The sequence below is a fragment of the Centroberyx affinis genome, unplaced genomic scaffold, assembly GCF_046629955.1.
Source record: "Centroberyx affinis isolate AG114_WGS23_722 - 3 ecotype Tasmania unplaced genomic scaffold, CSIRO-AGI_Caff_v1 ptg000476l_1, whole genome shotgun sequence".
NCBI classification, from domain to species: domain Eukaryota; kingdom Metazoa; phylum Chordata; class Actinopteri; order Beryciformes; family Berycidae; genus Centroberyx; species Centroberyx affinis.
The window spans coordinates 83,835-155,636 of NW_027279134.1; the positions used below are offsets into that span (position 1 = coordinate 83,835).

General features: G+C 40.7%; 3 protein-coding genes across 5 annotated transcripts in view; all 3 read right to left on the bottom strand.

Annotated features, from left to right (window-relative positions):
- Positions 1-23,708: 23,708 nt before the first annotated feature.
- Positions 23,709-59,319, bottom strand: LOC139642402 (golgin subfamily B member 1). Of its 3 annotated transcripts, XM_071517219.1 has the most exons (31): positions 59,191-59,319; positions 57,298-57,357; positions 55,813-55,968; positions 53,948-54,085; positions 53,039-53,149; positions 52,243-52,398; positions 51,857-52,036; positions 51,587-51,709; positions 50,799-50,912; positions 50,268-50,571; positions 49,823-49,938; positions 49,388-49,505; positions 49,047-49,138; positions 48,765-48,916; positions 45,091-45,241; positions 44,442-44,565; positions 43,264-43,397; positions 42,908-42,955; positions 42,423-42,532; positions 41,903-42,071; positions 41,700-41,804; positions 37,332-41,442; positions 29,464-35,321; positions 29,082-29,194; positions 28,676-28,763; positions 28,219-28,365; positions 26,956-27,078; positions 26,453-26,550; positions 26,137-26,229; positions 25,924-26,044; positions 23,709-25,640 (listed from the first exon to the last, which is right to left on the bottom strand). In XM_071517219.1, the coding sequence occupies exons 2-31, from the start codon at positions 57,340-57,342 to the stop codon at positions 25,482-25,484; spliced, it is 13,557 nt and encodes a 4,518-aa protein (XP_071373320.1). In that variant the 5' UTR covers positions 57,343-57,357; positions 59,191-59,319; the 3' UTR covers positions 23,709-25,481. The 3 variants fall into 3 exon arrangements, with proteins under 3 accessions (XP_071373320.1, XP_071373319.1, XP_071373318.1); XM_071517218.1 differs by lacking the exon at positions 42,908-42,955 and having other exon boundaries at positions 29,464-41,442; positions 44,475-44,565; positions 45,091-45,197; positions 48,766-48,916; positions 51,857-52,009; XM_071517217.1 differs by lacking the exon at positions 42,908-42,955 and having other exon boundaries at positions 29,464-41,442; positions 44,475-44,565; positions 45,091-45,197; positions 48,766-48,916.
- A 3,556-nt stretch (positions 59,320-62,875) lies between these two features.
- Positions 62,876-66,532, bottom strand: LOC139642403 (guanylyl cyclase-activating protein 2-like). The gene is made up of 4 exons (XM_071517220.1): positions 66,326-66,532; positions 65,669-65,818; positions 63,716-63,815; positions 62,876-62,997 (listed from the first exon to the last, which is right to left on the bottom strand). The coding sequence occupies exons 1-4, from the start codon at positions 66,530-66,532 to the stop codon at positions 62,876-62,878; spliced, it is 579 nt and encodes a 192-aa protein (XP_071373321.1).
- A 4,083-nt stretch (positions 66,533-70,615) lies between these two features.
- Positions 70,616-71,802, bottom strand: part of LOC139642408 (guanylyl cyclase-activating protein 2-like) — a 3,370-nt gene continuing 2,183 nt past the window's right edge. The window contains exon 4 of the mRNA XM_071517226.1: positions 70,616-70,737. Within this exon, the coding sequence (XP_071373327.1) occupies positions 70,616-70,737 (122 nt within the window). The remainder of the gene's footprint in view (positions 70,738-71,802) is intronic.

Sequence of the window (71,802 nt, forward strand, 5' to 3'; positions counted from 1 at the left end):
TTTTCATTCTAGCCATCTAATCAGGGTCTGATTTATACCTGGGATGCAAGGAGAATGCAGTTAACTGCAATTATCCAGCTGGTAGGACAGACATTTTTCTGCGTCCTGAGGACCAGGATTAAAAACCACTGCCTCAGTTCATCCTCTAATGTTCTCTCTCCAAATCTCTTGACTCTGCTCTGCCCGGAACCTGCGCCCTCGTTCCTAATTTTCTTTGCCTAATTTGCTCACTCGCCTGGTAACTTGTTCGCTCACTCACAAACTTTGAATCACTCACCCCTCTCCCAACCACACACACACACACTCAGTCTTCCAGTGTTTTTTTTGCCCCACTTTTTATCTCTAAGCGGTCATATTGTCGTCTGCCTAACAGCCATTGCATGCTCATGTCCCTCGTATTAGCAGCCATCTGGGTCCAGAGTAAGTAAGTCCAATTAAAAAGAAAAACAACTCATCATATTCACAATGAAACTGCTACAACAGGCAAACTCCCTTATCACACATCCCATGGCAACAGTCTGAGATAACAGCAAAAAAAATAGCATACCATAGAACAAAATGCAGAAGAAAATAAAGGATGAAATTGGCAGCAGCTCAGAGAAATATGTTAAAGCGCTGCCTTTCTGCTGCTGCTGGGAACAGTGCGGAGAAGAGACAAGTGGAGAAAAGTGGCCAATCACTGGCAGCCAGAGCCGTGGGGGGACGATCAGTGGAGCTGAATGAGATAAATGACATGGATTTAAAAACTGGGAGATGAACAGAATGAATAAATATTACACTGCGCGCACTCGCACGCACACAAACACACACACACATGCACTCACGCACAAGGTTGGTGAGTGGTTGGATAATATGGGATAAAGACCATGAAAACGGTCTGCTGCAACCAGAGCGCTCAGTAAACTCTCTCCTTTCATTCATTAAAGCTGCATTAAGTAAGATTTTTACTGTCCCACGGCACACAATGACCATAATACATCTGCAGGGGTTTGATAGGGTTGTTAATCAATATCAAGGATTCAGTGATTACTTCTCCAGGTGCTGAGATTTCTGGCTCTCAAAAACAATTCCAATATATAAGTCGACATTCTCATCTAAGAAGTAAAGAGCTGGCTTTCACTGACCCAGACAGGAGAGAATAAACTTGCTTTAACTTGGCAACAACCTGGAAGGGCTTAACTTCAGCGTTCATATGGCTGCGTTGAGGGCAACAGAGGTTTCATGTGGAGGGAGGCTGGTATTATTGTATCCTTGTATATACTGTACACCTTTTCTGCCTCTTGGCCTGTTAAGGGGGAAGTCACCCATAAACTCTTTAGCTTTAGTCAAGTTTAGAATTTCACAACAAATGGTTAAATGTAGGAAATGGTAGCTTGGAGGCTGATCTCCAGACAGCAGTAATGGGCAACTTCCAGGGGTGGAAAGCTACTAGCTTATAAATACATGTGAAGTTCGCGGACGTAGTAGCTAAACCTGTCCATGAAAAAAAATATTTTTTTCAGCAGATATCTTAGTTACAACAATATTGAGCTAGCAAGGCAGTTTTGTGTTTATATGTGTGGTATTTATTCAGTTTGGGAAATCCCATGATCTCTAGAAAGCATTAGCTCAAGTTGGCTGGCTGACTCAGCAGGGACTAGAAATCGTCTCTGTTGCTAGGTCGTTACTAAGGGTCGGCCTACTTGCTGGAGTAGTAAACTAGATTCCATTACATAGGAGTCTACTGACGTGACTGATTGTTTTCCAGTTATTAGTCAGACCCCATGTATTTCCAGGGAAACGGAGATAACACTAGCAAAAAGTTTTTTATTTTGAGAGCGAATTGCCCCACAATATGAACACATTTTGATTATATCTTTTATTTTGTTGGTAACTGTTGTATAATCGCAATATTACACTCGAGGGTGTGCTTTACCGTCATTATTGGCACTTCAGTGATGCTTACGACCTCGGCGCAAGCGCCTCGGTCCTGACCGCATCACTGTCGTGCCAATAAAATTTATGACGGTAAAGCACACTCTCGACTGTAATATTGCTTAAATGTTTCCATGCAATTCTAAAAGGACAAGAGTTCACACTAGATTCTTTTAGTTGGAAAAATTTGAAATTACACAATAAAGTTCACAAACAGACAGACTGAGCGTTCACTGCAAATGGCTCCACAATTGGCCAGTTTACATTGTTGCAATTTCTGATGCCTATGGATGTGATAAGTAAAAGTAAAATTACTGACTTTAAAAAAAAAAAGTAGAAAAAAACTGCTCAATTGCAGTAACTGGAGTAAGTGTAATTAGTTACTCCACACTTGGTAACTTCATCTGAGACAAAATTGGGACCTAAAGATTAATCACTCTGGGTTACAACAAAGCCTATACAAGTGAGATGTTATTCCCCCTCATAAAATGCTCCAGCATGGCTCTCTATTTGCCACATCACTATACAGTCAAGTGGCCAGAGCTAGAGAGGCAATATACCGTGTTCATACCTGGTCTCCTAACCTCAGCCAGCTCGACTTGGGGTGAAACATCAAAGTGGGCCATGCATGCTCTTGCGCTCATTTCTCTTCCTGCCTGTTATTCGTTCCCCTTAGTTTCTACTGTATTTTTAGCCTTTGACTGAGCCTACGTACCATTTCAGCCATAACATCCAGAGGAGAAAAGCTGAAGGAGGAGGTTCCACCGCTGCACCCAGGCTCCCTGAGCGGGGAGGGGAGGAGAAGAGAGAGGGGGAGAGAGAGAGAGGAAACAGAAATGTCTACAGTAAATTTAATCACTAGAGCCTTCCTCACTTTTCTCTATACATTATATATTTAAAGTACAGAGGAGAGGTACAAAGAAGAGTCCAGGGGGTTAGAGGGTACTCAAAGATTTTCACATATCTTCCTAACCCACATGTGTTATTGTGTTAAAAAATAGATATGATGCCACATATGGAGTACAGCTTGTTTGATCTGAGCCTTCTGAGACTTCTGAACTGATTGGTCAGCTTAATCATGCATAATTTAAAAAAAAAAGCATTTTTATTCAAATTATTTATTATTCAAAAAAAGGATTCCAGATTCCCTCATATACGTTCGGTTTACCTCTCAATTTTATTTTTCCATTGACATACAATGTGCCCAGTACCAATTCTAGGCCTACCAGTTCTTTTTTTTTTCCAAACAAGGGCAGTCAATCACTTTGCTTGTAGTCCACACATATGAATAAACGTACTATTTCCAAATGAAGATCAGGCCAGTATAGGCCCAGGAAAAGAGCCTTTGGTTCCAGTGGAAACCTGTCTGACAAATCTTCTTAAATTATACAGATCACCTCCTTCCACAATATGTTGATCTCATCAATAATTCTGCATAATAATCAGTAAATACAACTAAGCAAAATGGATTTGACTGGCAGAATTTGCTGATATGCTTCTGTTTCAAGGTTGTAAACATTACATTTTTCCAAAAGAATCTTCTAGGGAATAATGTCACCTAAAACGGCGATAACTCACAGTGTGTCCTATAATATATGGAAGCTTTGACCTAGAATTACAACTATTACATAATATATGAGCTTCCTGTACAATACTGCATTCAAGATTCATGCTGAATTGAACCTGTGTACACAGTAGTCGTGATGCAACTGCCTGCGCACATAACCAAATCTCTAAGGATGAGGGGGTAAAACAAACAAGTAAACAGCTCAAGATCAAAGACGGAATAAAAAACAGCATTCTCCGATATTTCCACATTACACTATCATCCTCATAATCTTCAGGCATCGTACCACTTAAACACAGGACCCACACCTGCCTAGCATCCATTCCTTTGTGTGTGTGTGTGTGTGTGTGTGTGTGTGTGTGTGTGTGTGTGTGTGTGTGTGTGTGTGTAGTATTTGTGGTTGGAAAGCGAAGCAGAAAGTAGGGGGGGAAGGGGTTGAAAGGTGGCTAAAGAACTAACCAGCACTGCAGAGATTTACAAAATGAAAGAGCTCTCTCTCTCTCTCCCTCCCTCCCTCTCTCTCTCTCTCTCTCTCTCTCTCTCTCTCTCTCTCTCTCTCTCTCTCTCTCCCTCTTTCACTCACACACACTTACACATATGGACAAACACAGATGGGTAGTATTTCCAGTGTATGTATTTGAAATGCGTATTTCATTACTTTTGTGCAGGTTTTAATTTGCATTTTGCAGGTTTCAAAAATCATCCTGTAATTTGTAACAGGATACATGAAGACACTTTTAAGACCTTTTTGATTCACTCATTGCATTTTGAAAACGATGAATTGGTGTGATTTTTAATTTTGCCGATCGCATCCTACCATCTACACACACACACAAACAGCCTCAAATGTTCAAAATTCAACTAAGCAATGGTTTTATGGGGATTTTTTTTTTTAATTTTAGTTATCTAACCTTTACTTGCAGCCATGCAGTCCCACTGAGATAAAAAACAGAAAACCCTTTTCAAGAGAAACCTGGCCCAGAAAGTAGCATCATGATAAGCAAGCCACAGACAAACAACATGCAACAATGTAATTGCATGGTGATTCACTAATTAGTGTCACATTTACATAACCTTAGGGGGATATGCAAATAAATAAATAAATAAATAAATAGAAATAATCTAACCTAATGTGCCTATAGAAGTCCCAATTTACCACGTTACCTACATTTACAAGTAAGTACAACATTTCCTACATTTATTTGCTCTCTACTCTTTAGATAAAAAGTGATGCTATGAAACCAAGGCTCTGCAGAGTGAATAAAGGACTGGCATGAACCTCAATCTGAGTAGATTACCCATACAGAATAGCAGTCTTTTCTGTAGCCCAAATGGCCTTGAACATGTCACTGTAATTCATTTTTATTTACTGACACAATTTGACCCTGAATGCTGTCAGTGTAAAACCTGGGAGGGAATCTTGACAACATATGCGATGCCTCACTCCTTGGGGATATGAAATACAGATATGTATGAAGAAAAGTCACTCAATATGTTCAATTTAGTAAGTCTCACACATGGACTGTTTCATTTGAAAGTCCAGCATTAGCCCTTCTGTGCTTGCAGAATGCATTGTGTGTGCATGTATGAAGATTTAGTCCAAGGTTTTTCATTGACAACATTCAGACTCAAAGTTGTGATAGTACATGCAAATGAATAACAGCGACATGTCAAGGCCATTTGGGCTACTGTTAGTGCTGCTCTGCACTCAGACTGAGGTTCATTCCAGCCCTTTATTCACTCTGCAGAGCCTTGGTTTCATAGCATCGCTTTTTTTATCCAAAGGTCGGTAATTTAAAGTAATAATCCACAACATTTGCATATAAATAAATGTTTGTTGTTGCTACTCTCTATCACAGATTGACATTACACAATAGTGATTCATCCTATTAGCCAAAGCTTCTGCTGTTCTAAACACCTGGTGTCAAGTAGGTCTTTCCCGGGAAAAATCCTCTGTCGCACAGGAAGTGATGCGTTTTACATTGTTTGGAATAAATAGAAGAAGAATTGGGTAGATGGCATGAGCAGCGATAGCCACCATGGCTGAACAGACAAAGAAAAGAGCGCCACCTGCAGAAACTCAAACTCCCTCAGCAGAAAATCCAAGCTCCGCACACTCTGCTTGATTGACAGGTGATCTCTGGGAAATGCAGTGCAGAAACACCACAGCAATGAGCGCTTATCACCAAGGTTAGCGGCAAAATCAATAAATCTCACAGATTACCGCTGTAAAACAAATACAGCAGCATCTTGAAGCCGCCCAGTCGACTCTGGCTATTGAATCATCGGCTCCTCAGGGGGCATAAAATGGGCTTCCAAGTAATGGAGCTCATAATATAGGTATCCATGGTGACTGCATACCCATTTGAGAGCTTTCCTACAGTTTTGTGTGGAGATTAATTTATAATCAAAGTAGGATTTCATGTTTTTGCGACCTTGGCGATGCGTGGCAGTCTGATTGTGTTGTGATTGGTGAATCTCAGGGGGGAAACAAAGCACAGGAATGCATTTAGTAGTAGCGGCAGGACCTTTTCCTGAACGAGGCTAGAACTCAGAGTAGACACACCCACACACACACACACACACACACACACACACACACACACAAAAAGCCAACCCAGTGGACGCATAAACAAAAACCAGCTGGTAGTGAGCACTGAAAGTAACAGGAAACTACAATGACCCATGAGACTTCAGTGACACAAGGAACCAAAGCAATTCCACTGCTTTCCATTAATAAGTTATAGTAAACACAGTTACCTTTGTGATAGAAAGAAAAGGTTAACAAAGCACTATAGACCAAACACGCTGCACAATAACAACTCTGCATGCCCCAGTCGTTGCATAACCCTGCTTGTCTATCAAAAATTAAAAAGGTGCATTCATATTTTAGATGGTGTACATGTAGAGATGTAAAATGTTGCGGTGCGGCGTCAAATTAACCTGTGAAGCTTTTCACAGGGGCTTGTATTCAAACGTCTTAGTGCTGTGGTCATGTGTTGTGGCAATAGGTAATTGGTAGAATGAACCAAGCTTACATTCAAATCCAACCATTTGTATCTCTGTCACCAGCAGGCTAACTCATCACAGACATTTCTACAGTCCAGTGAGGAGATCAGTGGTGGAAAAAATACTCAAATCATTTAATGACATTTAATGGAAAAATACTTCATTAAAAGTAAGAGTCCTACATTCAAAAGTTTACTTAAGTAAAAGTATAGAAGTATTATCAGTAAATTGTAGCCTACTCAAGTATGAAAAGTAAAAGTACTCATTCTGAAGGACACTCCTTTCAGATTGTTAAATTATTGAAGCATTAACCTGTAAGAAGTATTTTAATGTTGTCGGTCTAACTGCTCCATATACTGTTGGGGAGTTTAAACTCTAACAATGCAACATATTTTATGAGCTTATCCTATGTTTTGCAGGTAAAACCTTATTCTGCAAACTAACTAGTAACTACAGCCATCAGATAAATGTAGTGGAGGAAAAAGTACAAGATTTCCCTCTGAAATGTAGCAGAGTAAAAGTATAAAATGTTACAAAATGGAAATAGTATCAAAATTGCTACTTAAGTACAGTATTTGAGTAAATGTACTTTCCACCAATGGAGGAGATAAGGCGAGATGGGCAGAGATCGCCCACTTTTCTGGGTAAAAAATACAGGCGATAAGCTCAAAGACTGGGGAGAAAACAATCGAGTTTCATAAATCCAATACATGTCCAAAAGCCGGTGTCCAGTCTGTATCGCACTGCCCAGCTGCTACGTCACAAATCCCAGTCGCAGAGGAGAGGAGGCATGCCGGGGATTCCCTGCCAAGACTAAAGATCACCTTTTTCCCAGCAGATGTGAGTCACAGCAGAGGGAAGGAGGAGGAGAGAGGAAGAGAGGAAGAGAGGGGGAAGAAAAAAAGAGAGAGAGGAAGGGAGTGGGAGAGAAATGAGAACGTTTGGAAGCACAACAGATCCTCATCCACCCTCTCCCTCCCATTCTTGATCTGTCCATGTATCTCCCTTTCATCGCTTTCCACCCTCTCTTCCTCACTGCTTCAGTCTCTGTCATCTCTCTCTCTTTCTCTCTCTCTCTCTCTCCCTCTCTCTCTCTCTCTCTCTAAGCCCTTCAGGGCTGATAGAGTGATTGGACTCCGATGTGCCAAAGTTTACTTTGATCATTGCTGATGACAAAATTCAAAGCAAGCTCTCTCTCTCTCTCTCTCTCTCTCTCTCTCTCACACACACACACAAACACACATACACACCCTCCCTTCTGTGCCCTCCTCCCCTCTCACTGGTCCTGTGTCAGAGTTGAGATAAATGAGGAGCAGGAAAAGGGCTGTGCTCTCTGGAGACTTGAGGGTGGAGGTGGACCAGCCAAGGCAGAACTCAGCATTTCCATTTTCTTTTCTGTCTTATATTCTTATTTTTATCTTTATTGTCATTAGATTTAGGAGAACATGCTCTTAGATCTTAACACATAGACAGTCTGAGACAAATCCCTGTCTGTTACACTGTTAGATATTATCAGTTTGTGATGTTTTATGCATTCCAGGAGTCATTTTGTGATTATGTGTTGAAATTTACTTTTTTGTTGTACCCACTTTCCCTCAACCTGCCTCATTTACTTCTATTTCAATTAGTGATTTCCGACATTTCCCAGAATGCCTTTCGACAAGACATGTCTTGTGGCTGCATTGCATTCTGGTCTATTGAAGTTACTGTTGGTGGAGAAATTGGTCTCTCTCCTCTTCTATGATGGATTTCTCCCTGTATGATTGTTGAACGTCTCTTGGTGCAAAATGGCGGCTCTAGAAAGAAGCCCTCACTCTTTGATTCTGAGGGACTGACACCAAAACCTGACATTTACCATTGATGTTTTAGATCGCTGAAACATTTACTGCTATAAAACTCCATTAGCTGCACTGGAAGTATCTTGATCTGATGTCACATTGTCTATGTTTGGCAAGATATCTGCAGGAATAAGAAAAATGCACCAACAAAATGGGCCCAGAAATGCAAGGTACCTCACTGTGTTAAAGTGTTTTGGTGATTTTTCATTTAACATATGCCTGTTCAGAGCCTTATGAGCAGCATTAGGACTACAACATCCAAGTGCATTATGGGACATCATCGCCATGGCCATTGAGGCGAAGTAGAGGCATGTTGGAGCTGAAGTCAGCAGAGGATCAGATCATATTTTGTGACTGGAAATGAAATCATAGGAAGTCGTTTTGTTTTGTTTTTTTACATGGCAGAACCTCATACACTTGCTTTAATTTCAAATTTTCTTGGAACGTCACTTTGCATCACTTTACTTTGCACTGTAGTAATTTCCAGGCTATTGGATGCAGTCGCAGCTCAATTTACTTTACTTCACATTCCCCACTCTTTGACTGAATCAACCAACTTAGACACAAAAAGAAAGAAACTACTTTGTGCACCAGAGGCGGCATCCTGATCACATTCCTGATCACAATATAGTGAACAGAAAAAAAAAATTCAGCTACACTTGGTGAACCAATAAAGAAATCTTTTATCACATTTAACATTTGTAATATAACAGTAGGAGTATCCAGGTCATGGCCAATTAGAAATCCACTCTCATCCGGGAGTGTGACATATTGCAAGTGAAGAACAGAAAACAGCTGAGGAAAAAGTCCCCTGACCCCTGACCCCATTCACATTGCCATTCATTACAGCGGTATGGAAACCCATTTCCACCTCAGCGGCTTGAGCAGCTCAGCTGAGCATGAACCGGTTTCTGCAGCGTTCAGTAAACAAATAGGGGGGGAGGGGGAGGAGATGGGTGGCTATCCGACTTGATATTCCTGGCAAATGAAGAAAAAAAAAAAAAAAATGGAGAGGAAGCTGTGGCACGATGTAAGTGACGCATGATGCTGAAGGCAGGTAGCAGGTGCAGGCTGTAAAACTGTCAAGCATTAATTAAGCTTTTCTAAGTAAATGAGATGGTCCACCCACCTATATGCTTACACCTGATGTTTAGGTAAATTAGCTGTGTAACTGGCATTCCTGTGCGGCTCGCAATGATGAGGGCCTGTCACAGATCACAAAAGCAGCGGGCGGGGGGGGTGGGGGGTGGGGGGGGGGGTGATATGATGTGGTTTCATGAGCATGAAATCTGCGTACTGTCTCAGTCTCGACCAAATTGAACACCTATTGGAATTTCTGAAGAGGCGCCTGTCGCCTGAGATAGAGTTTTCTACCACCGTCAGCAAAGCATCGCATAATGGAATTTCTAATGGAAAATTTGCGTTGTATTCGTCTCCACTTGAGATCCAAGCATTTGTGAATTCATTGCCAAGGAGCGACGAAACTGCTGGGTGACTCATAGTGGTCCAATGCCCTATTAAGAAACTTTTGGTGCCAGTTATCAATATGCTCTCTTCCTCTCCCTCTCTTCCTCCCTTCCTCTCAATTTTCAATTCAGTTCAAAGAGCTTTATTGGCATGGTGAGATTTTCCTCTGAGACTCTCTCTCTCTGTCTCACACAGAGTCACAACTGAGAAAATTAGGCTCTGAGAGATGCTTCTGAACTGACCATGAAGGGAGTTCATCGTCACCGTCATCATCATCAATAATCAAGTGGAAGTGAAAGCCTATTGGCCTAGCGACTGGAAACAGCATAACAGATTATTAATTCCACCTAAAGGGCCCTGCTGAAGAAACCCACCTCAGAAGAGGCTCAGCAGTATGTCCACTTACTATCCACAGAAAAAGAACAAAAGCTTATTTGCGCATTTGTGAATATAGGACAGATCAAAATTGCCAGACTGTCTTTGTAAAAAACAGTTTTTTGTTGACCTGCCAATATGAAGTCAAAATGTTGGCACAGCAGCATCGGCTCTCACCAAGTGACTCAACAAGTAGTCAAAGGGGCAGGCTGGCTCTCTTCTTCTTGTGGCCGAGATAAATTCGTCTTTCAGACACGCAGTCCCACAAATAAGGAGTAATGTCACCATCTAAACAGAAAATGGTGGGAATCTCCAGTGCACAAAGAGGAATGGAGGAATGGATCACCCCCCCCCCCCCCCCCCTTAACACACACACACACACACACAAACACACACACACCACTCCAACGTCATCCTTTTCAGTTAAATTAGTGCTTGCCTGGCCACATACCAAACAAAACTAGTGATAAATGAAACTTTGTTCAGATTAATGCACGTGAAGCCCTGGTGGTCTGGGGCCCGGGGGTTTGCCCGGTCGGTAATCCATGGCGTGAATGGATGAGTAAAACGGAAACATTGGCTATATCTGGCAACGTGGGGTGTGTGTGTGTGTATGTGAGAGAGAGAGCGAGAGAGAGAGAGAGAGAGAGAGAGAGAGAGAGAGCTGTGCGTGACGCGCGTAAAAGTGATGAAAGGATGGGGTGACCAAATACTTTGTGTGTGTGTGTGTGTGTGTGTGTGTGTGTGTGTGTGTGTGTGTGTGTGTGTGTGTGTGTGGTGCTCCACTTGTTCGTTTAGTTTACCACCTAGGCTGTCACAACACTGACCTAAAAACGAGCCTGCAGTCCAAACTCTGCCCCAAAACATCTCCTTCCTCTCCTTACGAAAAGGAGCGAGGCTATAGTAGTCTAATTCTATGATATTTTTTTAGGAAGACATATCACAGAAAAACTATAAGTCAATGTAGCATTAGGCTATTATAGGGATATTACAGTGGCACCATGGAAGATAGAAAAACCATAAAGTAAGATAAGGTCACTATAAACTCTATAAACACACTATAAGACCCTATAAGAGTACTGTAGGAATATTATAGTATTTTTTTGTTAGGGTCCAGTTGGTGTAAAAGTAACAAAAAGCCCAATGCTCACCTTGGAAGTCGTCCTTGGTTTCTGTTAAGTCAGACTGCTTTATTCCCTTCGCCTGGCTGTCCTCCTTTCTTTCCTAATGTCGCTTCATGCCGCCAGTCCCGACGATCCTCAAGGCGCAGCGCGGACCGCGGACCTGCACTGCCGGGGGGGGGGGGGGTGGAAACTTCCCGTGAAAGTCGTCTGTATGGATCTGGGGACGGACGGAAAGGTGACGATGGAGAGGAGGAGAGGAAGAGGACGAGGAAGAGGGGAGGGAGAGAAGGACGGAGGACGAGCGAGAGGTAGCCGGCGCGTTTTGAACCTGATCTCCGGGAGAGAAACCCGACTGCTGCCGCGCTGTAATTCAATATGAGGCGACAGACAGACAGCGCTGGCTCCTACCAACACATCTTGACACAGACAGAGGAGTGGGGTGGAAGTGGGGGGACGTTTATTAAAAGGACACAAGGAGCGCCTTCCAACACATGTATGACTGGGCATATCTTGTCATTTTTGTCACCCGCATGGCGAGATCAGAATTCCTATATTTTAAACTTGAATCTGAATTCCAACTTACTGCTCCCACATTTCATTATCATTAAGCCTTCAGTAATTTACCCAAATGCCTGAAACCTGAAAGTGGTAAAAGGTGGGTACTATATGCCTTCCTGTCTGTGATAATCAAAAGGCAAACAACCAACAATAAAAACAAAAATCACTTGTATTTAGGCTATGCACTTTTTCCCTTGAAAGATCCTTTCAATATATCTGCTTGATAGCCTACTAGTTAGGCTACTATGATAGGTATATTCTCTGAATTTGCATCAACAATTTTGGTGTCAGCCTAAAAAGGGTGAACTGAGTTTAGGTGGGTTTACCTTCACTACATTCCTGCTTCTAACTGCCACAAGTCATTATATCATCAGTAGCCTATGTTTCATAGCACAAATAGCCACTGTGAGGCAAAGGCTGAATGCCCAGCATCCTTAAACCATGTAACCCAACCAAACATCCCATGTCACAAATCAGCTAAAGACTTGTAGGTTGATGTAGGATAGTCAGCAGGTAGCCTATTGGTTGAGGTTAGCTTTTTATGGAAAATAAAGTTATTTACTAAAAAGAAAAAAAAATATGATTCCAGCTTGAAATCCACCAAGCAGCTTGTTCAATGGATTTTCCCATTAGCTAGCTTGCAGCCAATAGTACACAAAAATGATACATAGTCTGCATGAAATAAGTATCTATGACATGGTTTTGTGTCACAAAAATTTTAACTTTGACTTTCATGCAACGCTCCTAAAGAAACACCTGGCCTCAGGGAATTGTTTGCTTAAGGGACAAACTTAAGTTTGACACCTAAGGTGCTGTGAACAGTATTATGGGAAAATAACATTTCTCCACCACAAACTGCATTATATTCCCCACAACAAATTTAAATACGTTCCTCCACCAACTGGGCACTCAGATAGCCTACGCATGGTTGATGCGCCTTTTAAACGTCAAAAGCTCTGTGTCCTTGGTAGCTCAAACCTACATTGAGTGTCTTTGGGCTTAGTATCATGTAGCTACACGCCACCATAAAAGTTTCAATAAAGTCCGCTGATTACGTCGACTGTACGCACAGGTCCCATCAGCGTCATCAGCGTGGTGATGCAACATCTCACTGAGCCCTGACTGACTGACTGACTGACTGACTGACTGACTGACTGACTGACTGCCTGGTATTGCTGAATTTGTGAATTTGTTCCCTAAAACAAGATTTTTAATGAAAAATATGGTCGAATGACTTGATAGTCATGGTATGGCATGGTATGGTAAGAGACCTATGGCCAAAAAAGTAGGAGCCTATGCACACTAAACAACTGACATCTGCGGCCCTGTTCATTTAAGCTCTTACAGGGAATAATGTAGACTGGTCTGACCTTAGGATGAGATATGCAAGGCTGATTCATCCACCTGCCCTTTGAGCAAATCGCCTGTTTGGCAACTTCAATCTGTCTCTTCCTCTGTCTGTGCCGGAAATATTGGAGACAAGATTGCCCCCTGTAAATAAATGGTCATTACCATGACAACCTCCCTACACACTGAAATGGGATGTTGATCATGGCAACAGTGGCAGCAAGCCAGACCAACAGCCCATCTCTACCCCAGGGGCGAGCCAATGTGCGAACTCCAGGGTTTTATACGAGTTTATATACGAGTGTGTGCACAGACTGAGTTTGTTTATTTTATAGCCAATGACAGCAGCTGAACCTAAGAGAGCATCCAATCCCTCCCTAACATTACAGACTGTACATCATGTCAGTAAGTGGTCAGACCTCTGGATAGAGAGGTATGGCTGTAGAGTCTTACTCACAGACACTTTGGCACGGATCAAACCTGTGGTCTTCTGGATAGGGGGCAACTTAACCACCTGCCCACTGTTCCACCGTCCAGCTCTGCTCAGCCAATCAGCTTCCCGCCAAGCCTGTTTGACAGCAGACTTAAAGGGGAAGAACACTCACTTTAAGAATTCATATCTGTCATTTCAGTGGTCTAGGAGTAGTCATGTTGTTTGAAAATGAACAAGTCTCTCCCACAGGTAGACATCAGAAGAAACTAAAACTGAAACCTATGAGGTCATCAAGTTGGAAAAGCTGAAGCTGCTTCATAGACAATGAATGGGAGACAGATTGTGTGTACCAATGTAATGTTTCTTTGAGTCTGCACCAATGCAACAAACAATAGCAATGCCAGACATGAATTAAAAACTGGATAACAGAAGAATAAATCAGCAAAATACAACCAGAGTTAAAGGTCCTACATGTAGTATTTTGACATGAATAAATCATTATCACATTGATTTTGAGACATTAATTAGACAGTAAACAAACAAGCCCATCATTGAGAAGACTGGCAGCCTCTACACTGTGTTTTACATTGTGTGCCACCGGGTTGGATTTTGCTGGATTGCAGGAAGAGGAACAGGAACAGGAAGAGGGCGCTGTTCTTCCAGAGCAAACAGAACTAAAGCTATGACAGTTTCTCATAAAGAGAAGGGGGTGCAAGGCGGGCCTCTGGAAAAGTCACTACCAATTCACTTTCGTCAGTAAAGTGACAGAGGAAACTTTTGACCCCAGAGGCAAAGATCCTCTTTGTGAAGCAATGGGAAATGTGGTCTTTAGCACTCTATCACTAACAATACCACTGGCATGAGATAGAGGCTGCCAATCATCTTGACCATGGTCTCATTTGAGCACGGCAATTATACCAAGGTGTCCCAGTTAATTTGACAATGAAATATTGATGTTTAAAAATGTTAAAAATTTTTAAAAATGAAATAGAATATCTCAGGGTAATCAAGTTGTATTCTGCACACATACTTTTTACTCATTCATGATTCTTCCACTGCCATTCCAGTAAAAAAAAAACTGAAAACCTCAACTGAAAAGTTTGGAGTACATTTCTGCCTAGTTAAATGAGCAGAGCAACCCTCTTTAGTATTTTATATTTCGGATTCCTTTAGCATCAGCCCCAGTCTTACTCTTACAACTTTCTATCTCTTCTATCTCATACATTGTCAAAGGCCACATCAATTAGGGCATCAACCCAAACTGTACAGCCAGAGCTTCAACCTGCCTAGTAATTTTGAACTCAATTCTTCACCCGTTATTGTGTCTGAGCTGCCTTAACTTCTGAGTCTGCTCCTCAATGTACAGTGATGACATTGTTGTACAGCACATCATGAAACAAAGCTTGTGTTATAATCATATGAATCAAATGGTTTTCATGAGTTTCTCCCAAAGCAAAACTAAGCAAGCCAACTTGTGTTGTCATCAGCCAAACAACTTCTTTTGATCTGTAAATGACAGGAAAGTCCGGTCTGAATGTCGTCACTGTTTATGTACCATCTTGGGATCTAAATGTAACGCATGAAATCTGTAGCAAGTCATGTCTTGAGGATAGTTTGCTGCAATGGGAGATTTCTCAAAAATGGGTTCTGATGCAGTGGCTTCATCCCAGGAATTATGCAAAATGCATTCATATAATACATAGAATTGTGTGCCACTAATGCAGAAGGGCAACCATGCTCCCACAAAAGGGCTGATGCCTTTGAAAAAGAGGAAAAGATATAAACTGCATCTGTCCCTTAACTGAGAGAAATGAAGCATGTGTAAAGCATTTCCCACTCCACACAGTGTGCAGAGAAGGTTGTAAGCTCCAACACAATTAAACAACAGTTCCAGATTCAGAGGGTGTCAAAAGCAAGGACTAGAATGAAAGCACTAACTGCAGCAGTGATACCAATTGCTGTAATGCTTTCCCTTTTAAAGAGAGCACTAAACCTTCATTATGAATTGAGAATTTTCCAAACGAATGGCTTTTGTGTTGTCTTGCTTTAAAATGTATTCAACACTCATTATTCTTAAAGGCTACGGTGGAAATGAAAGTTTTTTTTTAACATAGCAATATCATCTTTTTTTATTGAGGAATGCCCCCTGGGCAGTAAATAAGCGAGACTGAGCCGACTAATCTGAGGGAGAAATATGGCAATTAGCAGTAGGATCTCCATCCAGTAGGGCTCTGCCCTGCATTCTCTCTTTGAACCACTGATAAATAAAGTTTTTCTGGGTGCCTTCATAGCTATGTAAATAAACAATTAAGATCTGGAATGCAAGATGAGGGAAACTTGCTTGCACAGTTGTGTTACTCATACTGTCACAGCCTTGCCCCCTTCTTTCTTTTATCTCTCTCTCTCTGTTTCGGTCTTTCTTTCTGAATCTCTATTGTTCTCTTTTTCTCTCTCTACACACACACACGCACGCGCACACGCACACACACAGAATACACATTGTTATGTTCATTGTGAGATCTTGCTGATAGGGGGAGGGCATGTGTAGTGTATGCATGTGCATTTATGTTTATGTGTGTTTGTGTGTTTGAGTGTGTGTGTGTGTATTTATGACTGATATCTGGATGCATTACAATATGTGACATGAGCTAATCATGAAATGGGTCACATGCTATGTGAGCTGCCAGGAATCATTTAGTGTTTTTGCATAAACCAAACATCATACTCACAGAATGACAGGATCAGCAGGCCTCAATCGCTATTGACTTTTGAGCTACTTTACAGTACGCCATCCATTTATTCCTATGGGAGACATTTTTGACAGAGCGACAACATAACGCCCCCTGGTGGATAACGTTTCTGTTGGCAGTGGAATCTCCTGTCTGTCTTGACTCCATTAACTTAACCGGAAGTTGTATTCTTGACTAGAGTCATGAGCTATTTTTATTATTTCTTCTTCTAATACAATAAAATATCTTAGAAAGTGGTCACCTGTGTATGATTGCTATTGCTTTAACAAATAATATAACCTCCCTCCAAAATGTATTTTTAATGTTGAGTAGCTGAAAAAGTGCTATATGGTGTAAACATATTTGTCTGGCTCTCCCAAGCAGACAGGAACACACCATACTGTACTCACAATGCTGTGGGTCACAGCTCATGTCTTTTGCTGAATTTTACATGCCCTCTTTACCTCTTTCTCCAGTGTTCTGTCTGTGGTAACTGACGTTCAATGCCTCACAAGAAGTCCAGGTCCAGTTTAATTGATCAATAATCAAAAGCATCCTTGTATCCTTGCAGTATTAGAAGGGATAGAGCACAGCAAATTGGGAAACAATGGGGTAAAAGGAGAAGCAGGAGAGACAGCCAGTGAGATAGAGAGATATAGAGTTTAACTTTAAAGTTGAACTGAGGTCACTTCTCCATTACTGTCTTTTTTTGTTCTGTTCCAAGTCTGTGAGTTTCATGTCTTCCTCACAGCTGAGACATTTACTACAAATTTCTCTGAGGCGGGTCCACCTGAAAATCTCAGGAGCAGAGGAGTCTTTCTGTCTGCAATTCATTCAGGAGCTGAAGTGGTGGTTGTTAGTGGCAAGTAAGAAGACTGTACAGTGCTAAAAAAAACAAAACAAGGAAATAATGTGTAATACGAAGATAAGATTAGATTGCACTTTATTGATCCCCTGGGGGAAATTCAGGTGCAACAGCAATTGGCGGAACATATATGACAAAAGCATTTTTGAGACCTAATTGAAAAGCAGTGTTGAAAAACAAGCATTGTTTTTTCTGCTGCTGTTCCCATATGAGACCACTGAGATACATTAAGCAGTCCAGTGTAGATTTAAATAAGAGGGGAAGTGTCTTGGGACAGTATGAGAGTAGAAATCCCCTCAGAGATCATCTTCTGTGTTAATATTGATGTAAGATGATGAGGAGAGGAAAAGGTAGTAAATAGCTTTGTCAATAGAATTCCAGACGTGTCACTAATGGTTCCATATTACAGTATAGGAATCAAGTTTTCCTCCTCAATCCATACATGATCAAACATGTTTAATGAAGACATTGTTAAAATTAGATTTTGTTTGAGTGGTTAAATTTAAAGTTATTGCATTTTCAAAACTCCATCCTTTTTTACAGGCAGTTTCAGATTTATCTATGTGTTGAAAAAACACCTAGGTTGCGTTGTTGTGTCCATTAGCAGATGATGTTTACCTGCACTGTGACAAAAGTTCAACTAGTTTAACATTTTTTGATGGACAGGACAGGGTTGAGATATTTTCACGCACTGCACTGCATGTCATCCATCAACACATAGGCCTCATTGAAATACATGGGATATTGTCAGTTTTTTGACATAGCGCAAATGCTAACTCCAGCAAACGCATCACAACTGGACTTGGTCCTCACTAAAAAAAATACTGAAATCCTTCCAATCAGGCCAGATTGAATTAGAGGAGCTGCTGCTGTCGGCCAATCAAGGTCCAGTATTGTGACTGTTCTGCCAGTGAGGGCTTATCTTCAAATTCATTCAATTAATAACTAATTCAACACAACTTTTAGACTACATTTATTTGCAAAACATCACAAAGAACATCTCATCCTGAGCCCTAGTAAACATAGTAAAGAAAATCACGAAAAATGAATAATATAAAACCTTTAATTTCCCTGCATGTGCACACTCCTTGACACCCAAACACATATTCAGACACACGCACAGATTCAAAACATTCAGTACCTTTCCATAAAAATGACGTATCACCACTGTCAGCACCTCTTCAGCTCAGTATTCTTCAAAGTATAAATATCCTCCACCCTCCACTCCACTGAGGGGACAGAGAGAGAAGTCATCTGGTCATGTTGTATTATGTATGGTTGAAGGACTGAGTTGGGGTCTTGTGCTGGTAGCCAGGGAAGACCCTAGTTGCTATGGTAACTAATGAACCGTTCCCATTGTATTGGGGTGGGAGGGGGGGGTGGTCATGTATGTAATGTTGGATCTCTGCTAATGATGCAGAATTGCTCCCTTTCGTTGAGTGTATGTTGTAAGATAGGTAATAAGGGCCTACACTTTCCAACAGGGAGTATCATCTTTTATAGCTTGACAGACACAAGCGGGAGAAGTGATGAAAGACAAGAGAGCAAAGTGGTTGAGTTGAAGAGCACAGCAGAGGTAAGAGGAGGAGTACGGCATGGATGAAATGTAATTTAGATGAAGAAGAAGAAGGAGAAGGAAAAGGAAGAGAAGAAGGAGAAGAAAAGTACAATAATCAGGAGGAGGACGAGTACAGCATGGATGAGACGTAATTTAGATGAAGAAGAAGATGCAGAAGACGAAAAAGAAGAAGAAAAGTACTGGCAATAATCAGAAGGAGAAAAGGAGGAGTACAACATGGATGAGACATAATTTAGATGAAGAGGAAGAAGCAGAAGAAGAAGAAAAAGAAGAAGAAAAGTACTGGCAATAATCAGAAGGAGAAAAGGAGGGTGACCAGCTCCTGAGAGAAGGTCTCTGTCAGGGCAAGTTTGCAAGCGAACTCAATTCTGTAGGTGTGGAAAGACAGTCTGAAAGGAGAGAATAGTGTAAGATTGGATCACATACAGCCTTGAAGTGCCTCACAAACATTTATACACACACAAACACACACACACACAAACACGTACACACACCCGGGCGTCTGCAGTAGGGGAGGAATCTCCATCTTGCTGTCCCTCCCTGTACTTCAGCACACCAGCAGCAGACCTAATTGCAAAGTGGGACATTATATAGGGCACGCTGAAAAAACACGTAGGTCTAAAAAGAGGATCAGAGGCAAGTGAGAACAGTGTTGCAGCAAAGAAGAGTCGAAGTCCTGCAAAGCCCATACAGCACACACACGCACACACATACGCACACACACACACACACACACACACACACACGTTATTATTGTTTTATGCACTTTTCTGTGTTGAAAAGTGCGATATAAATACAGTTTCTTCTTCTTCTTCTTCTTCTTCTTCTTCTTCTTGATGATGATGATGATGATGATGATGATGATGATAGGGACAAACTACTGTATATTGTAATATGAAAGGTAGCAATAGATCAGACTGTAATAAAGAATAAGGAGCAGGAGCATTAAAAATGACAGATTTTCCATCATCATCATCATCATCATCATCATTGTTTATTATACCTAAAAAATGTGCTTTTGCTTTTTTTTGCTGATATAATAAATCTATTCTCTGCAACTTGAACAATGGAAACTGTTCTAGAGAATATGTGAGGTGTGTCATTGTTCTCAGCTGGCTTTGCAGTAACTCAGTTTGCCAAAAAAGTAATAAAGAAAATTATTTTTGGTACCACTTGTTCAGGCTAAACCATACAAGACAGGTCATTACACCAGAGTTATGCTCCCAAAGTTTGATACACTGAATATATTCTCAGTTTTAAAATGGAACTTCATAAGCTATGTCATGGAAACTATATTCATGCAATTTATGCAGTAAAATGTCACGATTTATTATAGTATCACTGGCTTTTGACAAATCCAGGAATCAAGCACACAGGTATTCATTATTATCTAGAGCTGTGTATGAGATCTTATTTGTTCTGGTAAACATAAAGATGTTTAAACAGAATGATTTAAAGAATTAAGAAGTTAAAGATTTCACCTGTTTGTTAAAAGATATGAAAATGTTATCATGACCAGCAGTAGATACTACTACTACTACTACTACTATTATTATTACTACTACTACTACTACTACTACTGCTACTACTACTACTACTACTAATAATAATAATAAACTAGCACTTTTCCAAACAACCTTTTCCAAGCATAACAGTGAAAATGAATATCATTTTTGCAGATTATGTCCCCAAATGGAAGCATACAAATGGAGAATAATGGAGGACCTAAAATTGACCCTTGTGGAACACCATATTTCACATGAGCTGTAGAAGAAATGGGGCTGCCTAGCACAACAGAGAAAGTCCTATTTAGAAAATAAAACCAATTGATTAAATTCTGTCTGTGAGTGTCCCCGCCCAGTTTTCTTGCCAATTAAGCAATATATCATGGTCAACTGTGTCAAAGGCTGCGTTAAGATCTAGGTGAACCAAGATCAATCAGTCACCTTTGTCAGCAGCAAGGAGGCGGTCATCAGTAATGTCATTGATCTTCTGTGGGTGTTAGGGGGATCAAAGTGGGACAAAGAACGATAGCATCCCTGAACAAACACCGAGGGTGGCGTCTTGTTGGCTACAGAGTTAAAATCATTGACTCTACCAGCAGCGTCAAGAAGAATCTTGAATGATTTTTCCTCATTGGAAAAGACTGATGCCCACTTAGTGGAATTTGTCCCACTTTGCAACAGCAGACTGATAACTTTCCCAGTATTTTTGATGTTGTTTGAACTTCATTATTGTCACAGTATAATTGAACAACAGTGAATTTCCCTTCAAGATTATGAAACTACCTGTCTGTCTATGTATCTATCTACTACTGAGATAATTATTGTGTGTTCACCCTGTGTATGATTGTTTTTTAAATGAGCTGCTATGATGCATAACACATTTCTGAGAAATCTGACAAAAAGTTCTATCGTATCATATCATATGGTATCGTATGGTATCGTATCACAATATTTCTTTTGAGCCTCGAGTGAATGCTAAATGATCTATTAGGATGAGGATGAGGTCATTTATGTGTCGAACACACCTTTACTATGGCCTACTTGCACTCTTTCCACCACCACACATCACTGGTGCCCTTGCTCACTAGTCTCTCTCTTTCTCTCTCTCGCTTCATCTCTGAAAGCACATTAATCATAGCAGTCTCCCACATGTTTTCACCTCAATCTCTTCCCCGCCCTTCTCTCTCTCTCTCTCTCTCTCTCTCTCTCTCTCTCTCTCTCTCTCACACACACACACACACACACACACACTCCTCCAGCACCCTTCCTTTGGTGCTGGAAGCAAGTGGGTCATTGGCGACTGGAGGACTGTACTCACTCTGGTGGAGAGCTGAAGGCAGGAGAAAACCATGACACAGGTTTTCAGCGAGACCCATCCTTTTATTAGACCAAAGGATGAGCGAGTTCCTCCAGAGGCCAGGAGATCCAAATCAAATTTACTTCATGCCAGTGTCAACTGTAACATTGTGCAGTTCCTCATTTAGGTTTAGAAATGTAGAAAAGGGCAATGGTGGCAGCTGAATACTTTACCGACTGATATGATAACTGTGTAGTTTATTAAGGTAAGCACCAAAGAAAATCCTTTGCTTGGACAATGTCATACTGTCACAGACGCAAAAAGTTAAAATTGATATTTACAACAGATTGACTCCCTATAAATGTGAGAGTATGCAAGGGGAAAGTGTGGCTGTTCAATAATGAAACCTGTGATGACAAGAATTCCCCTCTGATCAATGGCCAGGGGGCTTTTATTGTGAAAAGAACAGAATAGAAGCTAGATATTTAAGGAACAACAATTAAACCTGGCTCCCATTGGAAGGTCTACCCCTCTACAGTATTTTCCCCTCAGCCTTTTACCGTGCATGATGTTGAGAGAGACAGGATCTTGCCAAAAAGGAAAAAAAGGGGAACTCCTTCATCAATATTGACGAGGCGGGAGGCCATTGAGAACCACTGTAGCTGCAGCTGAAATAACTCATGAAAAATGAGGCGAACTCATGAAAGATAGATTAGTACAAGGATACTCACAGAGCCAATGGGAGAGCACAGGCTGCTCTGGACTATCTCTCTACCTCTCTCTCTATTTTTCTGCTTCCCCACCTCTCTGTCTCTCTATCTCTCACTCTCTACCCTTGTTTCCATTCACATCTATTTTAGAAAATACCTCAAAGGACTGTAACACAAGTGCCTTTTTTACAACCTGGGTATGGCTCTGGTATTACATGAGTAGACGTTGCCATCTAGTGGCCACATTTATGTTGCACATCTAATAAAACAGAAAAAAAAAAGAGTTGGTCCAAAATGTAATTTATCTAGCTAACAAAATAATTCACCTACCCTAAGGACTGGCACTGAACTACTTTTGAAAGAAATCTCCATAGCAGCATAGTAGTTTGTATTATTTATTATATTATAAAAGTGATGTTAGATGTTGTATGTTGTGTGCCAAAGAAAAAATATCCATTTTGATATAAAAGAAGACAACAAACATTTTATTGTTGAACTTGACAGTGATGGTTTTCACTGTTTTATGTACAGCTGCAAGATACTAAAGAAAATGTTTTTATGTCTCTATTGTAGTTGTTCATTTTAGAAGAATTTCATGCACATGGCAGGCACATGTTGAAAAATAGCAATGGGTATTGCAGATTGCAAAATGGTGAGTCTTGAAAGAAGGCCTTGCTCTTTGATTCTGAATGGCTGACACCAAAACATGATGTTGATCAATGATGTCTTAGATGGTTGAAAATGTTTCTATCAAACTTCATTGTAGCTGTGGTGGAAACATCAACGTGGCATCACTGTGAGACGTCACATCATCTAGGATTGGCCATTTATCAGCAAGAATAAGAAAAATACACCACCAAACAAAATGGGCCCAGAAATGCAAGTTACAACACCAATAGCTGTTTTTGTTTTGTTTTTTTAGTGTTTCAGTGTGGATTTTTCCTTTAATTACTGCATTTTATTAGGTCATTGGCTTTACCATTTCTAACATTCAATTAAACATCTCAGTGTCAGTTTTACACTATATATCAAACCATCACATGCACTTTTGTAAGCAGTGTGGTGTATCTAATCGACTGGCCTCTGAAAGTCAGCAGCCACACTTTTCACAACATTCTAAGCCAGTGAAGGTGTACTAGCTGGGGTTTGGTTTCCTTAATCATTTCAAGAGCCACATCAGTCATTATCTGAATGAGCTATGCCTTCATTGAACTGCTCAAAGTGCCTTTGAGTTTGCATAAAAGAATGGTAAGTTTGTGTTTGAGGTTCACCATCATTTTAATATTTTGTCTGCTGCAACAATCTGATTTTCATATAGTTAATCCAAAGCAATATTCTGATGTTTATTTGAGTTGAGTCGGACAGATAGTGCCATTCAACAAGCCAGCTACCCAAATTCAACTATAGCTTTATTAAAATTCTTTCAAGATGGCAACAGGTCATCTGAAAAAAGTTCCCCTCCACACAGTATTGCACACGGTCAAGCCTGATGTCATCAAAAGGCAAACAACATCGCTATTACTTAACTCTTAAAAATAGAGGCAGTATAGAAAATATGACATCTTAACATCTTTCAGTAGTTACCTTTTTCATAAATAGATTCAGTTCTTTTTTTTTGTCCGTCAATCACACCCTTATATACAAAACATTAGGACAACGGTACCACAAACTCATCAGCAGCAGTGCTTTTCCACAAAATTGGATCAATGAACAAGCCAAACAATCATATTTTGCCCAATTTGAAACATTAATTTTTCCCTTGATACAAAAAATAATCTTCATGTGAATGACTCCATTCAACTTAATGAATGATGTCCTTCACACAATCAACTCAACGACCGTCATTTCATGACAAGAAAAAGCACTGAGAGCAGAGTCTCATTTCGAGGTGCTGTCTGTGTTTTCCCCTGCGGTGAAATGAACTGGAAATCTTATTACTATTCATATCAAAATTGTTTGGCAGGTTTGTTGACCCTGTTTTGTGAAAAACCCATCTCTATCATAAATCATATTGTCAGACTCAAAACAATCAAGTGGAAATGTACAGTCATTGAACATCAGAGCAGAGGGGATAGAAATGCATATATACATACATAACATACTGTACAGTATACTTTGAGGATGCACACTTACATACCGAATAATTTTAACATATATACTGTACTTTTACATCCTCCACCTTTTTTGCAGTGCATTTTCAATGGCACACCAAAATATCAGAATAAATTTTTATGGTATTTTGCAACCATCGCGTCCCACTTCTGTAAGGGGCATGAGTGCATTTATTAAGGTAAGGGAACAAACACCTTTATGCCCTTTGGCTATACATTTTAAAGGGAATAAGGGGGACAGGGAGAGGTGTAGTGCTTCTGAGCTGATATGAGATGATTATATACACAAAGTTGGGAGTTTCAGTGCATAGTTTTAACTCAGCATCAAGATTATGTGCAAGGTATGAAGCCATGAAAGGCAATCATGGCAAAGCCGTTACCCAAGAGAGCACCCGCTGGTGCCAACATTTGTGATTTGGATGATAAGCATACAGTGGTATTTGAGGTTGGAGGAGGCGAGGGTTTAACATGTTGGCTTTAAGCTCACAGAAGGGCAACAAGGTTAAGAGGCAGTAAGAGTAAAAAAAAAAAAGATTTAAACAGTAGTGTTAAGAATGGATATGGCTTTCTGTGCCTTCTGAGGCTTTCATATAAGGTATAAATCAGAGTCCAACTCCTCTTTCCTTCTCAAACTCAATTCAACTCAACTTTCTTTCCTTGTCTCCTTTCTTATGTGGATCTGAAAACAATATAGGCAAAGAGTCCAGCCAGTCAGGAATCTGACAGCTTCTTTTCAGAAAGAACAAAGAGGAGAGAAGGGCAGAACTATACTTTAAGGCTTGGTTTACCATACAACATTTCTTGAAAAAATCATCAAAGTTGTTATTTAAGCTAAACTAACCAAATCTGGTCAGACACTTGTCTGCGTCCATCCTGAACAAAATCTGATTTTAGAAATTATGTAGAATAACATGAGCATTACTTCAAATTCTTATTCTGCTAAATCTGAATTTGTGGAAATTCAGGGCGAATAAATCAACATTAGATTTCACAGAGGATGCCATCTTGAGTTTGAAATTTAAACCAATGAACGTATTTCCCAGAGTGCCCTCGCTAAAGGGCACCGGTGAGGCACATGAGGACGACCACATGCAGCGTGAGCAAGTAGGCCAGGAAGAAATATCTGGAGCGGGCGCGGGTCGTCAGCAGCTTGGAGCAGTAGAGGCTTCTCCCTCTGAGCCACCGGCGGCATGCCAGCGCCCCACCTTTCACCTGGAAATCACAGAATACGGTACCACATAATTAGAAGGAAAAAATCTTCCATCACTGAAATAATTGCCTGCCTGACTGCACAGGCCTCAAAAGAAAAGGGGTGAAAATAAAATCTGCCATTCAGCATTAGGCAAAGTTACAAACACATGATGATAGTATGCAATTCTGATATCCAGAAACTATAAATTAGAAACTATGATTTATTGACATAGGAGATGGGAAAATGAATTTGGGTAAATGAATAAATAAATGAACACAAATGAATCTTTGGTCTAGTGCGTACCTTGCGTGTGAGTAGGGGCTGGTTGGGGTCGAGAATGAGGGCCTCCCACTCCTCCTCTGCTTCCAGCTGGATACTGAAGTCCCTCTGGCTGCTTCTGGACGGAGACGGGCTGGAACCAACACTGCAAGGCAACAACATTCAGACAAACTCTGCATTGCTGTACATATACAGTATAAATGTGTGTGTGTTTGAGTGAGTGATCTTGGGTCTAACCTCTTTGCCCTGTCCTCAGCGAGACACAGAGCCTCCTCGGCTGCCTCCCTCCTGCCTCTCTCCTCTGCCAGACTCTGCTCCACCTCCAGCAGCCTACACACATACATACACACACACACACACGCACGCACGCACACAAATACACCCATGAGCTAAACAAATTTGGACTCCACACAACCACAACTACACATAAACGTGTAAAATGTACAGTGATGGTTGGTCATGTGTATGAAATGACTGGTGCAAATTACATACTCAAACACACACACACATACACTTTTGATCAATCTCTCTCTCTCTCACACACTCTCCTCACCTTTCTTGGAGTGTGGCCTCAGCCGTTTCAATGGTGATGGAGTGGCTGCTCCTCTCCTGAGGGGCTCCCGGTGCCACCTCAGCGCACACTGACCCCTGCTGGTAGGGACAACATATAACATGTATGTAAAAGCTGTAACTTTTAGTTTTCTTATATTTTGAGACTGCTGTCCATAGTGTGCACCATTTAAACAATGTGGAAACCTATCTGTTGCTACCAGTCCAAACCACAAGGACAAATTCTGCTGAATAACAGAATAAATGATATTCTCTTATTCACTGCCTGTATATGCAGAAACTGTGTATGAGGTTAAGACCAATCTGGTTGTAAGGTTGGAGATCCATTTTCAATTTAAGGTGCAAATAAAATATGAATATCTGTATCTAAATATCTAAATGCAATCTGGATACAAAACGCGTGCTTATGTGTTAGGTGAAAAATGGACCACAAACTCATACACTGTCCATATAGGCAGGTACATGCACATTTATGAGATCCTTCACCTGTGCCTGGCCTTGGACCTGGCTTTCCAGCCAATGGCAGCGGTTCTGGGTGTCCCTCAAAGTTTGGGAAACGGCCCTCAGCTGGGCCGCCACAGCACCTTTCTCCTCGGCTGTCTGCTGCAGCTGGGGGAGTGTTGAAAAGGAAGTTTTACACATTTTAGAATACATGGTGATGAGGCGAACACACACCGACTGCAAGTTCCCATTTAGTGTTATTTCTGTCCTCAACGAAATGTATTCTGAGCACTTCATCCTTAGTTTTCAAAAAAATATGTCTCTTGGAGAGATTTCCTGCAATGAATACCACACCTCAAACATGATGAAGCATTTGCTTCAAATTGGTGTAATGCAAAATAATGTTGTGTTCAAAGCACTGCAGTCTCTCTTTATTTAACAATAAATGGCAAAAAAAATTACAACATTTACAGTTTTCTCATATTTTTATGTCAAAATCTCAGCGGGTAACCCTAAAAAATTTCAAACAATACCATTATAGATTTCTGAACAATCGCCCCAACCTCCCCTCCCATCATCACCACCAACTTCACAACTTTCAAAGTGGCAACATGGTGCAGCTGTGCATTTTTGGGTGTTCACCCCCAAAATCACAGTTTGCTATTCTTAAGACACCATGGTTGCATCCCAGTGGCTGGAATTTATTCATTTTGAAGAATCCTGAATTTGTGACAGCTCGACTTCATGTGCATAGCATTTCACAGTGGATTGCTTCACCAACTACACCGAGTATGCAATGGGCTTTACTGCCTTTGTTATGGTCAAACCTGTCCACACCATGTCCCACCCCAACATCCTGTTTCAACTGGAAAGATGTTAATCAGAACATTAATTTTGTGGATTTAAACCTAAATTGAGCTTTTATCTGATCTGAATAAAAGGCATCACAAATAGTTATTCACTGCATTTGAACAATAGCCATTTGTGTTGAAAGATTACCGTGAAGAGAGTAGGCCCACTTACTAATATGCTGATTATAAACTTTTTTTTTTCTTGAAACATTTTAAGTCTTACAAAAAAATGACCATGATAGAAATTTGCTTTGAGAATCAATATGAATTTGAAAACATAAGTATAATCAGAATTGGAATAGGTAAATTAAAAAAATGTAAACAATTTTGGACCTTGCCAGTGTTTCTTCCAGGGTCAATTACGTATCATTTGGTGATGATCTGGTGAGCATCTGTATCTGTGATCTTGACATATTAATTGTGCATCAATGTGTGTATACTTGTACGTGTTTTGTACCTTAGTGTTGAGCTGCTGGTAGTATTGGTCTCTTTGCTGGATCTCATACAGACAACGCTGCAAGTCTCTGTGAAGCTGGATTCTCTCTGTCTCCAACTGGCGCACCATCTCCTCCATACCACTTTGACCTACCAAAGCAACAGTTTCCTGTTGCGCCCGTGCGTGCACACACACACACACACACACACACAAACAAACAAACAAACAAAGAAAATGAGATGGTAGGAATGGGTACATCCACACACACTAACCAGTTAACTTAACAACATAACAATGTTTATTTCTAATAAGTGGCTGGTAACATGAAATACCTCACTTAACATTCAAATGTAAGAGTATTCTTTTGAGGAGGATTCAAAAATGTGCCCCAGTGACAAAGACAACATTGCAAAACACAACCAAGATGACAATCACAAAGTCTTCACACAAGGCAGAATATTCAGGTGTGTAAATTTACCTTGACTGGTTGTCCATCCTTCCTCTCTGCAGCCTGCTGTTTCTCCTTTAGGGCTTGGCATTCACTATGCAGACTATTTCTCTCAGACCTATATAATAGACAAACCTTTTAATACAGGTTCTTGATTCATTCCTGTATAACCGTAATGATATCATGGTCCACCATTTTTCTAATCAAATTTTTTTTTTTTTTTGAATTTTTTTAAGAATGTGGAACGAATACAGATTTTTTTTTTTTTTTTTTGGCTAGCATTATGTTCAGAAATGATCAAATCGCAAATTTGATAATTTAGAATTTCTAAACAAAACCAAATCCCAGAGACAGAATACTTTAAGAACACAGATCAAACGCTGAAAATAAAACTTTATGTTTATTTTATCATTACTTGTTATTAATGTGATCTTACCTGAGATCTGCTATTTCTGTCTGGTAGCTGCTGACCTCTTTCTCAGTTTGCAGTTTGTAGGCTTGCGCCTTCTGTAATGTTTTCTGCAGCTCATCCACCTTCTGCCTCATCTCCTGCAACAACATAAAACATTGGCAGACAAGGGTCAACAACTGGTGAAATAAAACAATGACAACTTCAAAAAAACATCAAACAGGACATTTCACTGATATCAGCATTTGTGCATCCCAACAAAAAATACCATGCAAGTCAAAGCAATGGCATGTAGAAAAAGAGCTTTCTGACTAGACCCTGCATGCTGTCTGCAAAATGATACACAGCCAACGGCCCAGAGAAAGGATGAGCAAACACAGCCAAACACAAATCACAGCTGGTGACTTACCAGCCCATCTCTCTCATTCTGGAAGGCATTGACACCACTTCCATTTGACTCTTCCACACTCACAGAGGTGACTGCCTCTGGACCTGACCCTTGCCTGGACTCAACCACTCTTTTGGCCCCAGCCAGCTCATCCATCAGCCTGTCACGATCGTTTTGGAGGCTGGCCATGGATCTGGAGAAGGCTGACACCTGCCTGCTGTATGTGTTATTCTCCAAGATGACCTGCTTCAGCTCCCGTTCCTTTTCTGACAAAGCTTTGGTCAGCTCATCCAACAACTTATTCAACTCTGTCTGTGTGTCCTTGCTCTCTAAGGCTTTCATTTTTTGAACAAGAACGTGCCTCTCTTTAGCAAACACAGCCAACTCCGTAGTGGCATCCTGGAGACTGTGCTCAACCTTGGTCAAGGCCGCCTGAGTCTCTCGGAGTTCTTCGTCATATCTGTTCTGCAGGATCTTGAAGTCTTCAATGAGCTGGTCACGGTCATTCTGCAAAGCGGCCATGGCTTTTCCCAGGGACTCATTTTGAGCCTTTATGTCTTTGCTTTGAGCTTTGGCCTCCGATAACAGTTGCTCTGTTTGGAGTAGGTCTTTTGCCAGCTCTGCTACTCTTTGATCTGCTGTCTCCCGCTCATTCCTCATCAGCTCTACCTCCCGCTCAAACGTGTCCAACTCACTGTTGTATTTATCCTCGGCCTCTGCCAGCTTTTTGTCTGTCTCACTTTCCAGCAGCTGCAATTTGTTCGTCAGTTCATCAGTTAAGACTTTCTGGGCGAAATGTTTTTGCTGGAGGTCGTTACATTCAGCAGCTTTGGCCGCCACAGCTTGCTGCAAGTCAGCAATCACTTTGCCTTCATTCATCATGGCCCTTTCTTTTTTCAGAGCCAATATGTCAGCTTCCAGTTTCGCGACCTGAGTTTTAAGTTTAGATGTCTCTGCTTTTAAAGTATTGCTTGCCTCCTCTTCCTTCTGGAGTTCCAAGAGAGACTCTCTGTTCTGCTTTTCAGCAGCAGCCTTTTGGTTTTCAAGGTTTTTGATCATGTCTTGCTGCTTCTTGAGCAGCACCTTCAACTGGTTGTCCTTTAGGGACAGGACTTGATTCAAGTCCTCTCTGTAGCGAACCAATTGCGCCCTGAGCATCGCATTCTCTGAATTGAGATCATCCATCTGATGTAACAGTTTCCTTATTTCATGTTTAAGGCCTTTGGTTGCATTAACTTCCCCTTCAGAGCCTTCTCTACCTTTCAAGCCTAACTGATTCCTTGCTTCAAGCATTCTGTATTCTGACATCAGCCGTTCCCTTTCAGACTGTAAAGACACCATAGAGTTCCTGAATGACTCCATCTTAGCTGCCATTTGCTCCTTTTCCTGGATAGACCTGTCAGCTTTAATTTGTAGACTTTTCACCTTGGTCTCTAGCCCTCTCAAGTCTTTGTCAGCCTTTTCCTTTTGGTAATGTAAAGATGTTAGTCTATCCTCATAACCTGCTGCTTGGGCGCGATAATTAGTCTGGAGTTGTTCTAGATAGCCTGACATCTGTCCATCTCTAGAGGATAGCAAGGAGGAGATCTCAGCATCTTTGCTATGAAGGAGTTTTTTCAATTGTAGAGAAATGGCCTCCTGCTTCTCAAAGTCAGACTGAAGTTTGTCATTTTGAGTCTGTAAAAGGAGTAGCTGAGCATCTGTGTCTGCATTCATCTTTTCCAATTGCTGGACTTGAAGCTGCATTTGGGATGTAACATCTTCCTCATCAGCAAGCTCTCTGTTCAGTGTGCTTTTATCTTGCTCTATTCTTTCAATCTGAGCTCTTAGTTCCTTTAACTGCACAGTCATAAGCTCCACAGTTTCAGCGAGTTCAGTATTGCTGGCACCCATTACAAATAGCTGTCTCTGTTGTGCAGCAGCAGCAACCGAGTATTCATTGAGTGTCCTTTCTAGTCTTGACTTGGTCACTCGTAGTTCATTCACCTCGTTATCTTTCACTCTCATGTCTTCAAGGAACCGTCTGATCACAAAACCCTGTTCTAAGAGCTGGCTATCCTTCTCATGCAAGGTCTTTTGGTATAAATCATTCCATTGTTTTGTGGCATCTGCTCCTTGAAGGGTGGAAGATAGCGCAGACAGCTTTGTTGCATTAGTCTCAGCCTCTCTCTTCAGAGTGTTAATCTGTAGATCTTGGGAGTCTATTTGCTGTCTCAGTTCAATAACTATTTGACTTTCTTGTTCATTTAAACTCTGAAGGTCATCTATCTGTTTCTGTAAAATAATCTGTTTTTCCATATAAACATTTTTTTGTTGCTCATCTAGATTTTCTGGTACTGTTGTTCTCTCAATGACCTGATGCTCCCAATTTTTACTTTTCTCTGATATTTCCAGAGCCAGCTGGTCTTTCTCAGATCGAATACTCACAATGCTTTCTGTGGCCTCCTGGAGGAGGTTCTTGTGCATGATCAGCTCAGCTTCAAGTTGTTTGCCTCTCTCATCTAAAATTGATATCTTCTCTAAGCTTTTCTTCAGTTCCATTTCCAACTCTTCACAGGCAGATTGTGAGGTCTTCCAAGACCTCTCTAAATCTAAAATCAGTTCCTGGTATTTAATACAGTTTTGCTGCAGCTGATTTATTTCATGATGCTTTTCTTTAAGCAGCTCTTGCAGTTCCTTCTTCACATTCTTGGACCCCTCATTGCCTCTCCGAACCATCTTGAGTTTCTCCTCAAATTCTTTGACTAATCTCAGTTGCTCTTCCTCTTTTTCTTGACAAACCTGAGTAGTCATCTCCTTATTAGCTGCTACCTGGGAGGACAGCTGCATGTTTTGGGTTTGCAAAGCACCGACAGACTCAGTCAATTCATCAATTCTTTCAGAGTTTTGGAGGATCACAGTTTCTAAATATTCATTTTCATTTTTTACTTTGTCTGAAGTCTCTTGAACATTTTCAAGTTCTTCTTGCAAAAGAGACTTGTCATCCTCCAAGATTCTAACCTTCTCATTAAGGCTAATAGTCTCTTGGCTGTGCTTGTTGATAATGTCCTTGAGCTCTTTAATGACATTATCTTTCTCTCCTAATTGCAATTCATGATCATTCTGTATTTGCTCAGTTCTTGCAGAAAGATTCTGCTTCTCCCTTTGTAACAAATCATTGATTTCCAGTTGGGCACCAAGTTCTGTTTTCTGGGCCTCAATCTGGGCAGTCAGTGAATTATTCAAACCGAGTGCTTCATCAAGTTTAAACTGCATGTTGTTCACACATGATTTTGATTGCAAGTGCCTCTTTTCTAATGAACAGCTAGCTTCTTTAAGCTCTTCTGCCAGTTTGCTATTCTCAGCCTGAATCGCTGCAAGCTTCTCTCCAAGTTCCTCTGATGACTCTTGAAGGTTGCAGATCTCAGCCTCCAATTGTTGATTTTTAACAGTCAGCTCATCAACTGTGATTTTCTGTTTTTCATCAAATTCAATCAATTCTCTTCTAATTTTCTGATTCTCTTCCTCCAGCTCCTCAATCTTCTGCTGCTTTACTTTAGAAAACTTGCGCATCTTCTCTTTAATTCTAACATTTTCCTCCTCCATCTCTCTAGCTTGCTTCTCCAGACTCTCCCTCTCAGTCTCATGTTTGTGCACTTTACGGAGGGCCTCCTGTCTTTCTCTTTTGGCCCCCTCCAAAAGCTGCCTCATCTTATCCATTTCACTGCTAACATTTTCATAAGCTTGTAAAAGGGACTCATACTCTTGTTTCAGCTCTGAGTGCTTGGACTTCCACTCAGACAACTCCTCTGTTTGAGAGTCCTTTAGAGATTCGAGCTGGCATGAAAATGCTTGTTTCTGTTGGGTAATGTTTTCTATGGTTAGTTTCAAGCTTTCACAGGCCGCAGATAGATTGTGATTATCATTAAGAATGCCATCAACTTCTGTGATAAGCTTGTCTCTCTCCTTGCTCAGGGATGATGCAAAGCTTTCCAGATCCACATTTTGTCGTTTCAATTTGGACACTGATAATTCCAAGGCCACAGAGTATGCCTCCTTTTCTTCATGTTTGGCTGACAGTGCTTCTAATTGTTCTTTGAGTGTTGTGTTGTCCTTCAAGAGTTCTTTCCTAGAAATTAAAGCTGCTTGAAGCTTCCTAGTTATGAGAGCAGTTTTGTTTGGGTTGTCCTGATCATTCATTTTGGTGCCATCTTCTCTAGACTTCTGAAGCTCACCAGCTTCTATCCTCATTTTCTCCATGGCAATTTCATGAAGGTGAATTTGCCGCTGTAATTGTTGTTCAAGGGCAGCAATGAGTTCTTCCTTTTCTGAAACTTGAGCCTGAGAAATTAACAAGGCATCATCTCTCGCCTTCAGTTTTGCTTCACAATTTTCAGTGTATTTAGAAAGAGACTGGACCTCCTCTTTGTTAACATCTTCCTGTTTAACATATTTCTCATGCATAACATGGATCTTTTGACGTAGCTGCTCATTTATTTCCTCAGCCTCTTTTAGTTGTGTATTCAGTGTGGCAACCTCATCTCTGAGTTGATCAACAAATCTGAAGGCATTTTCTTTTTCTTGTTGTAATAATTCCATGTGTAACTTGTTACTTTCATTTGGAGTACAATGCAGTTGTGCTATTTCAAGCTCCTTAGCCAAACAATCTTTATCCTCATTGAGCTGCTGCTGTGTTTCTGCTAAAGTGTTTTGTATTGTTTGCAATTCTGAGGATTTCAGGGAAACGGAGGCAAGTGCTGTCTCGAGTTCCACTTTCATCAGATCTCTTTGCTCCAGAAGAGCTTTCTTTTCTCCCATCAAAATTTGATACTTTTGTTCATTCTCACAAATGTAAGCATCTACCTTACATTTTAGTTCCTCCACTGCAGCCTGAGAAACACTTAATTGGCTTTGCAAAACCAAGTTTTCATCTGTTAAAGTTTGCTTCTCCTGTTGGCTCTTTAGCTCAGCCACTTTAATTGCGTTCTGACATTTCTCAAATTCTTCTGTTTTCTCTTTTATCTTTGCATGGGCTTTCGCCAAATCATTCTCAACCATGCAAAGTTTTGAATTCAATGCTTGTGACCTTTGTTCCAAGGCTATGAAAGCCTCATCTTTACTTGCCATCTCAGAAGACAAGCTCTCTAATTTGGATTGAGCAGTTTCAAGATCTGTCTGTAAGATTGGTAGAGTGTGGCCTTGACTCTCTTTCTCAGCCAGAGACATTTTCAGATTTTGTAGAGTTTTATCCCTCTCCTCAACAAGCTGTCTCAAAGTCTCCAATTCATCTAGGTGAGACAAAGAAGCTTTACGGACATCTTCCAATTCCTTGACCTTCTCGTCAAACTTCAACTGGACAGCATTTAGCTCATTGGTCTGCTGACAATGCTGCTCCAGGAGAGCCTTGTAGTCGTCTTTCATTTCAGCTAGCTCTTGGACCAACTTCTTTTCATTTTCTTGAGATTTCTTCAGCGTCTCTCTGCGTGCCAGCAAGGCAGCCTGGGTCTTTTTCTGTAGCATTGCCTTTTCTTGCTTCAACTGTGCCAGCTCATTTTCTAAGTCAACAGCAGTGGCAATGGAGCCAGATTTGTCCTTTAAATCATCTTCAGTTTTTTTCATCTCATTCTGAAGCTCTTCTAATTTCTGCATCATGCCATGTCTGTCACGTTCAAAGGCATCTTCTTGCTCAGAAATACTGGATTGCAGTTGCTTGATGAGAGAGCTTTTCTCATTGAGTGTGTGCAATGTTTCTGACAAACACACTTCTTTCTCATTTAATGTGGCTTGCAAAATTTGTTTATCTGTCTGCAATTGTTCCACAAGTCTTTCTTTCTCTCTTTCCAGTTTAAGAATGTCTTCCTCTTTCTCAAGAATTTTCTTTTCAAGCAGCAAAACATTTTCTTCATACATTTTTGTTGTGGCTTGAGCTTGAGATGTTATTTCTTGTACCTTATCATGTAAAAGGGATATCTCAGTTCTATTATTCACACTCTCTTCTTTTTGGTTTTCATATTCTTCAATTTTTTTCAATAAATCCTTTCTTACAATGAGAGCAGCTTGAAGCTTCTTCTTGACTGTATCTTTTTCTTTAGATAGCCTGGCAAGTTCACTTTTTATATTACCATTTTCTTTAATCAGCTCAACATTCTCTGAAGTCTTGGTTTCAATTTCACTTTGACAGTGTGAAATACGTTCTTCTAATTGCTGAGAATTCTCCTCAAGCTTTTTTATGGAGCTCTTGTGTGCATGTTTCATGCTTTCTAATTGCGCTATTAGAGCATTTTTTTCTGCACCAAGCTTCACCCTTTCATTTGAGGCAGATTCCATGACTTGGGCAATGGATGTATCATTGTCCCTTAATTGTTGACTAAGTCCAGCAAGTAATTCCTTCTGCTGACTTATTTGAATCCTCATACAGTTGATTTGCTCATCTTTTGCTTGTGATTCATTGTATAAAGAAGAGTGTTTAACAATTGTCTCTTTCACTTTCTCTGATTCAGTGTGGAGCTGTGCCTGCAAATGCTCTACTGTCTCTTGTAAGAGAGTAATTTGTTGGCACTTGTCATAATGGCTCTTCTCTCGCTCGTTCAGGGTATGCTCTGTCTTTTGTAATTGTGCTAAGGCTTTATCTAACTCACTTTTCAAAGAATCTGATTCAGACTGATGACTTTCCTCTAATCGTTTCATGATGTCCTGTAAAGACTCTTTTTCTTCATTTAAAGCGGATAATCGCTCAGACATGGTTTGTGACAAAACCGACAAATCTTGATCAGTACCCTTTTTTCTGGCTTCAAGTTTTTGTAATTCGCTTTCCATAGCTTGTAAAGTATGACGCAAACCATTGTTCTCATTATCTTTTTCCTGGACAGATGCTAATATCTTTTCAAGTTGGACCCTTGATGCTGATGCCTCCAACTCTTTTGCCTTAAGCTGATCAGAACCCAGCCTGATTGCTGAGGCTGCCTCTGCTAACTTTTCTTGCAAACTGTCCAAGTCTTGTTTCAATGCATTAACTTTAACATCTTTAGATTTCATTTCATTTTCAACACTTTTCAATTGTTCCACAAGGAGATTCTTATCTTGTGATTCTCTATCCAGAACTAATAGCCACTCTTTCTCAGAATCCTGTAGAATTTGTTCTATCTTTTGAATGTTTGCTTTCAATCCAGAGATTTCTTCATCTTTGACACTAACCTCAGCTTGAAGAATCTCCTTCTCGGACACCATTTTCTCCATAATTTCATTCACGCTGCTGGACTGCTGCACCATTTGAAGCTGCAACTCCCCCTGTGTTGCCCGTATCTGATGATCATGTCTTCTTTCCAGCTCATCCTTCTCTGCAACCTGTTTTTTAAGTTCCTGTTGCAAATGTGTTTTTTCATTATTGACAACATTAAGATGCTTTTGGTGCTCTTCCTTCGACAAACTAATCTCCTCATTTAGCCTCTTATTTTGATCCTCTAATTTCTGCATTTCTGAAACCAATTGAGCTGTGTGTTTAGCCTGGGCTGTGTACTGACTGTTAATTGCATGTAGGGCCATCTCTCTCTGCTCAAGGTTTTCTGTCAGTGCATTCATCTGTGCCACAACTTGGAGATGCTGTGATTTCAGTCTTTCTATTTCCACGGTCAGCAATGACACACTTGCTTGATGGGTAGCGAAATCTTCTTCCTTTTCCTTTGAAAGTCTGGAATTCAGGTCTTGGGTTTTCTGAAGTTTTTGATGGATCATTGATAGTTCATTTCTCAGTGTTTCTATAGTCACCTCTGCTGTCTGAAATGCGCTGTTGTTGTCACTCAGTAACTTACTAAGACTGGACACCTCATCAGCCCTTTGGGACAACTCCTTTTTGACATTTTGCAACTCCTCTAAGTGAACTGCATATTTATCTTGGAGATGGTTGAAGGCACTTTGCTTCTCTTCTACTGACTTGCTGAGGTTTGCAGACTCGGTGGACAATGACTGAATCTGACTCTGTAGCTGCGATATCAACTCTGCGCTTTCCATGAACTGAGTTTTAAAGAGCACAGCCTCATCTGCTCTTCTCTGCATATCCTGAAGGGAATTTGACTGGTCCAAAAGAGCTGCCTCTTTTTCCTCTAAGGCCTTTTTCAGTGCTGCTATTTCAGATGTCTGTACTTGGAGGGTGGTGTGGAGCTTTGTGACAGACTCTTGAAGGTGTGAAAGCTGCTCTTTCATGCTCTCACACTCTGCCTCTTTGGCTTCCAGTTTTGAATTCAGATTTCCAATGGCTGCTGATGAAGTACTCTGAGATTCAAGGCTTAACAGCTCTTTTTCCTTCAAAGTCTCTTTCAATATGGATGACTCTGAAGTAAGAGTGTCAACTTGACCTCTGAGCTTAAAGACAGAATCTCCAAGCTCTGAAACTTGTGTTGCTAAACTGACATTATCATCAACTTTCTGTTTCAGCTGCACCTCTTGCTCAGCAATCCTACTGTTAAGTTCCTTGGTCTTTTCCACTGCATTATTCAATTCTCTATGGAGCTCTGCAATTGAGTCAAGCTGGCTTTTGGAACTCTCCGTTTCTGAAGTAAATTTCTCCTGGAGAAAACTAAGCTCTTTCTCAGTCTGTTGCAACAACACATCTTTATCTTGAAGACACTGCTCAAGAGTCTGAGCTTTACTCTGTAACTGAGTGATGACCTCTGTCTGTTGGCTTGTCTGACCGTCAACCTCCAGAGACTTCGCCTGTAACTGCTGGATGAACTTCTCCTGCTGTTTCTGGGAGACATCTTTTTCTTGTACTGTCAAACTAAGCCTCTCCTTCTCTGAGCATGCTGCGTTCAGTTCTTCTGTTAAATTAGACACCTGGTTGTCCCTATCACAGACTGCTGTCCTTAGATTTGTGATTTCTTCAATTGCTTTGGACTGCTCCATCACTGATTTCTGAAGTTCAGATTTTAATCTTGTGTTCTGCTCATTCAGTGCTTGAATATTATCTCGAAGATCAAGTACCTCAGCTTTCCTTTGGTCCTCCTCCTGCATCTGTTGACTATTTTCAGCACAGAGTTTCTCCACAGTAGCCTTTAGGTTGGTAATTTCAACCTCCATCTCTGCAGCATTCTCATTCATGGCACCAAGCTGACTGCTGAGTGACATCACAGACTCATTCCGCTTATTCAGCTCATCTTTGTGGTTTTGAAACTCATTTGTTATATCTCTTAAGGTCTGTTCCTTTCGCTCTATCTGCTGCTGCAGCTTCAAGCACTCTTCCCTGAGTGACTCCGTCTCACCCTGCATCTTCGATACGAGTTCTTTGTGTAGCATGACTTCATTCTGATAAACGCTACATTCCTCTGTTTTCTGCTGAAACATAGTGTCCTTCTCCATTAGCCCTGACTTAAGGACAGATCCCTGTTCCTGAAGAAGAGATAAAGTATCCTGAAGTTGCACCAGTTGAGCCTGCTGGGCTTCCATGTGGGAACATTGTTCTGACAGAGTCTTTTCTTTCTCATTCATGGACGTGTTGAGTTGATTCACTTGTGTTTTCAAGCTGTCAACTTGCTCTTGTAAACCCGCAACTTGGTCTTCCGTCTCTCTTAATGTTTTTGATAAATTAGTACATTCAGTTGTTTTCTCAAGCAAACTCGCTGAATTTGATTGTTCGTTTTGCTTGAGGACCTTGTTTAAGTCATCTGTTGTCATGGTAAGCTCCTCTTTGTCTTTCATTAGGCTGTCAATTATTTTGCGATTTTCTGAGTGTTGAATTTCAAGCCCAGAAAGTTTTTCTTGGAGTAAACTCCTCTCAGCAGTTAGTTCAGAAACTGACTCAACCTTCTGTGCCAACTCTTCTTGTAGTCTCTGATTATCTTCTGTTAAACTGTTAATCTTCATGCTAAAATTGGAAATCTGTTCAAGAGACACCTTAACCCTTCCATCAAGGTCAGATGCAACCTGTATTTGCTGAGCAAGCTCCTTCTCTCTGATTTCGTAAGCAGCACGTAAATGGTGGTTTTGCTCAGTGACTGCCTGGATGTGGCTGTGTAAGCCAACCATCTCTGTTTGCCTCTGCTCTAGCTCCTGTTTCATTTTGGCATTCTCTGTGCCATAGTTCTCCAAACTTGTTTTCAGCTCTGCCTTTTCAGATTCAAGCTTTATGGTATTGTCCTCTATAACACTGAGTTGGCTGCTCAGAGACAAAACAGTCTTGTTTTTGTCATTTAGTTCATCGTTGTGTTTTTGACATTGTTGTGTCACATTTTTAAACATTTCTTCTCTCTCTTTAATTTGCTGGCGAAGTTGTAAGCATTCTCCATGAAGTGATTCCGCCTCAGCCTGCTGCTTTGACGTAATACTTTTCTGCTCTGTAATTTCATTCTGTAAACTGTGATACTCTTCTTGTTTCTGTTTCAACATTGCATCCTTCTCCATTAGCTCAGATTTCAGGGTGCACTCCTGTTCTTGAAGCAGAGACAATGTTTCCTGAAGTTGCATTTTCTGACTTTGCTGGGTCTCCATTTCTGTTTTAAGATCAGTGACAGTCTGCTCTTTTTCTTGCATGTTGTGCTGGAACTGCTCAACCTGGGAAATCATGCTTTGCACTTGTTCTTGTAGTTGTGCCACTTTCTCCTCCTTCTCCCTGAGCAACTGGTTAAGATGACTACATTCATTTATTTTTTCCAGCAGTGTTTCTGAGTTTGACTGTGTGCTTTGTTCAAGGACTCTATTTAGTTCATTAATTTGAACACTCAAGTCCTCCTTCTCTTTTTGTAGCCCTTCAATAATTTTGCCATTTTCTAAATGCTGTGTTTCAAATGTGGATATTTTGGCTAGCAGGGATTCCCTCTCAACTGTAAGTTCTGAAATAGATTTCATACTTTCAGTTACTTCGAGTTCAAGTCTCTCATTCTCTTTTGTGAGGGAATTTACTTTGCTGACTTTTTCATTAAGTTGTTCCACATGCTGCTTTTGTGACTCAAACTCCTCATTCAACCCCTTAAGCTTCCCTTGCAGTTTCTGTTTTTCAGACTTCGTGCTTTTTAAGAGGTTCTTGAGTTTGGAGATATTTTCAGATTTACTTTCAAGTTCTTTCCCCAACTTGTCCTTTTCTGAATCCCGGACTTGCAATTCAGTGCTGAGTTTCTGCTTCTCACCCTCAGCCTGTTTATGAATGGCCTTTAGCTGGTCCTCCAATGATGCTATGGTTTCAAATTTTTCTTGCATTGCCTTTTTGATATGTTCCTGACTCTGTACTTGCTCCTCTAACTGTTTGGACAATGTCTGCATGTCATCTTTATATTTTGCCACCTCTGCCAGGAGCTTGTTCTGTTCTTCCTTGAAGGATTTGAGTTCTTTCTCATAGGTCTGTTCTTTATCATGAAGCTGTTGCTGTAGTTTCTCATTGCTGGTATTTTTGTCCTTGAGCTGCAAGATGAGTCCTTCTGACTCCTGCTGTAGTTTATGGGTGGATAATGTAATCTGTTCCTTCAGTGAGGAGATCTGCGTTTCACATTCAGAAAGATGATTACGATGGCTCACTGTCTGTTTCTGGATCTCCCCTCGGAGGTCCTGAATAGTTTTCTTATCCTCGTCTGCCTGCTTTGTCAGGTCTTCCACCTCGGCCAATTTAGACTCCCTTTCCTCTTTGGCCTTGATCAATTCTGTCTCTGTATCCTTGAGCTTTTCCACCAAATCTGCGATCTTGTTATTCAGGCCTTGCTGGTCTGAATCCTGAGAGTCTCGGATAATCATTGCCTCCCGCTCTGCCTTACTCAGTGCACTTTCAGTACGAACCAGGTCCTCCTCCTTGAGCTTGATCTCCTGTTTCAGCATTGTGATCTGTTCCGCATACTCCACCATGTTACCAGAGAGGGTTGATATCTCCTTTTCCTTGTCCAACAGGATATCTTTAAGGCTATCAATTTCCCGCTCACAGCTTTGAAGGTCATGGATGAGCTGGGCCCGTTCTTCCAAGTGGGTAGTGTTCAATTTGTCCAGCTCCTCATTTGTCTGATCAAGTTCGGTTTGTAAAGTTTCTATGGCGACTTCTTGCTTTTGTGTCTGCAAATTTTGGGATGAAAAAATAATAAGTATCACTTAATAATACAGTACTTATTTTCCAATTTTCTCCAATATAGTACAATACTTATTAATACAGATCATTAATATAAAAATAAGTTACAAAAGACAATCTTGTAGCAATTTCTTATGAAAGTATGGGTATTAATTGTAGCCAATGTATGCAATGTAATAAAAGGACTGAAATACTGATATAGTTTGAAACATTTATAAACATATTTTAAAGCATAAAAACATACCTTCTCTTTCAGCACAGTGAGCTTTTGTGTGAGGTCGACAACCTCCGTCTTCAATTCAGAGCATTGTTTCTCCGAGGAACTGCATTTCTTGGAAACGTCCATGAGCTGAAAGAAGACAAACATTATTAGAATTGACCATATTTGCTTATTGAGTTATTAACTGTGGTAGGGCTTGCAAACAAAAAGGAGCCAAAAGTACTTACAGTGTGCTCAGTCTGAAGGAGCTTGTCAGACACGTCTTTGTACTGGATCTCTTTTTCACTCAAAGATTCTCGGAGGCTGTTGATGAGCTCAAGTTTCTCAGAGGTCTTGGCCAATGTATTCTCCTTCTCAATGAGTGAGCTTTCCAGGCACTCCTGTGTGTCACTCAGTCTAAAAAATACCAATTAAATTAAAAAGTTTAAATGCTTCAAAAGTACCATTTTATTAAGTTATTTTTATAAGCCACTGAAGCCAAATTATCTCAAAAACAATGTGTCAAACATAAGCAATGTAGACAGATGTATTGCATATTTCAAACGTATCAAAAAATTAAAGTTTTGAATACAGATTTCTCATTTTCTAGAATTTTTCTAGAATTTTCTAACCTTCATGGAAAGCATGTAACTTTATAAAGAGAGAAAGATGTGTAGTGCCTATAAATCTTCTTTCAATCAGTCTGTATGATGATTCATTTCAATGTAATTACAGGTAGCAATTGCTGTGAATGAAATATTATCTTACCCTTTGAGCTGTTCATTGAGACTGGTAACCAGTAGCTGATGTTTCTCTGCATCTCTGCTCTGCTGACTTCGGACACTGGCAAGCTGGCTCTGTAGTCTCTCTGACTCATTCTGTAGTGGCAGAGAAGGAACGATCAATATGGGAAGATTTAATTCTCAAAGCAATGGAGCAAGTGATTCTCACTGCACACAGATGGAGATGAAAGTAGACCCCTTGGATTATTATCATTATTTTTTTCCCCCCAGTCTCCTGATAAAAAATATCTTTTATGTGCTCCATTTATGATGGTTACACAGTTCAGTAATGAAGTATAATTCACCACACCCAGTGAATTTGTGACAGAGCAATGCACTTGCTTAAAACATTATTTGCAAGACATAAACAAAATATACGTGTTTGATTTAAGATTAAACAAGCACACCAAACCATTAGCCTTCACCGCCAGAGGTGCTCTCTCTAGCGCACACAGACACAAACAAACACACCTGAGAGACCCAATATGGCCGCCCATCTTCATCTACATCAAACGTCACCTGTGTTAGAAGGGTTTGTTACAAAATCCTAGTCCTCGGGGGGGGGGGGGGGGGGGGGGACATGCAATTCACTGAATTATCAAAATCTTGCAGTGCAAACCATCCACAATTGTAGGGAAACCAAAAGAAGTTGAAAGGAATGGCAAAAAATAGAAAAAGAAAAAGGCTTTGTGTGTTTGCATAAAGGGAGTAAATCTATTGACTACAAGTCCAATTTTCTCAGTAGGACTATATAAGACGATATTTGAAGTCAGACATAGACGTGTGGGGTGGGGTGGGATGGGGTGGGCAGCAGGGGGGAGACTTACCTGGAGTGCCTCGATGCGGGCTTGCAGCTGCAACCGATCTTCCAGATCGTGACAACGCTCCTCCAGGCCCAGGATCTGCTCCTGCAGTTGGTTCCTTTCCAGCTCCAGTTCCTCAACTACGGACCGCAAGCCATCTGCAGGACAAATAAGGGGTATCGGGATGGAGGACGTCATAGAGGCAATATAAGTGAATTCATGAATGCCTGTGGTCGTGTGAGTTCAGTCAGCAAAGTAACTTATTCATTATTGTAATGATGCAACTAGGAAAATTGTAGGTGAAAAGCTTGAGAACAGACAAAACATTGGATAGCAAAGATATTCATTGATATACAGTCTGATGAATGAATGAATGAATGAATGAATTAAACACAAGGTGTGAAATGCAATCCCAAGCCTTGAGGGTTAGCAGAAACAAGCAACCAAAAAACACATCAGCCACTTTTATGTTCACAGATTCCCCCCCCCCATTTCCATTTGAAATGCTTTGGATTTTATTTTACTTTATTTATTTATAGATAATTGCTGTTGTATTTTTTGGTTTTATAACTAGCAGCACCTTACAAGACTGTCACAACGCAAGGAGAGAGGGAAAAGAAGCAGGGATCAGGGCATGCAAACAATAAAAAACAAACACTTACCACAGATGGAGAGTATCTTTCCACCTACATTTATATGAGCTCACAAGAGTTCAGTGCATTCAATATGGACTAAACCCAACAAAGCCAAATACTAGGCAGCTCAACCAGCATGCACGTGTCCAAACTTAATGAAAGTGCAAACCAACGTAATGGGTGTGTATGACTTGATCTGGGGGTAGATCAATAGCCCCAGAGTTAAGTTTTTTGTTTTTTTATAAATTGGGACTGAGCTTAATTTAGCTTGCTATTTGAAAGTGTGACCCAATAGATGAGTCCCAAAAGTAGAAACAAAGGCAAGCTAATCCAAGCTACAATATATTTTAAATAAAACCCAGGTCTTATATTCACAACTTCAGTTGGTTAGATAGAAAAAAAAGACAAAAACAACCAACAACCACAATCCCACACTAAATAAAAACAAGCAGCGGAGTGTTATGTTGAGAACAACAAAATGTCAACCCCATGACAACTTAAATTTCCCAAAATGATATGTGGATGACCATGTGCATGCTAGTGTGAACTGTCTAGCTGGTCTCACACCTGTGTCAGGAGTACTGTACTCGGGCCACCAACCTCCCATGTTCTCGCCTTCCATCGGGGTCGTGCTCTCTGAGGCGCTGCGGGGGTCCTGGAACCGTGTCTGCCCATCAAACTCAAAGTCCTCCTGTAAGTGGGATACACTTGTTTCAAGCAGGACAGTGCCAAGTTACATAGTGCCAATTCCTTCCTGTTAAAAGCCCCAGTAAACATGACAAATTATCTTAAAATCTCAGTCTCACCCAATTCCCATTATTCCATAAGTCCATATTAAATAAAAATGGTGTAATAGCGATGGGACGATATGCTTATCTCACAATGCGATTTGATATGTGATACAGGGTTCACAATTTGATACAACCACGATACGATGTACTAAATAAAAGTTCAATGACAACAAAGTCTGACTGTGCGGAACTGCTTATTTCTGAGCCACAAATCTTTCCTACAATGGCATTGGCTTGCTAAAATGTAAACAACAATTTAAAAAAGTAATTTACAAAGTGCAAATAATATAATTTCGATAGAGATCTTGTGAAACTGTGATGGGCGAGCCATCTCATTTGTGATCACGACAGCAAAATGTAGCTAATATCACGATTCACGTTTCTGCCCCATGATTCGTATTTGAGCAGTCAGCCTGTCCACCTACCTGCAGGCTGCGCTGGGAGGGAGCTGCCAGCTTCTTGGCCCTGTGTTGGCTGAGCCCCCGGGCCTGGGACAGCTCCTCCTCCAACTCCTGCTGCCGGCTGGCCAGCGCTGGATCGGAGCAGCCAGGAAAGAACCAGTCATCCTCAATCAGTTTTGTGCCACAGGGGAACGGGAAGGTTGGGTTGGATCATAGATGTATTTATGGGTGGGGTTTGGGGGGTCGGTATAAAAGGGGTTGGAACGAGGAGGGGCAGAATGAAGGAAGAGATGGTTTGGAGAAAGGATGACAGAGATGGAGAGAGGATGGCAAGAGTGAAGGGATAGGTGATGTTGGTTGTGGTGAAGAGAGGGGGTAGATAGGAAGGCACTCTCAACACTACAAATAAACTTTGTGGGAGACAAATGATTCAATCAACAGGGAAGAGAGAGCAAGAGAGAACAGACAGATTGCGAGAAGAGGAAGAGAGAGACAGAGAGAAACAGGAATGGAAGAAGAGAGACAGAAAGGCACTCCACACTCCATATATATTTGTGCACTCCTGTATATACATGAGGGTGTGTATGTATGTGTACATGGGTCAAGACTTTCCAAAAGCAGCATTCTGGTCAGAGCCATGCACACCTAAACTGCATTGCAAGAGAAAATAGGCAGCATTCAAACACGTGGGAGACAGGGAGTAAAGTGGCTGTGGGAGGGAGGCGAGGGCTATATATTCATGACTCAAAATCATATTTAAAGCAAACATTTCACCACAATCTTCCTCTATCTTCAATAGAGAGATTGGACAGACAGTCATTTACTCTGGAACTGGACAGGGACAGATTTGAGGGCAATCTTGCAGTGCTTTAATTCTATTTGGATTTTCAGTCATTTAGCAGCATAGGGTGCAAGCGGGGCAATGCCAAATTGATTAAGCAACAGCAATATGAACAAAACATGTTCCCATCCGTTTTGTGATAACAGGCAGATATTGGTGTGTAGGGGAGGGAGGAAGGGGTAGCTCAAAGCAAAGGGTGGGGCAGAAAAGGAAAGGATGTCAGTGGGTTAGGCTTGTGTGTAGTGGTCAGTATAGGTAAGATCAAAACAAGCAAGCTGTGCAAGCAGGGATGGGCTCTATTCAAAAGCACTAAACATGTACTATTAGTGTTATAACAGTATGGTAAAAATCAGCCTTTAGAACATGCAACATATCTGACAAATATACATATGGTATAATTATGTAGAATGAAGGAGTATGAAGCAGAGTACAGCCAATTCCGAGAAGATGATCATTAATTTCAATAATATAAAACATCAGAATTGAAACACAAGGATTGAGATTGTTGTCTGCTCCAGCTCACCTACACTGACCACAACAGGCATAAGAACAGGAGAGACATGAGTTGCATTAAGTAGCCCAAAACAGTTCAATTTTAGCTCTACTATCTTGGAAGTAGAATCCCTCTGGTTTCCAGAGGGTTTTCTTCTATGTGTGCCTGTGAATGCCACTCAAGGGAGAGAGAGCAACACAACCATGCAGTAGAACTGTGTCAAATCAAGGACCTCAAGTACAGAAACCCAAAGCGTGATTATTCAGCCTTTCATAAAGTGAGATCAGCTGTATACTTTAATTTGATATTCATCTGTTTCACTATGATGCAGGCCGTCAGAATTTTGATTAGAGATGGGCATTTTCAATTTTTTTCACAAATCCAATGGTGACATGAATTGAACCAAACAGTCAAAATGACCCCTTTGTCTCGGAACTGACGCTGCCTTCAAGTGCCCCTCGTAAGCTCCTACTTCTATGGCTTATAGCACATTCAAGTGGTTTTGGTTGGAGATAACGTAATGGACCCTGTAACAAAGACAATTGGTAGTGCCTGTCGTTTTGTTTTTGGTATTAAGCTGTACGGAGCCATTTTGTGCTGCAGCATCATAACGAGGAGTAAATGCATATCAGGCCTGTACTTGATGCTTAAATTAATATATTAGCCAAGAGGTTTTGTATATAGTCAGTATGTTTTTAGACATCTTTTATATAAATAAACTCAATGGTTGATTGTTGATCAGTTATATCTAGCTAGGCTCATTATCTGTAGTCCATTGAGACATGCTTGTGATAAAGGGCTATATAAATAAACTTGAAACTTGATAAAAGTCACATCTCAGCAACTCAGGTATCACAAAAGATTCACGTTCCCAGTTGTATTTACTACTCAAATATGATGATTTTCCCATCTTTTTAACTGAAATTGTTCATTGCTCAAAATGAATCTCTCTTGAAGTAAGTCCTACTCCGCTAAAAGATCATACATTTGAAAAGGCCTGCATCAAGTGAACATTATCAGCAGCAGCACCTGAAACCACAGTGGTATTGCAGAGGCAATTGAAAATGTTATGGCACGACTGAGATTATTACTTAGTGGGTGAAGTTCAATACACTCATACCTCCTGCACTCTTAGCCTATGTATGTATTTTTTTTAAATCTTCAATTTTATGTTGCTGTATTTGATCACATGACACTAGGCATAGACTCTCTACATAGTCAGGCTGACCGCTTTGAAGGGGTTACACATGTTAGTCCTCTTCCCAGGGTTAGTACAAATCTAGCCATCCCACCACCATAGAAACATGAAAATGTTATTTGAATAAATTTGATGTATTATTCCAAAATACTGGCTTTAGTGTGGTCACATAATAAATCAAAGAAAGGTAAGAAGGGAGTGTAAGAGAGGGAACAGGATGGAGGAAGGAATGGAAAGGAGGAACTACAATATCAGAGAAGGGAAGACAGGAGAAATAAAATGGCAGACTTTAAAGCACAGGCCGCCACTGCACTGCCTGTAGTTTACCCGAGGCAAAGGCAATTCAGGGAAACTGCAGACAGTACAGTGAGCAAGACCTGCACTGGGGATTGGGAGGAGCCTGCATGCACAAAACTGATGGGAAACTGTTCTGCGTGGCTGCCCCCATCCCTGGAGCAGGGGCTGGAGAGGGGGTGTGGGGGCTGACGTCCAAGAGATGGGAGGCAGCACAGGGCCAACCAAACGCTCCCCACAGACAACGGTGGAAACGGTGAGGATGGGGCAAAAAAACACAACAAAAAAAATAGTCATGCTTAGACAACAGAGGACATGTTGCAAATAAAAGACAAACTGTAACCCTTGCTGCCTCTTCCAGGAAAAAATAAATAAATGCAGCTGCAGCTCTACTTAGGGGGATTAGGAGGAAATAAAATGGAGTTATGAAATAAACTGAGATTCAATGATGAGAATGAGAAGTTCTCATTGCTATTAATGATGATTTCTCAGTTCATAAATGACAAAATATGAAGGGTTAAATGTAGTACACAAAGAAAGAAACTAGGTATGTGCTGCTAGCAGTTGGGATGGCCTCTCTCTGTCCACTGGGATGGGATGTGGAGTTGAGATAGGCATCAATTGAACACTGGGATGGCCGACTGTCATAGGCACTGAATATCAGTCCTTTAACTTCTAGTTTCCTTACAAAATAATGGGAAAATTCCACTTGACTCTCTTCTTCCAAATTATTTGGTGTATAGATCCATGTTTGTTGCTGAATTCTGGCCCTGATAATCACTCTACCTAGTTGCAATAAGCCTCAGTTGATTTCTTTCTCTTTGGTCATTTTAACATATAAATGTGTTTGTCACCCTCTAGTGGTGGCCTTACCCTCTCTCTCCTCCTCCATGTGGCTGATGCGGAGGACCATGGCAGCCTTCTCCTCCCTGGCTCGGTCCCTGGCGCTCACCGCCTCAGCTACCATCTCCTGCCACTCCAGCACCTGGCTCTGGGTGTCATCAGCGCTGCCTGACTCACTTGCCTGTGGCCGGAGGGAGGGAGGGAAGGGAAGGGGGGACAGCAGAACAAAAAATAAGCATGTTTTCCAGTGTGGCATCTCATCAGCAGTACACTGACAGAGGCAGTATTTAGAAAGGACTTGGACCCCCGACCTGAGAGGCAGCTCTCTTGGTGACTTGCTCCAGGTCGGCTTGCAGTGTCCTCTGTTGCTCCTCGTACACCACCAGCTTAGCCTCCAGTACATCTAGCAGCGCACATCAGGTACACAATGTTCAGACAAATACGTTCATTTTGGGTCCAAAGCTACGAGGATGTACAACCACAAAGACTTAAATATCATTTCATAAAAAATGTGTGACTCAGTAAAACCTTTTAAGTAAACGATACACAGTGAAATGGAGAGGTCAAACAGTAAAGCTGGCTAAGAGCTAGCTAATGCTGGAGTATCTGCAAAGGCTTTGAAACAGCAACCACTCATGTTTAGCTGCAGTACCGTTCTTGGCTTTGAGTTCCTCATATTGCTCCAGTTTCCAGAGGCTCTCCTCTCTCTCCTCCTCCAGCTCCATGATGCGGCTCCGCAGGGCCGCCAGGTCAGGCGGGGCACCTCCAGCCTAAGAGGAACAAGGTAAACAGATTTTAAATGGGTCTAAAAGCTCATTTTTAATAGCAGACTCTATATATAATTTCATTATGAATGTATGCTTTCAGATCATGGCCACCTTTCTGCTCCAATTGGGCCAGTGATGTTTCATGATTTGAATGGATTTTAGGAACTATTTTTTATTTTTTATTTTTATAATTTATGTCCAATGTCCAATTTTCCATTTGTTAACGTGAGTGAAAATTGATTTCGAAAATAAAATGTGCAACCCTAGGCAGGACACTTGATAACTATAAATTATAAAGTCTCAAAAGTTCAAAATCTCACCTGGCTTTTCTTCAATTCCTCCTCCAGCTGTCTGATTCGACATTTGGACCAGGCTTTCATTTTCAGGAACTTGGCCTCGGACTTGCCGGCCTCCTCCATTTTTTGCTTTGCTTGAGCTGCATAAAAAAAGGAGAAAATGAGTGATGAAAATGGGATAACCAAGTATACAGATGGATAAATGACCATCAAAACTTTTTAAACAGATTCCATAAAATATTCAAATTGCTATAAACGGTCAAAAACTTGCTGGCTGGCTGGTTAAAAAAAATAGACTTTTTGTGTGTATTCTCCTCCGTAGAACTCCTTCATAGTTCCAGGTCAGTACTCAATGCAACTAACTGCTGATCAACTAACTGCTGACCATCCTGACATTTATTTTTGCTTTCTGGGGATAAGACTGAATTATCAATAAAGAGACTGATGATGTGAGAGGACCGCAGCCAACCTTCCAGCTCAGCCAGCCTTTGGACGGAGGCTGAATCAGTGGGCACGTTTCCACTTCCTGAGGCTTGCTGGTTGGCAGGAGGTGCCGCCACCGAAGCCCTCCTCAGCTCCTCCAGCTGCCCCAGGAGATCCTGCTGGGTTTGGGCCATCTGTGCCTGATGCTGCTCAGTCATTCGCTTCACCTCCACCTGCTGCTTCTCCATCAGGTCGCGAAGTTGCGCCCGCATCACATGCTTCTCTGCCTCCAGCTTGGACTCCAGGCTCTCTCGCTCCACCTGTAGCCGGCGCACCCGCTCCATTAGCTCCTGTAGGAAGAGGTGGGAAAATGGAGAAACCAAAAGACAGATAGATATTGGGCCAAAAATTGTGACTGACTTGATATTAGAAGAGTGAAAGACTTGCTATTATATACATAAAGGGCGGGTACTCTATTTAGGCTTGATTAAGAGTAGAACACATCACCACAAAATATGCGCCAAGAGGACAGGAGTGGTTAAGGTGGAGAAAGGAGTGAGAGGATGTATTGCCTGACCTTTATCTGCTGGTCTCTGCCATCCACCTCTCCCTGGAGAACGTCAATGACCTGGGTTTTACCCAGCAGCACCTCCTCCTTCTCATGCAGCTTCTGTTTCAGAGCCTTCAGAAGCTGAGGAGGAGAGGAAACCATATACGCTGAACTTTTACACTGCATTAGACAAGCAACACAATGAACTTTCTGTGTTACACATGGTCCACTGCAAAAACCTCAACACTATCACACAAATTCAGTGATACTAAATGTGATACATGTCATGTGACAAATGCTGTGCTGGTGCATACAGTAGTAACTTGACTAAGGCAATCTTTATAGTTTGCTATTATAGTAGAATTCAATCCTTGAGCTGCAGTTACAGTACAGGTGGAATTACCATCGCTTTGCCCACACATGGCCAAGGCAATTGACAAAGTAGGGGATAATAATAAAAAAATGAATGACTAGAAGATGCCCATACCTTCACTAATGCTAAACAATTCTCCAGTTTGCTGTTACAGCTGAAAGACATCATTTCTATCACTTAAATTTTATGTTAAATTGATTTTGTGGGATTTGGCATCAAGTCTCTATCTCTGTTAGTTTCATAATTATTACCAGCAAAATCTGATCAATCGTTCCTTGGCCCAAGGCCTATCTGCCCACCTAATTTCACAGATATCCAAGCAAGTTTTTGAGATAACCTGCTGACAGACAGACAAACAAACTAACTAAAGGGAGGAAACATAACCTCCTTGGCGGCAGTGTGTCCTTCTCTAATGAGCTATCCATTCCAGTGTTGTTACTACCTGCTCTAAGTCAGCACTGGCATCGGACTTTGCCGCCAGCTTGAAGAGCTCCTGTTCGTGCATCTGGTTGACCTCTATCAGCTGGTTATCCTTCTGGAGAATTATGTCTTTGAACGTCTGGATCTGAAACAAACAGAGTAAGCATTTGCTGTATGTACATAAAAGATGGCTACACAGTCTCTGTTGGAAACTTACATACTAAGAAATGCAGACAACATGTCAAATAAATAAGCTAGTGTGTAACAGTTGAGGAGTGCTTTGGAAACATACGTTCTGCTTGTACATGTTCTCCTTCTGATTGTACTGGTCCTTCTCTGTGGCCAGAAGCTCTTTGAGGCTGTCTGTCTGCTCCTTAAGCAAACTGTAGCGCTCCTCTGCTTCTCCCACCTTCTTGGTCAGGCTCTGCACCAGCAGCTGGAGCTCCTGCAGTGCCCCGCTCTCCTCTGTAGCCTGGACAGGTACAGAGCAGAACATCAATGAGTGGATTGATAACATACTTCAAACGAAAGGTGGATACGCAACAAGAATGTATTACTCCCTCCTGGGTTGAACTTAAATGACTGAGACTGTTGTTATCCTCTGAATGGGAATGCAAGACGTTTGCAGTGATGTATTGTGAGATGGAGTTCACACCACAGTCTTGAGAGAAGTCTGACCTGTTGTTGTGGTGCAGGTGTAATGGGTTGATCTCCTGCAAGGCCTGTTTGCAAATGGACAATATAGGCCTCTTTCTCTGCCAGCTTCCTGTCCCTCTCTGTCAGCATAGTGTCCATCTCCTCACCTCGCTTCCGCTGCGCCTCCACCTCCTTCCTCTAGAAGAAATAGGAGTCACCCACACGGTTAGAGAGAAACATGCACATTTCAGCGCACATAGAAACGTTTCAATATACTCTGTCAATGGATACCTGAGGAAATGAGAGCTGTGCACCACAGGATATTGAACCTCACAAACCACACTGCTATGGAAAAAGCTACTGAAACACCTGTTTGCCTGTTGCCTGAGGGCACCTTGAAGATAATCCTATGCCAACTCATTCCTGGCATACCAGAGAGGACATTTGCCCTCCTTATCCATGTACTATCAGCTGGCTAGAAAAACACAGGACAGGGAAAGTGTTGCTTATACTTAAAAAGCTTCAATGTAATGCTATGAGGTTAACAAAGTTCTGTGTGTTTTGTAATGACACTGGGTTGACTTCAGGACAGTTTAAGTGCCCCAGGCAGTCCAACAGATCTGGTGCTTTTCCCATTTTGCATTAAAAGGCACTTGGTGGCTGACAATTCACTGAACCCATATTGAGATCTGTAAATCAGGAGAATTTTGCCTGACACTGGTTCAACACCATACTTAGGAATTCCATAAAGGCAGCAAAGTATTTGGGAAACAATAGCTCATACGGGAGACAGGTCTATCTCCATTTGGTATGAAGAGTAGACATGAAGATACTGTACCTTGTTTTCCAGTTCCACCTCTCTTTGTGCAAGCTGCTGCTCCAATTCCTCTACCTTCTTCTTCAGCAAGACAATTTTCCCCCGACTGGCGTGCTCACCATCTGCTGCTCCCTAAGGGGAATCACACAACAACACATAAAATCAGCAATGTCTGATTATGTTTTGCCAACAAGTCTCGTCCATGTAGCCAGTGCCCAATGAAGCCATGTCCCAGCAGCCATATAACTCCATTGTATTAAAAAATGATTAAAAACGCGTCAAAGAGCCATGCCGCACTCTGGGCAGCATATTTCATCATTCCAATGCACCGGGCCAGCCGACTTTTTCCTCAAACAACTTAATAAGCCGGCTGTAAAGACGTTTGCGATCTCAGGAAAGTAGTTCCGTAGCACCGCAAATATAGTCCCCGGCGTAATGAAGAATTTGCTGCCATTTGAATTTGATTTGGTAATAACTACAACAGCCTGACTTTTCATGGTAAGTAACAGTTAGCAATTTTTAAAATTGAAACTATGTCTTTGTGAGCTGTATTTCAAGGTTTTTAGCTTACAATTGGAGTCAATGACTTCCGGGTTGGCGGCTAAAAACAGTACGTGGAAAGTCAGTAAGTAAAGTAACGGGAGTACAGCAAACGCATTGTTGATTTTGTTATTTTCATAGGATTTGTTGACGGTAAGCAATGCATTAAAAAACACCAGCCATATCCTTTAAGGTTAGAATTAGGATTAGATTTAGGTTATGGTAAGAGTTAATGTTAAGGTTAGGGTTAGGGTTAGAATTAGGTTTAAATCAGTGTAAGGGTTAAGATGAGGTATCTAATGTGAGGAATAGGTGTTAGGGAATGAATGTAGTTAGTGAAGGTCCTCACAGGTACATTAATACAAACGTGTCTGTGTGTCTTTTCTGTACCTTCTTGCTGTGGGTGGGAGTATCCTGGCCCCCCTGTTGTTTCTTCAGCTCCTCCAGCTGTGCGGTCAGTGAGGTCACCTTGGCCTTGTTCTGCAGGCGCAGCTTCGACAGCTTGGTCTCACATGCCTCCTTCTCCACCTGAGGCACAGACAATACTCTCTTCACCTTTAGTTCAAATAGTTAGGTTGTCGATCCCACTGCTTTGTGCACTGGCAGTGCTTATGAGAAACTCAGAGGAGATGCTGCTGGGAAGTGCACTTCAGCAGCGTGAGGTGTGACCAATAGTGTGATAATGGCCTGCAGTGGAGCAGAAATGCCCTCGATGGTTTTAATTTGCCAGTCATTTAAACAAGCCAAATGTGCCACTTTCTGCTCTCCCAAAATATGGCTTCTAAGCCAAAATAGTTTATTGTTTCATAGTTGCACTCCAGATATCTGTAAAGATCGTAGCCCAAACACACAAAGTATAAATACAGGATCATATGGATTTGGAATACATCTTGGTTCTAATGATGAAAAATAAAAATTCTGTTGTTAAGGTGGTGAGAATTTCTCCATGAGACTTTTACAAGAATCTAACATCTTCATTAAAGACAGATCTGTCACAGAGAAGAACTTCATACTTTCCGATAAGGTCAAAACAACCCAAAATCTTTGCATCTGGTCTAAAAAAAAATACATATGGCTAAAAACAATCAATTTCTTTGAAGCTTCCCCAATAAAATGTCAGCTACCTGGGTTTATTAATGCATTATGGAGTGATCTTTATAATAACAGCGTCCAAAGGCCAAAAACCCTATATCGCTTTCATGGACCCGCTTCAGTACAATCAATGTGAGTTGATTTGATTGCCTGATTGACAATGTAATATAAAAAATAGGGCAGGCTGCACAAAGTGAAACACTAAAAAATATTGAGGATGATGCTGTGATTAATTTATTTTCATATCTTTATCCGGTACTTCTCCAAGAGACTGACCCACTGTTAAGCCCTCTCTAAGCACCGTGTCTCTCACATTCCTGTCTTTATTACTGTATAGTGGACTTTGACATACAAGTTTAATAGTTAACTAGATCTGGGGAATTTGAACTATTTCAGAATAATTCTCATGTGACCAAGTTTGCCTTGCTGTGTTGTATTATGCAGCTCATTTGTCAGATACAAATCCCTTTTCAGGCAGGCCAAGTAACTAGGACTCTGCCATGCAGTTAGGAGAAAACCAAAACCACAACCACAAATGAGGAAGACTGGGTTCATGGAAAAACCTCAAAGACCACTGGGGACGGTTCATGTTTTAATGTCAACATGGTGGTTTGGTGACAATTCTCACCAAAAACAACTGCAGTTTAATTTAGACTAATTAGCTAGCAAAGGAAATACTACATGAAAGACTCAAAAGATACTGAAAGCAAAAGCAGATGCCTTTTCCTGTCATGGTTTAGGTTGTGGGCAAAGTAAACACCAACAAATACAAAACCATTTGGATTGAACACCTTCATCATGAACTGAAGTGTTTACATCCTGACTGGAGTGGTCTCCGACAAAATGATAATAATAACCCTTATTCACCAGGCATGAGTGATCAGTTAATGCTTTAAAGGGCATACAAAACACTGACTCACCAGACCACAATTTAGCTGAACACTTGACTGAAATGGGAAATTTGGGAGATTTTATGTGGTGGCTGAAACAGCATTTTGAGATGATGCCACAGTGTATTTATGCTGTTCTGGCAGTTCTTAGAGGCCAAACACTTTAGCAATACACATCATGTCTGTGTTTCCTTTCAATTAGTAGTTGCCTGTAAATCAGTACACCTGTATAGGGGGTACCTATGGAGACAGAGGCAGCAGAGTTGGCCTCACCTTAAGCAGGTCATCTTTGGTGCGCAGCGCTGCATCCTTCTCCCGGATCATCTCCTTCAGCTGAGCCACCAGCTGCTCATTCTGGGCTAGCCGCTCCATCACTTCTGTTAAAGCAGTCTCTCCACCACCAGCAGCCTCCTGGGGAGAGCCTGGGGCCTGGGGGGGGGGGGAGAGGGGCGATGGAGAGACAGGATGGAGTTAGAGTCTGTGTATTTGAGTGTGTGTGTGTAGTGGGGAAACAGAGGATTATACAGAAAATAAATTAAACAATTTGTGGCCCTTGTACAGCCTTAAAAGACATCCTGAAATGCGATATACTAAGAACAGGGCTTGGATTTGACCTGCATTTCCAGTGGCTGTCCAGTGGAACAAGAGTGTTAAGTGGTGGAATGGAATTCAAAACAAAAATCCTCTTGTTAGATTAAGGCAAAGGCTACCCATAATAGTTGTTTTGTTGCAAAGACTGGGGCCAGGAAGAGGGTGATAGAAAGGAGTGAATGTGGGATTAGTAGAGAGGGACTAGTAGATAATAATAAAGACGAGGGATATTGTTCTTGTACCAACTCAGATTATTAGCTTTTGTTATAAGGCTTAACTGCTGAATCATAGATTAAATCCCTGGTGCATTTTCTTGTTGAAGTGCAAAATTTCCCACAACTGGCATAGGTGTGGAAAGGTCAGGAATGATTTGAGTGATTTAATCAAGTATCGTGTTCCTAGCAAAGACTAATAGAAGTGTGCGTATAGTCTGTAGATAAGTGTGGGGGATGGGGATGCAGGGGGATTTAAGCTACAGCAGCGGTGCCCCCTCGCAGGAAGTGTGAGCTCTGATTCTCTGGGTCAAAGCCCTGTGCTCAGCAGTCTACCTAATTCCTCTCTATCTGCGCCTGAAACAGATTGAGAAGCATTAGCTGGTTTTCCCCTGGACCCAATTAGACTGACAATAGCAAGGTCGCACAAGAAAATATTATTAAAGTTCTAATGGAAACAGATGTTGACCGAGGAATTTTTTGTATATTGACTAAAATCAGTGGTCTTCCTTTGGGATGTATTGATTTTTGGTTGATCAATTCTTGTTGCAACAAATGATGATGGAAACAAGCCTTACTCCAAACTATGTATAGTGTAGCTGACCCAGGCATTAATCTGTTACTATAGCAACATTTTGTTTCAATTATAGACACACAATGTTTCTATTCAACAATCTCAGTTTTAGTGCAAAAGTGTTTTTTCCAGGTGTGGAGTCATTACATCCAGCAATGTTTTCTTAATGGACCTACAACACTTCCATGGAAACACATGTTGGGAAGTGTTGCTCATAAAATATGTTATCTTTCTGAATATGATGTGCATTTGTTGGATAAGTCAATGGAAACCTGACGACTGTCGGCAGCGCCATAACACTACTCACCAGACACAGGCTACTGATGTGACCATAAAAAATGAATGCAAAATAAGCATATGCCCACACACATGTCTACTTACTCCAGAGCCAGGCCCTCCCTCTTCACCGGAAAACCACTTCAGCATGGTTTCAGTTTAGGCCTAAAACACACACACACACACACACACACACACACAGTAAATAAACAGAAATGTTTTTGTTCAGCTAGTACACAACTGCTAGCAAGAAAAAATAAATCAGTATTCATTATCCATCAAATGCATTTCTGTCTTTATTTCAAGCCCCTCCTTCATGTTGCTGCCAATATGAAGTATGACTTAATGCCATAATAATTTTGTTTGCTTGCTTCATGTGGACACAGGACAAAATGAAGAACCATTTCAGCCTCATTTTTATGTGTTTAGAATTAGCAATGGACAATGAAATTATTAGGCTAACCAGAAATAAACAACATGACTTGCCAATTTGAGTTACAAAAAAATAAATAAATAAATAAAGCAGCGATGTTCAGTTCTCAAAAGAGCAGGATTGGCATTACTTAAACTAATAAACAGTTCAGCCCTGATAGTGTTGCAGTCATGGAAAGACTTCTTAGATTTCTTCACTGTGCTGTTCTTTCCCTGATGAGAAGCCCCACTAAAATATTCATGAGCATCCTAGAATGGCAGATAATAGTCTAAGGAGTACAGGCTTTCACCAGACTAGAGGGTTTGTCAGTCAAACTGACAAAAGCAGGCCGGCAGTTGGCCCAGTCAGTCAGGTGATGGCTGGGCTGAAGCCGCAAGAGAGCGATGGACCAAAACATATAATCCATAATACATAATCATACAGCCTTTTGCATTGTATGGGTAGGAGCAGACTCCTTGCCAGTAGGAGAAAGGCATAACCAAATCTAAAACCATTCCTTTGCAGGTAGTGGCCAGCCATTTTAAATTAACGCTCTTAGGAGCTAGTATCCATACAATCTGAAACACTTAGGTTGAGGCCAGCTACTTGGTTGAGTACACCGATATGGTGCCAGATCAGTCAAATTAATTTAGCTTGTGAAGTCCATCTCACGTGATGTAGGAGAGAAATCAGGTCAAACCAGTTCTCTCACGCATACCATAGCAAGTCTACAGTATATTGTCCTACATGTCTGTCTAAATATGTTATCATTTCTCGACTTCCCTATTCAGCAACATACTTGTGCAGAGATAATAATAATAAAGGACAGAATAAGTAAAATAGTGCAAGAATTGATCAAATTTGCTGGGTCTGGCTCAGTTTCCTAACTCAGCAGGTTTTCTGTTCAGCAGTTTAGAAGATAGAGGTAAAAAATAATTTACTATAGAGGAAATATACAATATGTAGCTAGATGGGGAGAAAAGCATATAAGTGGAAGGCAGAACAGAATGAGATTTATGGAGCGTCTAATAAAAAATGAATGGTTGTGTGTCCCTCCTGAAAGTGGGAATCAATTCAGCTACTAATAATGTCATCCGACCTTTAGAGGCTCAGAAAGCCCCATGGTGTATTATTGACTACGCCACACTACCAACAACATTACAGTTAGTGAAAAGCTAACTTAAAATAACAGGTTGCTAACGAGCTAGCTGTATTAAGTTGTCAATTTCAATAATTACGTTAGGTTGGGCGACATGTTACCATTAGCCAAGTTGCTAGCTTGTATGTGCGAATGTTATACTACCCGTTTTGCTGACTAACCCGTACCTGGGACCATTTAAATCCCAGGCACGGGGCTATTTAGCAGTAACTTAGTCACACCAGGAGAAGGCCCTCGGGGGTCGGGGTGGGTTTTGGCAAGCCAGACAGCCACACAAACCATCCACTTATAGCTAACATAGCTAACTTTATCTGGCTAGGTGCAATGCTAACTTAGCTAGCGCTGAACTGCTGCCTGCCTCTCCTGATGATAAATTATCTTTATCAAGCTGTTCGCATTCCGTACAATATCTATTTCAAGTGCTTACCAGATTCACAGCTTCATGTAGATTCCACCCGATACCTTGCTACTTCGACGAAACCTTGTGAAATTACATTTTATTCCACTTGGCTACGACATCGCAAAGGGGACAGAGCTATCCTCGGTCGCATTTGTCAACAGACAGCTGGGACGCATTTGCGCCTGCGCAGCTCTTTGAAAGTTGACGAGCCTGGGAGGGGGGATTCCCTTTACTTTACTCAATGTATCTATGCCATAGTAACATTATAATTATAGAACACTACTGTACACGGGGCTCATATATATGGCTAGGCCTATAGAGGTATTTAGAACTGAAGTCCACCATAATAACATGATTATTTCTCAACATGATGCCCAAACTGCCTCACGTCATTTGGGTACCAGAGAGGAAGTGATAAAGCAAGAGGGATACCCTTATTATTTCCCGTTTCGTTTAAATAGCCTTGTCCAGAGCAGACTGCTTCCGTTATTGAGAGCAGTAATTTCCTTTTCCGTGGGCTTATTTCATAGGCTAATTTGATTACCTTTTTCCTGGCGCAATATTTAATTAACTCTTTACAGTGTTGCAGCTGTTGCACCTTTTTAGGCGCATGACAGTGACTTGATAACTTGTGACCAAAGTGCTTATTTGTAAGCATTATTTGTATAGCACCCACAGCATGCACCCTTATGGGAACATTTATAAAAAAAATTTTAAAAAAAAAAGTAAAACAATGTCTGACACTGCTTACTGCCTAACTAAAAATGAACACTCCTTAAGTTGTTTTCAAGCAGCCATTAAACAAAAGGAAAAAACTTCTTTTTTTTTATAGTTTCATCATATCAAATTGACAAGAGACACCTGCTCTCACTTGTTCCCCATCCACAACTATTCTGACTATTCATTTGTTGCTATTTTCAGCACATAGTGAGTATTAAATTAGGCTACTATCAAAGCTGCTTGCCACCTGTTTGCTTTGTGTGTGTTTATTTCTGCTTATGTAGTTGTTATATGTTGATGCATTTGGTATTACTGTGCCCAAATGCATCTAGACTCATCACCCTGTCTGATTTGGACAATCAGTTGGTCACACTGAAGTTCTCAAGTTCAAGTTCCATCCAAATACAATTCAAACAGATTCATGTTAATGCCAGGTGCAAAATATCAGATTTAATAGATCAGCCTAGGGGCAGCCTAGTTCTAATGGTAACAGTAATCAGGAAAACAATTCTTTATCAACATATTGCCTTGAAAATAGGAGAGAAGACTGAAGAGGTCTGGGTTGGCTTGATGCAAGTGCAGGCAGGGTTTTAGTTCCTGTGGCGGGGGGAACTTTGTGTGCTTTGAATGACTGCAGATTTCATGAATGAATGAATGAATGAAATTTTATTATTGTGTCGTGCATACAATTGTATGCCCAGCCCGCATGGGCTTACACGACACCATAAATTCAAACAAGCCAGGACCAGAGTACAGAGTATACATTGTCAAACAACAGAGAAAGAAAATATAGAAACTAAAGCATCTTTCACCTTCATATCTTCAGACCATCACTGAGTAGGGCAGAACTCCTAAATCACTGACAGAAGCTTACTATGTGTTACTGAAAAATCAAAATAAAAAATAAGTAAAAACTAACAGGCAGACAGTGCAGGGAGGCAAAAATTGGGGTGATATTGTCTCTATGTTTGACCCTTCACCTCTCCATATGGTGACTGGAGGACTTAACATAATGTAGGTGGGGCCTTTACTATATGGACTTAGCTTCTCTTTTACTATTCTTAGCCTGTAAGGCACTTTGCCTAACAGCGTTAACCTTTGGCTTCAGTGTTTTGATGGGAAACAGGATCAGGATGACTGATGGATTTCTAGTGTGTCTTTTACACAAACATAGTCTGTACATATAGCTTTGTAGAAGACATTTTGTTATGATAATTGTGCTGGCGAGGTGTGGGCAGAAACCATACAACCCCTCCCCCCCATGTGCATGCTGTGGGTGCTATACAAATAACGCTTACAAATAAGCACTTTGGTCAAGTTATCAAGTCACAGTCATGCGCCTAAATTAAGAAATGGTTTAGGAAGTATTGTATGCACATCCAAATATGTAAACATAGGTGTACGTACACACACACACACACACACACACACACACACACACACAGACAGTACATTACCATTACTTGTACAGTTTGAGTCCCTTACTCCCCATTTCCCACTCACACTGATCCAGCCTACACAATCCCTTATCCTTTCCAATTCTTATGTAGTATTTATTATTTATTATACAGTAGTTATTTTCATCCATATTCACATGAAAATTTGAAAACATCAGTTTAAATAAAAAAAATAGTAATTATAGTCACAGGCGGCTTTTCTGGGTTACAAGCCAGGTACAAATCTAATGCTGTCAAGTCTTCAGACTCATACAAGTACAGTTTTTTACAATTACCGAAAATGTTTTAGTGATAAGGGAATTCATTAATTTGTGATAGCTATGATCTATGTGCACTGGGATGTGCATTAACATTACAATGACTGGCTAAAGTTTCCAAGTTATCATTTGACCCTCCTTAAGTAGATTCTGCATGAAATGTGGTGTGAAAGTTCACACAAACACACACTAATCTCAATTACATTACTGACAAATATTTTTGACCTAGAGCATATGAAACAAATATAAACAAGTAACATCAATACCATTCAGAGGTAGAATATTTTGGCAGTTGTGTTGCTTTTTAGACATAGTAGTTGGAGCATTGTGATTATCTGGTCCAAATTCCTTGATGACTGGACAAACCATCATGGAGTTATGCTCAATTTTGTAATAGGTCACAGACTAGGGTTAATAGCAGCTGTTATTGCAAAATGCCAGCCGATGAAAATAAACAATCACTCGCCTTGAATATTAATTATTGTTGAGATCTACATTCCACGCGCCAGATGATTGGGAAAATGCATAGAATTGTGCAGTTTTAATACACAGTAGACACAAAAACCTTTATATTGATCATATGAACCATAAGGAGAGGGTGGGGAGTTGTTGTCCCCACAGATCTCCACGCACACAGCAGTTCACAGTTGCAGAAACAGTAGAAGAAAGATTATCTCTGTTAATTATGTGTCATCTTTAGCTCTCGAAAAGACGTCATCATGATGCGCGCCATGTCTGCACGCTGGGTGACGACAATAGGCTTCTCTTCTCTTCCATAAAAGAGGATATTGTTGATTTGGTGAAAGAGACAGATGCAGCCCAGTGTTCAGTCATCTCCCAGAACTGAATGAATAATGATTCAGATTATCATGAACCTCCGACTCTGCCAGCCCACACTCGGAGTGGAAATTGCACTGATGTTAAAGTGAAGAATCGATCACCTAAGGCAGATAATTCCCATTACTTTCCAGTCATATATCACAAAACTCCCACTGGACTTGAAAAATAAAAAAAAACTCAGAGAGCGCAGACCTCCGTCAAGGTTCGTGCTATTATTGCTTGTTTGTGAGTCGGATCCGGATCCACTCCAAAATGTAATGGGTTCTTCCTTGGCCCATGCTACACCCTTCCACGAAGTTTCATGAAAATTGGGCAAGTAGTTTTTCCGTAATCCTGCTAACAGACAAACAAACAAACAAACAAACGGCACCGAAAACATAACCTCCTTGGCGGAGGTAAATATGACAAAGTGGATGCTTTGAGGTGATATCAAGGAAGTCAGGAATTCTTCTCCTGCTTTTGGAGGAACCAACCACAGGGCCCAATGTCCAGTTTGAGCTGCTCCATCACCCAGGGGTCCTTCTCTGATCCCTCGATGAACTCCTCCAAAGAAATCTGACCTGGACACATCACAAGAGGGATGGATTGATTACACACAAGGTGAAAAAGCAATCTAAAACACACTATTATAACAAAATAACATAAGAGAGAGTGTAAAGCCCCCTTGCCTGGAGTGAAAAGGGCTGAGGCACACTTGTGTCAAGTCGGGTCAATATCCAGTTAGTTCAATAATAGTTCCAAAAGTGGATTGCTGACACGTTTCAGCCTGCTAGGCCTTCGTCAGGGAACTTTTGGAACTATTATGGAACTATCTGACTATTGAGTTGACTTTCTCCTCTCCTCCTCACAAAAGTGGGCCTTTTTCTCCGGGGGTTGTCAGCCCTTTTCACTTCAGCTAATGTGGCTTCACCCTCCCCTTTAGTTTAGTTTCCCATAATAAAGAGCACTTTGTTTTATCGTGTACTCACCCTAACGTACGCACTGAGCACATCAGACATTCCTTACGTTTTTATGGTCCTATTTTATTTAAAAGTGTCTCGTTAAAGACACCGACATTTTTTGAATCAAAATCTATTTATCAGAATCAGAACAATGACAGCAAAATAAATCTGACATTACAAGACCGTTACAGTTCCAGGACTGACAGGTGAGCTACAGAATGTAACAGGACCTCTTATGTCATACAGGCGGGATGTGTTGTATCACAGCAGACTAAACATACAGTAAACACATGACAACTGTACACTCATGTCCATAAATGCTATGTGCGGAACTTACCGTCTTTATTCTTGTCCACCAGTTCAAATATTCGGTCACAGATATCTTCAATATTCTCTTTGACACATGGGTTGTTGTGCTTCTTTAACTTGTAGATGATCTACAAAGATGAGAAAAAAATGACAAGAAAGCAATGCTGATGTCAGTTCAAATGCTTGAGGAAACATATCTCTTATCCAGAGGTGGAAAGTGAGTATCTTAATGACTGTCTCTTTTACCAGAGTGATCTTCTAGAAAGAACTCTTACTTTAACTGGAGTAAAATTATACTGAGGTAGCAGCATGTCTACTTGAATAATAGATGTTTGTACTCTTTCCACCTCTGCTGATATGGGTATAAAACTGAAACCCCATTAATCAAAGTTCAGTCAGAGCAGTCTCATCATGATATAAACAATTTATTGCAACAAATGGTAATACAGTTGGATTTGGCAGTGTGGCTCCGTTCCCAGGATGCTCAAAGAACAAATCTGTGCAAGCATGACACAGATTTGGCTCGGAGCACGCAGAACCCCCCCTGTGTATGGGACAGAGCCTGAGAGATGCACATCGCTTAATTATAATGACAATATAATAGACATAGTGAGCCTGGGAGGCTGGGAGGTGGAGGGAGGTAAAGCTCTGTGGCAGCAGGCAGCAGTGTGATGCAGCAGCAGAAGTGAATACAGGATGAGTGAGAGCCAGATCTGTTTATATGGACCGCCTGGTTATCAGAGTTGGGTCGTGGTCCTTTGTGATTGGTGGACAGCTAGAGCACCAGACATATGACAACCATGTCCTGCCTCAACTACTGTGAAGCTCCATAAATATTGATCTGTTAAATGTTAATGCTTAAAGAACAATAAATGTTATAAGTATTTAAAGCTGCACTAGGCAAGAGTTTTATCAGCTTAACTCAAGTGGGGCTTCAATAGAGAAGAGCATACTGTACCATCACTGCCTAACTGAAACCCCTGTTTCACCCTGTTGGCCCAAATGAAACCTGGTGTCGGCTCATGTGGACACTTCTCCGCTCACAGGAAGTGACGAATTGAAACTTAAGAGTGAAATACAAACTGTCTGCTAAACAGCAGTAAGCTTCGTCCAGAGAAAGCTGGACTCACCAACATTGGATCTTTTCCTCTCTCGTCTCCTTGGTTTCCTTTGGTATAAAGCAGTTTCCTGACGTCACCTTACAGGATTTCTGGATATTAAAGTTCAAACCTTTCACACAGTTACCTCTTGCTGCCATTTGGAGCTGCCAGCATGTGAAGTTATCTAGTGTAGCTTTCAAAATAATTATAAGGGGTGTTCCTTGTTGCCACATTGAGACATGAGATATGTGTAGCATTGACAACAACTTATCTTAATTCCTTTTGCTTTAGTAACAACTTAAGAAGGCCAAAATCCCTTTAAAATCTTTAAAATCCATCCAACTCAGAGATGACCAGGTTACATTAAATCCATCCAAATGCCAGTTACTAAAAGATGAGAAGGTTTGTGCTGTGCATGTGACTCAGAGGATATTTGTGGATAGATTTTAAGACTTAATTGAATTTTAACAATCTTCCAGCACAAGTGGAACTCAGGTGGCAAGTATGACTGGCATGTCTGAGAATCAGCCAATCAGAAAACGAGCAGGTAAACAACAGCAGCCTGGGATTGGCCAATTATCTCAGACTATCTCAGGTGAATAAGACACATAGAGGATGAATACAATGCATTTAACAATCCTGGGGAGTGAGAGGAATAAATGATAACTAATTCAACATATCAAGTGACCTACTGGAGGAGGAAGATCAAGTGGCTCTATATTTAAAAAAAAAAAGTACTGTAGAAGGATCTAAATAATTACACTGCACACAATCCACCAATGGTCTGTATGGGCACTCAATCAAGATTTACTTGCAAAAGTTTGGGGTTAAACTTTTGTAGATACCTTTTTCAATGGTAAATGGATTAACTGAATACTTACTTTGACTATATGTCTCACTTCTCGTCTGTCCAGGCAGCCATTTCCATCACTGTCGTACACTTTAAAAGACCATTTCAGTTTGTCCTCTAGTTTTCCACGAAGAACAAGGTGCACTGCAGCCACATACTCCATGAAGTCTATCTTTCCATCCTGAGAGGAAAACAGAGGGGTAGATAGATGGATTTAAACATTTGACACGCAATATGATATACTGAGGCTGGTCTTGCAATTGCTATTTTATCAAACTCTGCCTGCCCTAAAATCTTATTTGAATCTTGTTTTTTGCATTTGTATCTTTTGCTTCAAATATCAGCCCTTCATCACTCATCCCAACACAGCTGATAATACATGCAGGCCCACGCCTCATCTGTCCAGAAGATGTTGAGACAATATCAAAAGGTGTCCTTCACTGTTTTCTCACTTTTCATTTAGTGATATGTATAACACTTGATCTTCTCTCTGCTGTATCTTTTTCTTTGAAGTAGGTACTTCATAGAAAAAGATAGGCCTACAGCAGAAAAGAAGATAAGAACACTTGGACACTGAAGATTAAATTAAAGCTGAATTCACCTGAACAAAATTACTTTTTGTTTGGAAGATATGGGTAACTGTCAGTAGACTAACTTCCTCTAAGTATTAAGGCTGTTGCTCCAATACCTTATTTGTATCAAAGGACCGAAACACGTTTTCCATGTATGCAGACTCTTCTTCTGTGGACTCCATGCTCACTCCAAAGATTTTCTTGAATTCATGTAAGTGTAGATTGCCACTTGGACATTCACTTGCAAACTTGCGGTAGAGTTCCTGAATGTTCTGAAGAGCCACTTCCTTCTCCGTGCCACCGCCACCCTGTGCCTGACCCATAGTTCCCCCACGATAGCAGGAAAAAACCTGTCCGAAGATGATGAAAAAACTACAAAATCTACATCTGGTACAGTAAGTAGCCTATACGTTCTCAAGCATATTCATCACAGCCACTCGACTGCACGTATCCATGGCTAGTGTACTTAAACCCTGTTGTTAACCCCACGTTGGCTATTTCAAGCTAGCTGCTCAACAAATCCAATTGCCCTTTCAGTGATCTTCTCCAAATCCCTCTCAACAATGGCTTTTCTTTCTAATATAATATAATTATTTCAGAAATCCTTTGACAAATCAAATACAGGATGCTCTGGAAAAAAAAAAAAATCTTGATTCACTCACAGCTGAGTGCCAAAGAGTTTGCATGTAGGCTCATTTTGTTGTTTGACAGCAGTTGGGTGGGATTGCAGCAGACAGCAGGCCAGAGATTACAGCGCAATGACGTCAAATGTGGTCTTGGTTGATCCATGAGGTCTGTCTGAAGTCAGTTCACCCAACCCTGGACTATTTACCTGTCATCAGTGGAGACTCACTTTTTAAGTAAAGCAGATGCTTATTAAAAGGGTTGTAAGTGCTATTTCTGTTACCACCAAATGCATTCAGCTTGTTAAAACAAATTAAACAAAGTGAGATGTATGTTTTCTGTTTTTTTCTCTGGTTTGTGACTGACGTTATAGATCACACTAGGTCATAGGTCCTAGATCATATAGATACTGAAGTAAGGTGATTTTTTTCATTATTGTATTTTATTCCTTATTTCTTACGAGGTAAAACTAAACTAAACAGTAAACATGTCGTCCACCACAAATGAGGCAGGCACCCCTTGGGCCAATCAGTAACAAGATGCATCATCCCGCCAAGTTTCTTCAGAAAATGGACAGAGTGCAGCAGTTAAGAGATTCTGACCTTTAATTATAGCGTCCCCATCAGGTCAATCAGTGTAACGTTTTAATTGCCAGAACACAGAGACAAAATGCATCCTCCCTCCACATTTTGTCAGAATTGGACCAGTGGTGTCAAAAATGGCCTCTATAGCATCTTATTGAGGTGCTCTGTCCCATCATGCACCTACAATTATTGACCTTTAAGTATAGCGCCCCCATTTGGCCAATCAGTGTCATATTTTAAAAGCGGACACAGTGTTTGCAGAGTGAAGATGCATCATCCCTCCAAGTTTCATCAAAATCAGATCAGTGGTGTCTGAGATATGACCTGAGATATGTTTGGCAGATGTGTGCTTCTCTCCCTCCTTTCTCTCCTCTCTTCTCCCTTCCCTCTTTCTTTAGGTGACTGCAGCAGCTGATGGTAATTGGCCGGCTCATTAGCACCTTTGGCTGCATGCCTAGCCTGATATGTTTTGAGAGACGGACAGTACTCGCTTTTGATTGCATTTTGTAGTTTTTCTTTTTCTTTTGGGTAAGGAGGGCCAGTAGTCCAGTTATCACAGCTTTCTTTGTTAGTTTAGTTTGTTTGATAGTTTAGGGGGAGGCTCTGGGTCTGACGGCCCATTGCACATTGGCTCAGTAGTTTCCCCTCCTTTTGTTCATTTTGGCTGGACCTTCCGATGCTTGCTGTATTTTACCTTGGAAATAAATCGTACTTTTGTACTTCTTAACTTGTGTATAATTACATGTTGTGTAATATTTTTGAGTGAGCCATGGCTTGAGGGCGTAACAGGGACAACTAAATTCTTGAGTAACAGAATAACAAAGTTCACTGACTTTGTAATGGCTATTCTGAGTCAAACAGATTTTTTTTTGTTGGGCCAAAGAGTTGGCTGTCAGATTGAGTTAATAGGGGATCTGAAACGGCAGCCAAACATTTATAGTGAGACAGTATTTACTGTGTCGCACCCATCAAATTCACAGAAACTGGTGTTACTTCGCCTGTGATATTTTTTTTTTTATAAGTCAGGGATCATTATGCTAAACTTAAACAAATTTTCAAGAATTTACAAGGTGTGTTGTAGACTTGTTCACCCTCTGCCACTGTCCAAACTACAGATTAAACTGGATATTTGCCTGGTGAAATTTGACCAGTTTAATTCAGTTCATGCAGATTTTGAGAATTTGCTACTTTTATATTTTTATATTTGCTATTTTGCTAATTTCCCCCTTCATTTATACTGCTTTGAGTTGGATGAAGCTATCTTATGTGATGTGTACAATGTGTTCTCTGGTCACACAGTTTAGATCTGTTAACTGAGCTCCTGCTGACGAACAGAGTAAGCCAAGGCAGTCTAAGCCTCTGGAGATTAGGGGTTATAGGGTGAGTCTAGTTAATAAGCATTAGACGTGGGATCCAATTGAAGTAGTGAAATGTGAACTTCATGCCAAGCAGAAACTAAAGTCTAAATGTGAGTCCAAAGGAAGTTTACTCTAAACAGGAGGAAAATCTGCATCATCTGCATTCTGCAAAAGCACTTGTAGAGCTATATTCACTTTGGTAAAACATTTTTACTTTTATGAACAACACTCACAGCATTTGTGTTAATTGTGCAATTTTACTTATTTGCCATTATCAATGACCAGAGTTTATAAAAAGCCTAAACAATTGTGCTGACCCAAGACAGTTTAAGTTAGACGTTGATTGTCCCTGAACTTTTATAGGGGTAGAAGATCTTAAGAAAATGTGTTTTTGTTTGAAAGTGAAATATTTATTTTGGTTATAAAGGGGCTAAATTAGGATGAATTCTGTCCATGTGACAGTTTCTTGTGTGAATATATCTTTACATACAGTATATCTACACTTTTTACCTTATTCATCAGAATTTCAAAACAAAAGTCTGTGAAAGTGAAAGGTTTATAACCACTTAATGGAGTGGAACATGGGTATGAACAACATCTCACATGACAACATAATCATGTGGGCATTGGAAAAAAAAAACAGCAGCATGAGGCTTATATAAAAATACTTTTTAATGACAAAACAACATACTTAAGTGCACAAAACATCATGTCTGAAGCAAATTTGAAGCAAGATTTTGAAAATACAAGGTACAAAGTTTCCACCTTTCCCTTGCAACATTTCTCACTTTTCTTCAGACTTCAGACAAAAAACAATTTTTTTTTTCACTTTTATTCAGACTTAGAAAATGAGTAAAATAAAAACAAATCAATGGCAATTGTTTTAGTGTTCATGTAGCATACCCATATGCAAAGCACAAAATATCATGCTTGATAAATGATTTAAATCTCATAGCTGCATATTGTTGTTTTAATAATCAGCTGTTAGTTTGGTGACACCAGCATACCAAATAATGGGAAGTCTAATGATTTGAATCCCTGTAACTGATGAAAAGCACTACTAACTGGATTGATATAATAGCACAATTCAACCTTGTTTATTTTAACAACTGTCCTTAAAGTTATTTAAGACTTCTGAACAGAAGAATATACCACAAACATATTTGTACTTAAATTAATTGTTGGAATGTCCTTGTTTATACATACAACTAAAGGCATTTAAACTATATTTATGGTTAGAAAGCATTTTAGTATTTTCAGTATTTTCTTGTTTAAAATTGCATTATATATAATGAATTATTAATAATAAATAATTGAAATGTCAAATTAAATCAAATAAATGAGGGAATAGCATGTGTAAATGTGTAAAATATGAGCGATATGATTACAGATATTGATTTCATGTAATACTTTAAAATATCATTGATAACATTAAATTATTAGATTTTCATTGGGGGTTACTTTTTTTCTTACAATATCTACTATGACCATTATCTTCAGACTATAAATAAATAAAAGAATGATAAATGTAAATACAGGATAATTGCGTTTCCTTTAACAGAAAACCTTCTCACTGTGTGTTGTATGTCCTTTAGACAGATGCCTGTTTTTGCTGGATGTCAACACAGACTGTAGGCATGCAGCAAGGACCGCTGACAGTCAAACCACACCTGAAGCCATGGAAAAGTGCACTGTGCTCGACTCCAAACCATCACAAGGAGTCGACACGGAGACACAGGCAAACCTTTTAAACCCAAGGCGTGTCGTTTTGTATCAAGACAACACTGTGTTGTCAGCTTCAGACAAAAGCTTCTGGGTGGTGAACCCAGTAAGAAAAGATTCAAGGTAGTTTCCCACAGTTCTGGATGACCCAGCCGGTGGCGTTGACGTCCAGCTTCAGCAGGTTCATGACCCATTCATCCTTCTGAGCACCCTCCATGAACTCAGTCAGGGATATCTGGCCTGTGGGGCACAACACACACATTTAAATAAGAGAAAACACATGCCACTTTCAAACTAGATCTATTTCTCAAGTGACTCTACATTGATGACCTTGCATGTGACAAAAAGGGAGAGGAAAATGATAATCACAACTGTAAAATGAGCTTGTTCTTCAAAATAAACAGAGTGTTTTCTAGAACTTAGAAAATAATTACTCAAAATGTCATTATATATCTGTGGGAAAGTCAATTTTTGTCAAGTCAATATGAGATGATATAAAATTGCTTGTCACCTGAAATCTCCCTACCAACCTATGAAAATGTTATTTTTTTTAACCCTTCTGCTCATGACAAATAAAAAAATTGTGATGGTGATTTTTGATGTATAACTTATGATCAGTGGAAGGATGATGAGTGCTGTCAGCTAGTACAGTGGTTCTCAACGTGCAGTCCGGGGACCACCAGGGGTCCTTGAGGGAGTTCCAGTGGGTCCACAGCAAATTGATGAATTGTTAAATTTCACCATTATTTAATTTACAAGAAGTTAACACAATTAGAGAATGCAGAAGAATGACTGTTTTGATCATAGTTTCACTGTTATCTCTCTACCTACAATACAGACAGTCATGGAATTCTGGACAAAATCATATCTAACAATAAAAATATTCTCAGATTTGGGTCCAAGAGACAAAATCTCATCATATGGGGGTCCGTGGCCCTAATGTGGACAAAATTAGGGGTCCTTCATATGAAAAAGGTTGAGAATCACTGAGCTAGTAAACACTAAACAGCTGTTAAAGATGATAATCTAGGACCTTATGTAAGACTCCAGTGTCCTGCTTACAGCTGAGTTTTGACCTACAGTGTCCCCCAGTGGACCAACACAGTCTAATAAAATTTTGTGAAAAGAGCATTAATTCCTCATAATATGTGGGCACAAATTACATTCCTCCACCTTGACTTGGATTATGTGACAATAGCACAAACTGGACACGGCATTTTCACCTGTTCATCATGTGAAAAGGTTAGCTAACAGTTAAATTAGTCAAGTAAAACAACTTTGGTTAAGGTTTGGGTTAAGGGTTAG

Coding starts and splice junctions, on each gene's coding strand:
- LOC139642402 (XM_071517217.1), bottom strand. CDS start 57,342: ATGCTGAAGTGGTTTTCCGGTGAAGAGGGAGGGCCTGGCTCTGGA. Junction 53,150..53,947: donor CTCCCACCCACAGCAAGAAG/GTACAGAAAAGA, acceptor GATTCCCCTTAG/GGAGCAGCAGATGGTGAGCA. Junction 51,710..51,856: donor AGAACATGTACAAGCAGAAC/GTATGTTTCCAA, acceptor TGTTTGTTTCAG/ATCCAGACGTTCAAAGACAT.
- LOC139642403 (XM_071517220.1), bottom strand. CDS start 66,532: ATGGGTCAGGCACAGGGTGGCGGTGGCACGGAGAAGGAAGTGGCTCTT. Junction 65,819..66,325: donor GGTCCTTTGATACAAATAAG/GTATTGGAGCAA, acceptor TTTTCCTCTCAG/GATGGAAAGATAGACTTCAT. Junction 63,816..65,668: donor AAGTGAGACATATAGTCAAA/GTAAGTATTCAG, acceptor TCATCTTTGTAG/ATCATCTACAAGTTAAAGAA.